At 41.8% G+C, this 72,089-nt stretch overlaps 2 protein-coding genes and 1 non-coding gene across 3 annotated transcripts in view; 2 read left to right on the forward strand and 1 right to left on the reverse strand.

Annotated features, from left to right (window-relative positions):
- LOC101155247 (coiled-coil domain-containing protein 85C-A) overlaps positions 1-10,969 on the reverse strand; it is a 14,005-nt gene extending 3,036 nt beyond the window's left edge. The window contains exons 1-3 of the mRNA XM_023951928.1: positions 9,871-10,969; positions 3,778-3,848; positions 130-222 (exon numbers count right to left, since the gene is read on the reverse strand). Coding sequence (XP_023807696.1) covers positions 130-222; positions 3,778-3,848; positions 9,871-10,507 — 801 coding nt within the window. The 5' untranslated portion in view covers positions 10,508-10,969. The remainder of the gene's footprint in view (positions 1-129; positions 223-3,777; positions 3,849-9,870) is intronic.
- A 2,937-nt stretch (positions 10,970-13,906) lies between these two features.
- hhipl1 (HHIP like 1) lies at positions 13,907-42,890 on the forward strand. Its single transcript, XM_023951493.1, has 9 exons — positions 13,907-14,345; positions 24,306-24,952; positions 25,043-25,186; positions 26,749-27,077; positions 37,876-38,002; positions 39,236-39,381; positions 40,865-40,946; positions 41,814-41,896; positions 41,991-42,890. Exons 1-9 carry the CDS (start codon positions 14,052-14,054, stop codon positions 42,545-42,547), a joined length of 2,409 nt encoding a protein of 802 aa, XP_023807261.1. The 5' UTR covers positions 13,907-14,051; the 3' UTR covers positions 42,548-42,890.
- A 27,151-nt stretch (positions 42,891-70,041) lies between these two features.
- On the forward strand, positions 70,042-70,114 carry trnat-ugu. The gene has a single exon. It is a non-coding gene; the product is annotated as a tRNA-Thr (tRNA).
- The last annotated feature ends 1,975 nt before the right edge of the window (positions 70,115-72,089 follow it).

Consider the following 72,089-nt stretch of genomic DNA (forward strand, 5'->3'; position numbering starts at 1 on the left):
GTTGAGTTATACTCACTGCTCCCCATGGAGGGGTCAAAAGCAGGGCACAAAACACGCCCAGGTGTGTGAGAACTATTGGGACTCCAACGCCTCCATAAAGTCTATTCTGGGAGTAGAATGTGAGATCACCTTCATTGCATGAACAACAGCTTCAGGTTTCTGTCCTGGGGGGAGGCAGGTCCCGGTGGGAGACAGTTTTGCACTTTGGATCCGCACAGCTTTCTGGAGGAACAGGGGAGACGTAGGGGTTGGGGGCAGAAAACACAGCAGGAGTCAGCTTGACGACGGAAATCAACCGTCTTCAAGGCTCATACTTTGTCTGGCATGAGCCCCCCATGAGATCCTTAAATACCTACTCTTATTTGGTTCTACAGGAAAATCCTGTTCCCCTCCTTAAGAACTCCTTAAAAAATGTATGGATTTTTTTATTCATTCATCTGCTGCTGTTTTATCCCTTTTGGAGTCTGTGCTCCAACCTGAAACCCTCTAAAATCTCTGGCAAACTGAACTGAAGACAGTGTTCCCTTTCTATGTCACAGTTCATCTTTCCCGGTTTGGCTAGTTGTTTTAAAGCGATTATGCTGCTTTTTTTAAACAGTGCACCCTGTTCTGTGTCCTGATTGGCTGGAGACCTTTTCAATCAATCTCCTCAGTCCGTGCCGTGTCTCCTGTACAGAAACGCGGAGCTCTTCAGATCAGAAATCTTTGTTTTCATTCTAAGATCCTGGACCTATGAAGGTTTGAGAATGTTACCCTTGTGCTATCCTAGACACTTTAACGTTGGGAGTTGGGTCATCTAGACCCACTAGACAGTGCGCTGAACCTTTTTTCTTCAATGATTTGTGATCTTCACTGGTGTCCATGGATTACATGAAATCTTTCCACCTTTATCCACCTTTGTCATGGTAGGGAGAACACGTCAATGTAAGGGTGGGGGGGGTCATCTAAGATAACACAAGGGTTAAACAGGAGAAAAGGGTGAAAATGTTCATGTCTGTCTGAGAAAAGTGTATAAAGAGGGCAGTGAGGAGTTTTACTGCCATAAACATCCGTAATCAGACTGGATTTTGAATTTAGTTTTTAAATCCCACTCTGATCATCTTTTCATTTTATTGTAAAAGCATTCCCCGTGGTCTCTTAATTATGTTTACGGTGGTTTTAGCTAAATTTTAGCCAAAATCTAAAAACTTCTGTTGTTTTCTAGGACATAGTTTCTGTAGAGCGGCAAGAGTTCATCAGAAATTCAGACGGTTGGAGCAGAGCAACCTCGCCCCCGCCTACTCCTACTCGTAGTTAAAAACTCTCTGTTTACACTCTAGTTTACAGCCCCTCACACCTCCAACCAAACATTAGCGGTGAAACAAAGATATGATTAATATCAGAGCCATCCAGCTGTACAGTTTTGATCCAGCTCAGACGAGGGAAACAAAGACGTTCGTGGATCTATTTGTCTGACAGTGGATTCATCCAAATGGAGCTTGTGGCCCGCCCAGCGTATTTTCTGTGTAACAAATAAGATCTTTTTCAAACAGCATATTTTAATGTGCTCCTAATTTGTCCTCAATCCTGAGAAAAATGCTACAAGAATATGTTTAAAACACCCAAAACACAATTTTCATCGGATTGGGTGTTTTCCACCTTTCAGAGGCCAGTTTAGTCACAGAACTCATTTAAAATACTAATATTTGTATTCACTGTAATTGTATAGACCCTGATTTTGGAGCATTAGTTTATGCAGTGTTAGAATAAAGGCAAAAGGAAGAGGGTGAGAACAGCAGACCTGCTGAGTCAGCAGCAGCAGATCAATAAGATGGTCAGATTTCTTCTTCATCAGACCCCCCACCCAAAAAATGTGTAGGAGTTTAATGATTGCAGAAAAAAAAAACTTCTGTCAGAAAACCAGTAACATAATGTTTCCTCAGGGAGGAGGCGAATTCTGGACTGGACTGGGGTCAATACCTTTAGTGTAACTGCGTGATAGTAGAAGTGGGCGGGGCCAGCTGCCAGTTGCCACATCAACAAAAGCTGACTGAACTGCAGTTTTCATTTACCCAGGCTCAGCTCTAATTTCCTGAAGGTTACTCAGATGAGTCTTGAACCCCCCCCCCCAATAAAGATTCATCTTGTTTCAACTTGTTTGCTCAGGGAACAGAAGGAGCTGGTCAAAACTATATGTTGTTCTTTATTAAACTAAGAACGAACGACCCTGACATTAAAAAAGTTAAAGTCCCCTGCGGGTGTTTCTCTGCTTGGGGCATAATAGAGCATAGAGATTTAGTGGATGAAGAGCTCAGATAATACTTTTTTCACCATGAGAGAGGGATAAGACCACTTATGGATGTTGGACAGATAAACCTTTATTACTTTGATCTAACTTAATTATTTGCTTCAGTTAAGATAAATCAAATCTTTTTAGTTAAGTCAGCTTAAAAATAACAAGTAGTTATCAGACATTTATTTTACTTTCATTTAAATGAATTCAATTAGGTAGGTGTAATTTTGGTGTTGCTGTTAGAGCAGCACCGCAGGGGATTGTGGGATACCATTCCCTTTGCCTGTCTGGACGGATTTGAGTTTAAGTGTGGCTTTTTGACCAAATGTGTTTAGTTGTTAAGCTGTTTTACTGTGTTTTGCCGAGTTATTTGTCCAGTTATGTTTAATTCTTTCTGCACCATGAGTGAGAGGGAGGGAGAGGATGATGAGTTTATATACCACCCCTACTGTATACTGTTGTAATGATAAATTCAGAGATATGGTATATGGTTACATGCTGCAAATCCACTTTGTTTCATACACCTTAATGTTATAATAATGAGAAAATCTGCAGGCTCAAATTTTCACATATGAGAGTTCAAGAATTACAATAAATTAAGATGGAAAAACTTTAATTGAATTGGAGTAATATGACATTTAGTTAGTTAAATATGTAAATTTGAGTTCTAAAAATATTTTTTAAGTTGGATAGACTTAAGAAAATAGGTTGGAAAGATTTAACTCGATTACTTGTTACCAATTTAATTCATTTATTTAAGTTTTATAAGTTGTATATATATCCATCACAATGTAATTGGAAATAAGATCAGAAATTCCTGCGTTTACTTTGTCCGTTCTTTTTCTCCAAGCAGAAACTCTTTTGCTGATGCCGCTGTGTTACTTTTTGATGGACGCATAATCTTCATACGCCGTCATTAATCTCAGACTCCGTCTCACTGGAGCATAGCGCTTTCTTTCTTTTTTTCACCACGCGTTTCCATGGGGACTCCGGTAATTGGCGATCCATTGAGAATGTCTTTATGTACCTGCTGTGCACGTGCATTAACCCAGGGTTACCAAGTCGAGCGTAATTACACCAACTCATATCCGGTCTGGGTATGTTGGAACCAACATACCCAGAGTAAAGCAAGTTCAGGTGGATTTCAGCCAGAGTTCAGGGTTAAAGTCAGGCTAGTTTAAACATGCTTCCTGGAATACCTCCTAGGACTGGCACATGACAGCGTTGGATTGCACTCCCTTGTGGTTGGATCATTACAAATATCCATCCATCCATCTTGTTAACTTGTTGAGTTCCTTTTGGCTACTGTTGGGCAAAGGTGAGGTACACTTTGAACAGGCTAACAGTCTGTTGCAAGACCACACATACACACCTAAGGACAATTTGTTGATGGAAAAGAGCTGAACTTTATAGAGGAGACTCTTCTTTTCTGACAGGCACACACCTGCAGCAGATGTGCAGACTGTGAAACATGCCAATTAAGAGTGATGAAGAGCGGTGCTCACCTGTGACAGCAGCTGCTGGTTTTCCTCCTCCAGCAGCCTCACCCTGTCCTGCAGCTCCCTGATGTACACCTCTGCATACAAAAAGAAACAGTTTTTTACCTATAGAGGAAACACTGCACTGCAGTTCAAAGTACCATGTTATGGTTAGGGGATCAAAAGTAGTACCCTTGAAATGTATTTTATTAAATATGATTGAGTATAAATAGAAATATAGCAAGTACACTATACACCTGTGTTGTAAGGAGTATACTAGCTGAATACTTCCTCAGACAATATTGGAACATTTAAATCTACAATACATGGATAGTAGACCCTTTCCAGTATACGGTCTCACTTTTAGACTATTTTTTCTATGGGATCTGATAAAAAAAAACTTTCTTTAATATAGAAAACTCAACTGACCCAGAGAGCTAGAAATCCTGTCTTCTTTTAAACACTAAAATAGTTGGTTCGTGACTTCAGATGAGACCCTCCACCAAACATGCCGGTGAGTTCAGTCATTGAGAATTATAAATACCTAAAAACCAGAATAACAAATGGACTGGACTGAGAATAAAGAAGCCCTGAGCAGAAAGGGCCATGGTCACCTGCTGGCACAGCTAGAACGTGAAACATCCTCACAGGAAGGTCCTAGCTAGGATCTGAACCAGTATTCCTACTGTCTGCTCTGCCACACCAGCCTTTAGTTCTAATCCTCAAAGCTGTTTTTTGATTTGATCATCCTTTTGTTTTCTTCATTTTCTGGTTCAGTCTGGTTTTATCCCGTTTGAGTTCTTTTCTTGAGATCTTTGGAAGTCTATCACACAGCTAGCTCCAGGACTTCTAACAGAAGTAAAAATGAAAGTCTGGATCCTTCAGAGAGAACCACATATTTGCACGTTTTCCCAAACAGTAACATCAGGAGATCTAAAGTCCTTACTGCAGCCTCTGCTGACCTTACATGTACACACACGTGCACACACAGAGTGGGTCAATGCTGACAGAAGGAAAGCAGAGAACCTCCTTAAATTACAAGCGCTCAGTCCAGATCCACATCTGCTTCCCGCCTGTCTGTCTGGTCTCCTCGTCTCCTGAAAGAAAATCATGTGAGTCCCTTTTGTTAGCTTCAGCTCTGTGGAGACTAGTGGGTCAGATGAGACCCGCGGACCTTCCTCACACTTTCTGATTGCCTTCCTAATGGTGCAGTTCTCTTGTGCTTTCTTGGAAATTAGACTTTTTGGCTAAACTAAACTCGCTTTTTTTCTCTGGTGTCCTCCTACATTCTCTCTTATGGGATCAAACATCCATCAAACATCAGGAACTTGGAGAAGAACTAGAGGAAGCGCAAAACTGTTCCAAGCTGCTGGTAGGGGACCCAAACTTTACCTTAGTAACTGGTCTGTAAAGGGAGTGGGCCAAATGTCCACAATATTTTAATCTACAGCAAAACTTTTTGTAATCAACCATGAGTGGCCTCTGAATTTACTTGTTCCAGATGACACATCATCTAAAAAGATCTTTTCCTCTCAGTTTGTCACAAGGGATAACACTCTCCACGAAGCATCTGATCATTGTTTCTACGTGGCCACCCAAAGGCACCTTGTAAAGATTTCTCTGAACGCAGTCACAAAGATGTTAAATGAGCTGAAATGTCAGAGATGGATTTGAGCTCAGGCCAGGTTTATCAGACTGTCTGGTCATACTAAAGGAAAGAACTCTTCTTCATCTGTCCCTGCTATGACGAAATTAAGAGGAAAAATTGCAGAGCAAAACCAAACTCTGACTTTGACCTTTAGACGGTATTTATTGCAAATGTTTTACATTATAATATAAAAGATTTAACTTGAATAGATATGTCCATACTCTTTAAATATTTTGGCCACAAACTGAAGCAACTGAAGTGGAAATGAGAGATGACAATTAAAAAGAACAGAAGTTAGGGTTGCACATTCTGAGCCACTAAAATGCAAACGAATCGGTACAAAATCACACACTGTCCTGCTGAACAGTCAGCTCTGATGCCAACTCCCCTTCCCAGATACCCAGTTTAGGTTGCCTTTCCCTGTGTGTGTGTGTGTGTGGGGGGGGGGGGGGGGTTCACAGCTTCTGTTTGCTAGAACACTCATGAAGCCTCAAACCTAGACTTCAGCTGGGATGGTTCCTGAAGAGCACCAACCCCGCCGAGTCCCACAGAAAATGAGACAAAGAAGGTTGTGGGGGATGATGGGAAGCTCTGCACAGCCGCTTTTTGAAGGCCGGCCCCCCATTGTCAGCCACACAATGCTGTCGGACAGATGGTTGGGGTGCAGAGAGCACACACATTCGCACACCCCATCTAGAATGGTGTCAGCCATGGGAGAGCCCTGCCCCCTTTAGAACAAGAGCAGTGGTTTTCCTGGAAGTGGACCACATTTGAGATTTGAGGAGCATGAAAAATGAAACAGCAAGCATGTCTGGTAGAAGGTCAGTCCTGAGTGAACCCTTCACCTGGCGTTCCAAACAGGAAGTACCCACTGGTGCCAAGAAGCCAAAAATTCCATAGACCTCTATAAAGAAATAAACAGCTGTTACTCAGTCATTCTATTAGTCCGAATAAACTAACATGGCGGTTTAATGAAAGAATGGCGACTGAATTGACTTAATTTGGTAGAAGCTGAAAGTAAACTATTGTCTATGGGTGACATCACACTCACTCAGTCCAGTTCTCCTATACAGTCAGTGCGCCTAACCTGTGGATTCGCCAAACCCCTACCTTCCAGTACAGTATGGATGGATTGTGTGCAGTTTTGCATCAAATTAAATATAGATTATGAGAATTCTTCTATTTGATTTAACTGGTGTTGTTTTGAGTTTTACTTTCTGATCACGAGAAACACAAGAGTTTAAATAAAGAAATTCAGAATTCTCCCAGCTGCCTTCATGGAGATTAAACTTTACTTTCTATTCTCAAGAGCATCACATCAGTGCCAGACATTTACACGTGTAACATGACACAGTATCACACTTTAAGTATTTCATTTGACCCGTTTGTCTCACTGGAGCTGTGAGAAGGTCAGACAGGAAGCCAGCAGGCAGACAAAACGACTGTGGGTCTCACACAGAATGCTGAGCATGCAAACCCGGACCCAAAACGCCAACCTTTTTTTCTGCTAAAAAGGTCTTCATTACCCACTTGGCCTAATTATTTAGACTCATCTCAGCATGTTCGTTGGTTTCCAGTGATGCTGTTCCAGACAAAGCCTCGTAAATTATTCCCCATCAGGTCATGTTTTTTCCCAAAGGGCCTTTAAGTGCGCTGGAATGTGGGAAATCCCGAGCAGGCAGCTTTTCAGCACAGCTGATGTCCCTGTGGTTCTCCCCAGGGACATGTGACGGGAAGGTAAACGGGTGCAGGGACGCTTTCAGAGGAATGCTGGGAGTCCAACAATTTGGCTTTTCCACAAAATAATTTTCTGACTTATCACAAGCCCCTTAAACCCTGCAGCTTTGTCAGAAACAGCAAAGGTCTATGTCCCAGGCTGACAATTTCTGTGTAAAGCTCACACTTCCACCCCTCTCTGCGCCCCCCCCAAACTCAGATCTGACTGTCAGCTGCAGGGAAGGGGGCTTTCAGCTAGGAAGAGAATTCACAATGAATACATCAGAATCACAATCATTCTTCTTTTCTAACTCTGAACATTTACCAAAGATAAAACATTAACCTTAGATTATTCATTGATATTACATCAGATCAGTGTTTTGATGCTCCGCCACTTACTGGGGGTGTGCCACAAGGGTCTATTCCAGGCCCACTCCTGTTTGCAATTTATACAAATGATGTGGGGGGGGGGGGGGATTACCCGTGAAACTTGTCATTTTTATACTGATGACGTTATTGTGTTTTATTTTGCAACTGAAATCATTGACGCCACCAACAAATTACGAAATGAATTTTATGGCTGTTTGTCAGTTTTTTTTCTGACAGATGCAAAGCTAAACTAAAGCAATGTTATTATCTAACAGTATAGACAAGCAGAAGAACATCAACCCCATTGATGCTCCTGATGGCTCCATTAAGGACGGTGTTAATGCTTTCAAACATTTGCTCTTTAAGCCTCATGGAGATTATTTTGTCAAAAAATACTGCAACTAAAGTTGCAGTATTTATTTCAGAAACAGGTTACGTTTTTCTTTCCAAGGAAGAGACTTGATGCTTTAACATTTCCTTCTGAGCTGGATAATAGGGATGTTCTATAATCACATGCCCCGTCCAGGCTCTGTGCATGTTGGATTCAGTTTTTCTTAACATTGTGTCTTTGTTTCATAACAAACTGTGGTTTACACACTCATCATGGTGAAGCTGCTTTTGACCCATCAGGTCACACACGTGGTGCAGATTTATATATAAAGGACTCATTGAGCTGCTCCCTTCATACTAGAGTGTGAGTAGACCTCTGGTAGACCTTACAGTCCTGTTCCTAGAGTTGTAAGGACAAAGAATGGAAGGACAGCTCTTCAGTATCAGATACGTATGGACTGGAATTCTCCGCAAAGTGCAATTCAACTACCACATCTCCTTATTTATTTAATGGTTAAATAAATAAATAACATGTGTTTGGGCTCAAAACTTGGGTCTGATTATCTTGGGAAAATGGTATATAGAATACACTTATATAACGCTTCACTCTAACAGTTCCATTGACACACAGCCACACACTAATGGCGGTCACTACCAAACACTGGTGCCAACCTATAACCACCAGGAGCAATGTGGGTTCAGTGTCTTGCCCAAGGACACATCAACACATGGGTGAGCAAGGCGGGAACCAAACCCTTCCGATCAGGGGTAGACCACTCTACTTCTGTACCATGGCTCTGTTGCTGTTGTGTTGCACAAAGTTTGATGGCTCAAACATTTATAGAAATTTGTGTTTCATACGTGGTACTTTCATCTACGATCACATTTCAATCTCTTAATCTGCATCTGGGCGTTTCCATGGAAACCGCTGCTGCAGATGCAGCGTTTCACACTAATGGCCATTCCACTAACAAACACAAACTGACTGTTACTATCATGCTTCACACCAACACCCCCACCCCCCACAGCCCCACTGACTCCTATGAACCTTCCTTAAGGCAAGACTTTCCCATGATGCCTCGTCATCATAGCAATACAACGCTTGTGTTTCCATGCTGTTGGCTGTATAAGTGGCTGGACGGTGTGCAGTGATTTTTGTGGTTACGGGCAGCCGTGGTGAAGTGGAAGGGCGGTCGACCTCTGTTCAGAATATTGCACGTTTGATTCCCGCCTTGACCACCCATGTGTCGAAGTGTCCTTGGTCAGAACTCTGAACCCCAACTTGCCTCTGGTGGAAGGTTGGCGCCAGTGTTCCGCAGCGGAGTGTGTGAATGTGTGTGTGCATGGGTGAATGGGACTATGACTGTAAAGCGCTTTGGGCCTTCGAGGGAAGTAGAAAAGTGCTATATAAGTATACAGTATATTACCGAGCTGCTGCATAAATGTATGACAGCAAGGTTTGTTTACTGTGGGACTCATTTCCTTTTCCGGTATTTTCAACACTACTGCACATGCCCAAATGATTTTTTACGACCGAAGGTGAGACCCATGTGAACGTCTGTTCTAAACGGGAAAAAGGTTTTCTGATCCCATGTGCACGGTTGAATTTTAATACGACCATTGATCCGATCAAGATATTTTTTTTTACATGTAACCTCGGCTATTGTCCCTGGGTGAGTGTGTCTTTGGTCGTCTGTTTGGTCTGGCAACCAGGCCAGGGTGTACCCCACTTTCACCCAACAGTAGCCGGGACAGGCTCAGGTGACCCTGAAAGGGACACAGTGGGTTAAGAAAATGGATGGCTGGCTGCACAATCAATGTTTCAAGGTGGGCTTTTGGAGAACGGGGGGGGGTATTTTCCAGTAAACCTGTTCATCAAAGATCAGACATGATCCAATAATGACAGCCTTCCTAAAGGTGTGTTTGCAGAGGTTCAGACTTCCCTTCTCCCCTGCTCTAACATGCCCCTTGCTGGCTGGGGGGTGGGGGTGGGGGTGACCTCATTACTGCCCCCTCGGGTGATTTTGTTGTAACTTGGTGATCTGCATCAGACTCACCTCCCACAGAAAGGTCATCCGTGGACCACCTCAGAGGAGCGCTGCCCCCCTCGCATGGCTTCAGCAGGCTGGGGTGGTGGTCGGGACTCCCCCCGCTCCCGGTGCTGGACGCGCTGCTGCCGTCCCCGCCGTCCCGCGGGGGCACCGGGCCGCTCAGGCTGGACTGGCTGTCGATGGAGCTCCGGGATCCGGCTCCGCCGCGCTCCTCGTCCAGCATGAGGACGATCTCCTTCAGCTCCGCGTTCTCCGCCCTCAGCGCCTCCTGGCCGGCCTCCAGCTCCGTCAGCTTCTGCTGGTACAGCCCCACGTCCCTCCACAGGACGCCGGCCGTGTAGCGGCCGAAGCGCTGCCACTCCCGGCACATCTTCCGCCCCTTCTGCCGGTCGTCGTCCAGGAAGCAGCAGAGCTCCCGCAGCTCCTGGTTGTCCTCCTGCAGCCTCTGGTTGACCTCCTTGAGGCTCCGGATCTCGTGGAGGTGGACCTGCAGGCTCCGGTTCACGTCTTTCATCAGCTGTCCGTGCTCCAGCATCAGGTCCACGTTGCGGTTCTCCAGACTCTTCAGCATCTGGATCAGGTCTTCCTTCCCCCGCAGCAGCAGATCCTCGTCCGACAGCCGGCTCGCGCCCGCCGCCTCCATGTCCGCCTCCGACCGGGAAAAGTTCAGGAGAAACTCAGCAGCATTCCTGCAGATCCATCACCAGCGCCGCGCGTGCACGAGCAGCTGCAGCGCCCGTGGATTATGAACGCGCGCGCACACGCACGGCTGTGATGGAGGAGCGAAGAGGAAAACAGAGTCCTCTGCAGGCGGAAACCGGAGGAGAGAAGAATGAAAACACAGCAACAATGTTAAGCATTAAGATGAACAATAAAAAGAAATGAATAAAATTAAAAAAAAAACAAAATCAAATACCAGGGATTCTGATATAACTAGACTAAATGCCAGCAACACATTTTTGTTTTTCATAAATTTAAGTGAAGTAAAATGTAAGCAGATCTTCTTATGAAATGTATTGCAAAGTAGTTTTATAAAGTAAAAATAAAAAACATCTTGTGAAAATAAATGTACCAAGTATGAACAAATCATTAAAAACTATACAAATGTATGTCTTGAGAGTACACCAAACGTTTTTTGTGTTTTGTGCAACACCAACAGTAAAAATCCTCCCCAGAACGACTGTCATATTTGCATTTAGAAAACAGTTGATCGATTGTTTTTATATCAAATGAGCAGATAATTAATTAAGAAAAACACATAATAATAAAAAAATCATTCAGCCTCGAACACCTCTCAGCGGTTACAAGGTGAGGGTATTACAGAAATCTGACGTGTTAACACATAAAAATCCAGAACAGAATTAATAGAAAACAGAAAAATACTCAAAACAAACATTTCAAAATGTTCAACACAGACAGTGGAAAAAGCAGCAACACTATTGTTGTTGTGGAGGGCATTCCTTAGGTCTCCATGAAAACCTTCCATCATACATCCTCATAAACTCTGAGATACAAATTCTGAAAAGAATCAGTACTGCAAACATCAAAAAAGCCTTTTTCTTTAAAGTTCCACTCCGATCAGCTTTTAATTTATTTTCAAAGCGTTCCCAGTGGTCTATTAATTATAATTATGTCATTTTTAGCTAAAGTGAAAAAACCTGTGATTTTCTAGGACATCATTTGCGGCAGGACTTCATTTGAAATCCACCTGAGTTGTGACGTTTCATGGGCTGGTAAGTAATTGGACAAATGAAATAACTGAAAACAAAATGGTCATTACTAATATTTGGTTGAAAATCCTTTGTTGTCAATGACAGCCTGAAGTCTTGAACTCATGGACATCACCAGATGCTGGGTTTTCTCCTTCTGAATGCTCTGCCAGGCCTTTACTGCAGCGGCTTTCAGTTGCTGTTTGTTTGTGGGCCTTTCTGTCTGAAGTTTAGTCTTCAATAAGTGAAATGCTGCCCAGCCCCAGACCATCACACTGCCTCCACCGTGTTTTACTGATGATGTAGTGTGCTTTGGATCAGGAGCTTCTCCAGACTTTTCTCTTGCCATCATTCTGGTAGAGGTTGATTTTGGTTTCATCTGTCCAAAGAATGTTTTTCCAGAACTGTGCTGGCTTATTTTAGATGCCTTCCTATTCTTGAGGCGTATGAGCGTCTTGCATCTTGCAGTGTACCCTCTGGATCTACTTTCATGCAGTCTTCTTTTGATGGTAGACTTGGACATTGATCCGCCTACCTCCTGGAGAGTGTTGTTCACTTGGTTGGCTGTTGTGAACGGGTTCCTCTTCACCATGGAAATGGTTCTGCCATCATCCACCACTGTCGTCTTCCGTGGACGTCCAGGTCTTTTTGGGTTGCTGAGTTCACCAGTGCTTTCTTTCTTTCTCAGGATGGACCACACTGTTGATGTTGCCACTCCTAATACTGTAGCAATTTCTGGCATGTTTTTTTCTGATTTCTCAGCCTAATGATGGCTCCTTTCACCTGCATGGAGAGCTCCTTTGACCTCATGTTGTCTGTTCACGGCAAAATCTTCCAAATGCAAGCACGAGTCCTCTAATCAACTCCAGGCCTTTTATCTGCTTCACTCATGATGACATAACAAGGGAATTGTCCACACCTGCCCATGCAATAGCATGGAAGTAGTAGTAGTAGTGACCTTTTTATTTTGGACAAGTGAAAACAAGTGTAAAATAACAAAATAAGACAAACACAAGACAAAAACTATTTAAAACAAGAAAATTATATAAAACAAGACAAGACAAAATTATATAAACACAAGTCCAAAAGGTAGTGAGAAGAAGAAAAATCTTATAAACTCCCACCCCCCTTTACCTTAAGTCCTTACTTTCCCAACTAAACCCAGTACTCCCTCCATCAAAGTCCAGTGTCCTACCCAAGTGTATATTCGGTTACAGCCGCACATGTAATTCTCATTTCCAAAAAACATGCAAATGAATAACAAAACGTATTCTCAAAGTATGCAGATTTACAAATGCTGATGTTCTGTATTTTTTTGTAATTTCACATATTTGTCAATGATCATATTTCTGTATTTATACTTAAATTCTTTTATGTTTGGACATTGTTTCAAGCATTCACTGATTCTGTTCCACAACTTCACTCCACTAATTGAAACACAGAATCTCTTTTTATTTGTACGTGCTTTATGTATGACAAATTTTCTTTTCCCTTAAAATTGCATTTTTCCTCTCTTTTAATAAACAACCTTTGGATATTCATCGGTAATAAATTGTTTTCGGCCTTAAATATTATTTGAGCGGTACAATACTCTACTAGATTGTAAAATTTGAGTAATTTTGATTGTATGAATAATTTATTTGTGTGGTCAAGATAATTGAGATAATTGAAGTCAATTGTCCAATTACTTATGAGCCCATGAAATGAAGGCATTGTGTATAAAAAATACTTTAGTTTCTCCCATTTTTATGCAATCTTTTTGTTCAACCCATGGAATAAAGCTGAAAGTCTGCACTTCGCTGGCATCTGAGTTGTTTTATTAGAAATTCACTGTGGTAATGTACAGAAACTAAATTAGAAAGAATGCGTCTCTGTCCAAATATTTATGGTCCTGACTGTATATATAATCAAACTGTTATTGACAAACTTCATATTTAATGGATTCAATGTGCCATGTCTTCTATAAAAATGCCTACAGTCATATCAACTTCTGATGAAGAGTCATGATGGGATCATTTGTGTCTTTTTTACTTTTACATTTTTAATTTCCCATCAAATAATGACTAATCACCCAACGTTTGAAATATCTATGCATGAATTTATATGTCTTTTGTCTTCTTTAGTACTTTTTGTTGTTTTTACTGCTTGAAATAAAAAAAACTTCCAAATCCAAATATGGCATCACCGTCAGCTGCTGTAGGAGCGCGCCCCCTGCTGGAGGTCCGTGCACGTTGATAAAGCGGGACTCTGGCTTGGTTCTGCTTTGGCTGCAGCCCTGGAGCTGTCGGGGGGCGTGGTCAGGCGCACGGGCCCAATCCCGCACAGACAGACCCCGCAGGATGACCTCCGGCCCGGTTCAGGCTGGCAGGGGGCCGCTACACGTCAGCACGTCGGCGCGTCTGACGGCGATCAGAGCGAAGTCCACTCGGGGAACCGAACTCTGCCTGCGGGGATCTGCGCCGTCCACAGCCCGCCGTCATGCCTCGGTGTTCCGGCAGACCCCCGCTGCCTGCGCGGTTCTCCGCAGCCGGCATCCTGTGCGCTCTGGCGCTGTGCGTCACACCTGTGGCTCCGCACCCGCAGTGTTTGGATTTCAAGCCGCCTTTCCGCCCGCTGCGGGAGCTGCAGTTCTGCGTGATGTACAAGGATTTCGGCTGCTGTGACTATCAGAAGGACCAGGAGCTCATGGCGAAGTTTAACCGGATCGTGGACAACTTTGATTACCATGGATACGCCAGCTGTGCGGGGTATGTTATGGAGCTGCTCTGCCAGGTATGCACGCACGGACAAAGGTCGCGGGTCTGTCCATCACGCACAGAGAGGCTGACAGCTCTGTCAACGCGGCACTCTTACATAAACAGAGCAGGAGGCACAGAAACAGAAAACTGTGTTCAAAAGTTTCATTGTGAGGCATTTATGAGCGTATAGGCAGCTGATAAGGACTCTGACGTCAGACTACTACAACAAAACAGGAAAAAGAGACAAGTAAAATAGATGTGGGAGTGGAGCTAAGATGATCCTTCTAAAGAAGACCTTTAAATGATAAACTGTTCTTCCAAGTGTAGAACAAACTATAAAATAAAGGTGATGTCGGGTGGATTTCTATCCACACAGATCACTGCTGCATCCCAGTTCCACAGTCATTATTCACAGAACATTTGTTGAATATTGTTTATGTTCCATATTTACTGATTGTGTTCTTTTAAAAAACGTACTCATGGTTCATGATGCTGATTTCCCATTAATGATGATAGAAGGAATAGTCCAAACGATTTCTCACAGCTGAATTTTTGAGTTTCTCTGTGTTTGTCTGAAGTCTTTGTTTTTGGAAAAAAAATCTTAAGATATTTTTGACATAAGGCTGTTTTAAACTCAATGTTTCCTTTTGATTTTTTTTTAAACTTTGCAGTGTTTTTTTGATCTAATAAAGAACCAATTGATTTAATCTATCAAAGTTGTATGTAGTGAAGATTACAGCTGCTTTCTGCTGGAAGAACACATGTATCCTTGTTTTCTATGCATTTTTCCTTCTGTCTGTCTGTCTGTCTGCCTTTGAACTTATACAGCACACATAAGATACTGAATCCAATTTGTAGAATTATTTAGAGATTCATTAATAGCTTGAAAGGTAGTTGGGGAAAAACAAATTTATTTAACCCCATCCTTATTATGTTTTACCTTTTTCTTTTTTTAGATAGCTATAGTCCAGATAGTTCTTTATCCTTTACCGGTCCAAGTGCAGATGATTTAGTAAATCCATAGGTCTTGATAATATCTAGTAATAAAGGCGGAGTCCTTTTGGATTATCATCAGAAAATACTATCACATGAATCCAGAGTTGTTGTTATTTTTATTATTGATATACGTTTCAGTTTTCTTTGTTTGCATAGTTAAGTTCATAGATTTCCAATCAAAGTCTGTGTCCTTGTCAAGGTTGAACCAGGTTTCTGGTATGGTTATGATTTTAAATGAATGGTTCATATTGTGCAGATGGACCATGCTGTCTCCAGAGTTGTTTCTACTGTTAAAGTGAAAGATTGACTGAGTTTTGAAGTCCTCTATGCTGTAATATTTGCAGTTCACGTAGACTGAGGGGAGAAAATAATAATAATAATAATAATCCATTTTATTTAAAGCGCCTTTCAAGAAACCCAAGGACACTTTACAAAACAGAGGTTAAAAATAGACATTAAAAGCACAATAAAAATAGTAGAAAAAATAAAAAGTGAATCAGGATGGGAAGGCAGAAATGAACAGATAGGTTTTGAGTTTAGACCTGAAAGTAGGCAGAGAGTCTATGTTACGGAGGTCAGGAGGGAGGGAATTCCAGAGTTTGGGAGCAGAGCAGCTGAAGGCTCTGCTTCCCATTGTGACGAGTCGGGCGGGAGGGACAGAGAGCTGAACAGAGGAGGAGGATCGAAGATAACGAGAGGGGGTTTTGAGATGAAGGAGGTCGGAGAGATAAGGAGGAGCCAGGTTATGGAGGGCCTTAAAGGTGAACAGGAGGAGTTTGAATTGGATCCTGGAGGTTATGGGGAGCCAGTGCAGCTGGTGGAGAATTGGAGTGATGTGACTGAAGGAGGGGGTTCTGGAGATGATGCGGGCAGCTGAGTTCTGGACCAGTTGAAGCTTATTGAGGGTTTTTTGTGGGAGACCAAAGAGGAGAGAATTACAATAATCTAAACGGGAAGTGACCAGACTGTGAACCAGGATAGAAGCAGAGGGGACAGTGAGGGAGGGGCGTAGACGATTAATGTTGCGTAGATGGAAATGGGCTGACCGAGTAATGTTATTGATGTGGGACTGAAAAGATAAGGTGCTATCTAGGATGACACCCAGACTCTTTACCTGAGGGGAGGGGGAGACAGAGGATGAATCAATGGAAAGAGTTAGACTTGTGGCTTTGGAGAGGGTGGATTTGGAACCTACTAGAAGTAGCTCAGTTTTATCGCTATTGAGTTTGAGAAGGTTTAAGGTGAACCAGTTTTTTATTTCAGATAGACAGGAGTGGAGAGAGGAGGGTGGAAGAGAGGAGTCAGGTTTACTGGATACATAGAGCTGGGTGTCATCCGCAAAACAGTGAAAATTAACATTAAATTTACGGAAGATATTGCCAAGGGGAAGAAGATAAGTAATGAAAAGAAGAGGACCAAGGACAGAACCTTGGGGGACACCAGAAGAGACAGAGGAAGGCTGAGATTTAAATGATTTAAGATGAATGAATTGGGTGCGGTCAGCGAGGTAGGATTGAAACCAACGGAGGGGGATGGACGTGATACCAAGGGAGGAGAGCCTTTGGAGGAGGATGGAATGTGAAATGGTATCAAAGGCTGCACTCAGGTCAAGGAGGATGAGGATGGTGAGGAGGCCAGAATCAGCTGCAATGAGAAGATCATTGGTGATCTTGAGCAGAGCAGTCTCAGTGCTGTGGGAGGGGCGGAAGCCAGACTGAAAAGGTTCCAGAAGATTATTATGTTTCAGATGATCATAGAGTTGAGAGGCGACTATTTTCTCTAGAATTTTGGAAATGAAGGGAAGGTTGGAAATTGGACGGAGATTATTGAATACGTTGGGATCTGAACCGGGTTTTTTCAGGATGGGTTTAACAGCTGCCGTTTTAAAAAGTGATGGGACAGTACCAGATGAGAGTGAGGAGTGAATAATGGCAGCAATGAGCGGAAGGAGAGAGGGGAGGCAGGCTATAACTAAAGATGTTGGGAGGGGATCAAGAGAACAGGTGGTCGGTTTGGATTTAAGGATGAGAGAGGAAATTTCCTCGTGGTCAGGCAGTTGAAAGGAGGAAAACATGTGATTGAGAGAGAAAGAGTCAGGGATGGGAGGGAGGAGAGAAGAGCTAAGCTGTTGATGGATGACTTGAATTTTCTTGTTAAAGAACGACATGAGGGAGTTACAGGTTTCAATGGAAAAGAAATGGGGAGGGAGAGAGTCAGGGGGGTTGAAAATAGTGTTCATCAGAGAGAAGAGAGTTTTTGAGTTGCCTTTGTTTGTGGAGATGAGTTCAGAAAAATAGTTTGTTTTTGTGGTAGAAACCAGGTCCTTATACTGAGTGATATGTGATGTATAGGTTTCTTTGTGAACGGTTAAGCCAGTTCTTTTATAGAGTCGCTCAAGCTGGCGACCTTTGGCTTTCATGTAACGGAGCTCTGGGGTGAACCAGGGAGCAGATTTGGAAAAGGAGACAGGGCGAGTTTTGACAGGAGCGAGATGGTTGAGAGAGTCCGAAAGAAGGTTGTTGTAGGAGGAGACGAGTTGATCAGGGTTTGATGTGTTAGGGATCGGAATATCACGTATGAGTGAGGAAAGTGCGTTCACATTGATATTTTTAACATTACGAAAAGACATGAGACGGGAGGGTTTAGTGACAGATAGAGTGATGGAGATGTTAAATGACACAAGAAAATGATCGGTTACAAGAATTTCATCAGCAGAGCAGTTAGTTGGGGTTAATCCAGAGCAGCAAACTAAATCTAAGATATGTCCTTTAGAGTGGGTAGGAGAACTGACGTGCTGGGTGAAGTTAAGGCTGTCTAAACATGAGCTGAAGTCTCTGGTGAGAGGAAGAAGCCTGTTATCAAAGTGAACATTAAAATCACCCATCATTATGACATTGGGTGAGAGGGATGAGAGGTGGGAGAGAAGAGTTCCAAGTTCATTTAAAAAGTCAGAGTTTGTCTTGGGAGGGCGATAAACCACAGCCAGAACAGTTGGGGTGGGGCCAGGAAGCATGCAGGCAATGCATTCCATGGAGCTGAAGGACGGAATCTCAACCGGCAGGACTTTCCACTTCTCGTGGTGTAATATCGCGAGACCTCCCCCGCGACCAGTGCAACGTGGTTTGCAGATGTAAACAAAGCCGGGAGGGGTGGAATCGTTAAGTTGTGAGAAGTCATTTGGATGCTGCCAGGTTTCCGTTAAACAGAGAAAGTCAAACTTACGGTTAGAAATTAAGTCCTGCATCAGATGACTCTTGCTCGAAAGTGAGCGGATGTTAATGAGACCGAAGTTGACTGTAGCGGTGTTGAGATGAGCGGCGGCACCATCCGTGGCTGCCGGTCTAACCAGGTTAGCCAGAACGCTGTGGTCCACGGTGCGTCCAGAGTTTTGATGATGACGACGAGTGGATGACCAGAAGGAGCGGATGGGTTCAGATGAGTCCTTGTTGAAGTGCCGACGTGAACCACGGTGAATGTATCTCCGGCGCGGTGGGAGCGGAGGATCCGTGCAGGTGTTCAGCGGGGGCGGGGGAGCGGGGATGTGGAGGCGAAGCCGAAGGAGTTCAAATGAGGAATACCGGATAATCCCAGCCACTGGATGATGGGAGAGCCAGAGAAGAATCCAGGTGAGAGCTGACCAGATGAGCAGGTTGGTTGACCACATATCTGGTGGTTGTAGGTGGTTGTAGGAGGCCAGACGCTGAAGTGTCAGACAGGGGGCTCCGAGAGGGGGAGGAGGCCGCGGTTAGGAGGAGGCAGTCGGACTTGAATTAAGTTTGTTATTTTGTTTGTCAGGGCACGACAACACAATCCAAGTGTCACTTTAACATGCGTGATATCTTGCCTCAAAACTTGCAGTCCAAAAATCCAGAAAATTTAAGTTAGGTGACGAGGAGTTACCGGTGAGCAGCGGCAACAATCATGCCAGCGTCCACCCAACCGGAAGTGTAATGAAGGCTGTCAGTCCTGTTATCAGGGTGTATGTCCTCTTGTTAGTTATCAGTATACCTGAATAGGATTGATTTTAAGAATAACTGATATTTGATGTTGTTTTAAAAGTTTAGCTTCTCACTCCATCAGTCCAGTGAAAGTCTCAGTTGTCTTAGTGGTGTCCTTAAACTTGTCTTTTACTCCTTAACTTATCCTTTACTGCTGTGACCAAGAACTTCTCCAGCAATTCCCTACTTATGATCACCTAAACCTGGCCATTCAGATATTGATGTTTCTGCATGCAAAACGTTGTATTTTTTTCTTTTTTTGTCAGAACAAGTCAAATCCATAGTTAATGGCTTTGTCACAAAAGGCCTTACTGGTGGATAGGGGCTGTCTGCGGATGAATGGGCAAACCTGAACAACAGGCGTCCTGCACAAAATCTTAAGATCGTAGAACGCTCGGTAAACCCGTAGAGCAAAATGTTCATGCACATTTTTTCTTCTTGAAAAAACATTTTAAAAGTCAGTCATAACGTAAAATTCTATAACACAGTTTATTACAGGTGTATAAATTCATGTTTTTGTTTTTTTGTGAATTTTTGTATGAAATGACCAAACAAAAATAGGGAACCACATAACATTGTGGTCACTGAAGTGACAACTGGTTTAGTCGAATCTTCAGTGGGGAGAGAGGTGTTCAAAATTAACGATCAAAGCCATCTGAAGAAGAACAAGATAAAGAAAAGGGTTTGTCCTCATAGATGCAGCCTTTCTAGTGCTACCTCCCACAATGACGTCAACGACCAGAGCTTTTTTTATTTTTGGTAGATGATCAAAACTGAAGTAGGCCTAAATGTTGCAACTGATGTCGTTGTTTATTTTCTAAGCTTTCAGTTTCTTCTGAAACTGTTGCTCTACCTTTACATGCATTGAAAGCTGTATGTAACGTTAGTCCTAACCCTTAGCACATGACTCATGTGTCTGTTGCAACACTAAGGTGTAATGGTTGTGCAGCATGCTGCTGCTGCCATAGGATACTAATGGGACAACAAACCTTTGATTCGTCATTACTTTAACAATCATTTGGGGCAGCCTTAAGGTTTTCAAAATGTTCTTTAACAAGTTAACTGGAGATTTTAACAGTTAAAGTGGGTTAATTGTGAGCCTGCATGTATAAAGTTGATTTATTTTTGCATGTTGTGTTCTATAATTAGGCAATGGAATTTTCATAAATCTATCGAACCATTTAAATACAAATATTTAGCCTTTACTACAACTCTTTAGTAATAAAACATTATTTACCATTACATGTTTTTGTAGATTTTTATATAGTTTGTAATATGTTATGTTCTGGTAACATTTATTATGCAGTGCAGATTTGCATTAAACAATGCAGATTGCATTAGAACATGGCAGTTGACATGTACAAACAAAATTCTGTTGTTGCCTTATTGGGGGGTGGGGTGGGGAGAGTCTCTCCCTGGGAGTAATTCAGTGTTGAACTGCCGCTTCATGGAATTAACAGTCCCATGAAGATAGTGGAGACCAAAAAAGAGGAAATTCTAGTTGGATCAGACTTAACATTTTCCTCACAGTTTCTATCAACATTTTCATGCCAACCTTTTGCTGCAGAGTAAAGAATAAGGTGGGAATGAGGTTTTCTTTTAAATCCAAACCATTCCAGCACAGTGTTTATGTCAGAGCCAGTTGCTCAGTGAGCCAACAGGCAGGGCTTTATAAACAATGAGGTACGAATGAGCATATTGGTCAGGGTTGGCGGAAAATGATCATAAGTGGATTTTACAATGAAAAAAACAGACGAGGTTTAGATGGAAATAGCATCCACTGTTAATCATGGATTTGACAGAAGCAGCAAAGCTTACTGTTGAGGACAAATATGGCGTTTATGACCCAATTACATGCTATAGAAAAGACACTAAATAGGACGTGAGTAAATTGTACATTTTAGAAAATGATAGTGTTTCTTCCTCAAATGTTGGCTCCCTGTGGTTCTTTTCCATGACCGAACAGCATGATCTCCCAGAGTTTATGATTGTCCCTGAGGACATCAAATCCAGACTCAGGCCCCTCTGGGTACAAGTCCTTTGAGAACTGTGCTGACCAGGATAGAAGAAAAATTGTGAAGGAAGAGTGACTACAATTTAGGGAAGATCATCAAATATTCAGCAATGGACAGGTATATAGTTGTGCTCATAAGTTTACTTACCCTGGAAGCAATTATGATTTCTTGGTAATTTTTCTGAGATATTAACAATAACACAAAAACCTTTTTTCCACTCATAGTTAGTGGCTGAGTGAAGCCATTTATTGTTAAAACATTCCATTTACCCTTTTAAAATCATAAGGACAACACAAACTTCCCAAATGAACCTGTTCAAAAGTTGACATCCCCCAGTTCTTAATACCTTGTATTGCCTCCTTTTGCAACAATGACAGCTTGAAGTCTGTCGTGGTCATTGTGGATGAAGTTATTTAGTTCTCTCATCTTTAAGCAGCCCGTTCTTCGTAGCAGAAAACCCTTACATTTCTTTAAATTCTTGGGCTGCCTTGCTTGAACTGCCTGTTTCAGATCTCCCCAGAGTGGCTCGATAATGCTGAGGTCATGGAGACTGAGGCAGCCACTCTAGAGCCTTCATCTCATTCTTATTAAAACCAATGACATGTGGACTTGGCCTTTTGTTTTGGATCGTCCACATGTAGAAATGTCCAAGTGCCTCCCATGCACTCCGAGCTGAGGAGTGTACATTTTCCCCGAGTACCTTCTTATAACGTGCTACATTTATCTAGCCATCAGTTTCCTGTGCCTTTGTAGCTCACACATCCCCAAACCATCAGCAATCTGCCTTCTTGTTTCACAGCGTTGTTTCACACAGTGTTCTTTTCATCACAGGCCTTCTTTACTCCTCTATAATTTGTAGCATTTATGGTTGTAGCCAAAACGTTTAATCATGGTCTTATCACTCCAAATGACTTTGGTGAACAGGTTTGGAGGCTTGTCTCTGTTTATATATTTATATTTTGCTTTTACAGCAGGGGTCTATGGAACTTCTGACACACAAGGTGTATATTTGTGTAAACCCCTTTTGTAATTTAGGCTAAACTTTTTTGTTGGACCGGAAGGAAAAGAAAAAGAGGGAAGAAGATAGAGGGGTGTTTTAAAAAGGAGGGCAGGCACAAATGAAAGGGAGAAAAGGGTGTTAAGGAAATTGGAGGATTATAGAAATGGGGGGGGTAGAATCACACATTGCTTTTGGTTCATACGCACATACTTGTGTATTCAAACCAACACAAGTAAAGCATTTCATTCTTTCAGATATACTATTTGTGCATAGGTGAGATGACACCTGGGGGGGGGGGGGGGGTGTTCCAGAAAGTGGGTTATGCTAGCTCCCACGGTAAGTTTGATGCTAAGGAAGTTGATAACCTCAGCTTTCGGTTCCAAAAACAGAGGTATGTTTCAGGGTATGTCAAGTTGCCATAGCAACTCATGCTCTGAACATAACCTGGTCTAGAGCAGGTTTAGTTGAAGGTTAGTTTGTTTTCAGAGAGGTGAAGCAGCATGGCGTGTCCATTTGAAGATGATTTAGTGGATGAAGAATCTCAGTTAATACACAAGTGCAGTTTCTCCTTGATGATGATAAAGACCATTTTACACTTTGTTGCCTCAAACCATTGCTGGCTGTGCTATTATAAACAACAACGATACATTTATCCAATGACAGTTGATTCTAAACATAAAATTATTAATAGATTCCCTTTTTCTCTTTTTTCCCTCCAAAAGGGAAAGGCGTTATATTTTTTTCAGAGTTCTAAAAGCCGTTAAAATGTCTTTTCTTTCTCAGTGACTATGAACTCTAAGGCTACGTTCACACTGCAGGCTGAAACGACCCAATTCCGATTTTTTTGCCCCTATGCGACCTGTATCTGATCTTTTCATGACAGTCTGAACGACACAGATCCGATCTTTTCAAATGCAACCCAGGCCACTTGGGTATGTGGTCCTGAATCTGATACGTATCCGATCTTTTCAAATGTGACCTCCGTCTGACCGGCCAGGCCACATGCATCCGACCCGCACGTCATTGATACGTTTCAAACGTCATAATTCTGCGTTGAAGTAGGCAGGAACGAGAACATAAACATCAACCATGGCGGACGATGGTGCTGAGACCAGACAGTGGAAGGGAAGCAAGGTCACTGATTGGATTAATATTTGGGGTGACACGTCTATTCAGGCCAAACTCCAGGGCTCTTATCGCAACATGGCGGTTTTTGAAAACATTTACGGCAAAATGGCAGAGCGTGGTGTTGAACCTTTCCCATTTTACAACTGTGATCAGAAGCGCGGGGGACCAAAGGCGGATCCTCCTTTGGGGTTCACTTCCCCGTTCGGACCCTTAGATTCTCCAGAGAGGGTTAATAAAGAGTCAATAGCATTTATTCTGGGGGAAACCTTCTTTTATTACAGTTCTCCTTCCTCCATAACACACAACATGAATGCCCGCCCCCACTGCCCCCCCCCCCCCCCCCAATTATCTTCCGCTACACGGGCTCTCCTCTCTCTTACACACACACGGGTGCGCGGCCCCAGCACACACATCCCCATTCCACAACAGTGGGGACAGACGATCCTGGCTCCAATGCCTTCTTAAAATGAGGAGATTATAATTGTGCTGGCTCCTTTGTGAAAATAGATGTATTAATGTAAAAAGAGCTCTGCTGTTGACAACACTGTTGTTGACATCCATTGTTAACGTTAGCTACTTCTGCAAACAACAGTGCTGTCGTTCACCGTTGAGTACTCTTCTGCGCATGCGGGTCACTTCTGGGTCATTTCACGGTCACACAGGAGATCAGAAAAGTTCGCATTTAATTGGAAATGTGAACGGCCTTGCAAAAAAATCGGATTTAAAAAAAAAATCGGAATTGAGCATTAAGCCCTGCAGTGTGAACGTAGCCTAAGACAAATCTTTAATGATTAACTGTTGTTAACTTTCTGTCCTTCTCATCTTTTTCCCATTATATGTCATTTTTGTGATTTCAGGAGTGTTCACCGTATGCAGCTCACCTTTTCGACGCTGAGGACCCGAGCACTCCTCTTAGAACCATCCCAGGACTCTGTCCCGACTACTGCTCCCAGATCTGGAGCAAGTGTCACTTTGCCATCCCACTCCTGTCCAATGACTCCAGTATAATAAGTTCCAAAGATAACCAGACTCGTCTCTGCCAGCATCTGCAACTGGATGATGCTGACTACTGCTATCCCCACCTGCTCAGCAACCAGAGGCTCACGAAGGACCTGGGGCGGGTTCAGACCGACGTAGACGGCTGCCTCTACTTGTGTCTGGAGGAAGTGGCTAATGGGCTGAGAAATCCTCTCGCAATGGTGCACGCCAACGACGGCACGCATCGATTCTTTGTGGCAGAGCAGGTGGGCCTGGTGTGGACGTACCTTCCTGACCGCTCCAGATTAGGGAAACCATTTCTGAACATCACTAAGGCGGTGTTGACCTCATCCTGGGAGGGTGACGAGAGAGGTTTCCTGGGAATCACCTTCCACCCCAAATACAAGTACAATGGGAAGTTGTACGTGTATTACTCTGTAGAGGTGGGGTTCGATGAGAGAATAAGAATCAGCGAGTTCAAGGTGTCATCGCATGACATGAATATGGTGGATCATACCTCGGAGCGGTAGGTATGAGCTGCAGCTCCTGGTCAACTTTAAACAGCAATTTTGTTCAAGATGATAAAACTAAAAATAGCCTTCTTTTGTGACCAAAGAGTTCTTCTGGAGATTGATGAGCCAGCGTCCAACCACAACGGAGGGCAGGTGTTGTTTGGAGATGATGGTTATCTGTACATCTTCACAGGTGACGGTGGAATGGCAGGAGACCCATTTGGGAAATATGGAAATTCTCAAAACAAGTAAGGTCACCCGTGTGTAATTCAGTACTTCTCAAAAAGTGAGGCGCGCCCCCTCCCCTGGTGGTATAGCAGTTTTAGGCACAGGTAATATGGGCAATTGTCCGGGGCGCAAATTTAACCGGGGGGGGGGGGGGGGGGGGGGGGGTTGTGGTGACAGCGACTCAGTGCTTGGAAAATAATTTGCGCCTCTATTGGTTTCCTATTATCTGTTATACGACAGAGTTTGTAACAGCCTGAAACTGTGAACTGCCGTCACTGCAGCTGTATGGAGTGATATTTCTGCCGCCACGTTGCACACAAAACTTTTTAAGTTGCATGTGAAAATATTAAATATTTGCTTTTCAATCATTTTTTATTCTGCTCAATTTTTTTTTAACTTTCAAATTTTTTTTTGCTCTCAAAAACTTTTTTTGCGTTTGCAAAACATGTTTTCGCATGCGTTTTGTCAAATCTCGCTTTTGTCCTATCTTTGATTTGGCTGACCACTTTGAGCGCGACTTAGCGTGAAATGACTGCCGCTGCCAGCGCCAAAAAAGTTTTCACATGCGTTGTGTGTCTTCTCGCTTTTGTCCTATCTTTGATTTTGCTGAGTTAAGTTTCAGTTTGACATGACAAAGCTGCCAACAAACAGCCTGCAGACTGGTCCAGAATCTAACCAATCAAATCGCCATATTTATCTGACCTGGGGAGGGGTAGGGGGCTCAGGCTGCCAAGTGGAACGGCGCACCCAGAGACCTGCAAGCGCTGCCTGGATTACGCAACACCAGGATTACGCAACACCAGGATCACCACGTGCCTCTAGATTCCTCAGCTCATGCTAATAATGTCATTCTGTATTAACTATTGTAGATATTTGGATGACGTGTCTTTATTTTCCATCAATGTATCTTTGTCTGCCTGTGGTTTAGTTGGTGTCAGTATTTTACATAAAGACAGCAGGAAATGCAGGAAAACAGCTGCACTTTATGACATCATAAATAAACAATCTATCATTTAGAAAAAAAAAATCAGCACAATGTTTTTATCTATTTCTTTAGACTAAAAACGTTAAATCTATTAGTGCTGCTGTATTAATGTTTCAGATCAATTTACATTTAATATTATTTATTAATTGAATTATTTTTCTCAGCATCAAATGGTTCAGTTGGTCAAAATGTTTCTAGTTTAAATAAGAAATGATAGATTTTTATTTTTTCAGGCACTTTAAGCTACTTTTTTGTTTTAGACTATAACAGGGTTTCTGTGGCTAAATAAAGTTAATATTTGTTGAAAGTGTATTTATATTGCTTTTTACTTTTTTTATTGTTAAAAGATACAATTTTAGGTATACTTACTTAACTTTTTATAGATACTAACCTAATATATTGTCACCGCACGGGTGTGCGTTGGGTGGGGGGGCACGAAACATTTTGTTTTTCCTAGGGGGGGCCTGGCAAAAAATAATTGAGAAGAACTGGCTTAATCAGAAACAGAGGGGGACTTGGATGTTCAATAATATAAAAAAGTTTTAATGTAAAAAGCAAAATGTTCATTCAGTTCATTTTCTGCCTCCTGTTTTCCAGGTCAGCCCTCTTGGGAAAGGTTCTTCGCCTTGATGTTGATGACAACGAAAAAGGCCCGTTGTACAAAATCCCTCCAGACAACCCTTTTGTACACATGCAGGGAGCAAGACCTGAGGTCTATGCCTATGGTGTTCGCAATATGTGGAGGTGCTCAGTGGACCGCGGGGACCCAAAAACCAAAGAGGGCAAAGGACGAATCTTCTGTGGGGATGTGGGCCAGAACAAGTTTGAGGAAGTGGACATCATTGAGAAAGGCCGGAACTACGGCTGGAGAGCAAAAGAGGGATTTTCCTGCTACGATAAGAAGCTGTGTGCCAACAGCTCCCTGGGTAGGAATTCCTCACTACACCGTCACCGTTTTATCAACATCTCAAACATTTGTCGGTTTAATCTTCTCAGATGTGAGAAATATTTTTACTAACATTTTTTTCATCCGAAATTGGACTGGGTTTTCAAGAACAATTTTTAAAAAACTGAATAATAATAATAAATGTGCAATTACAGGATGAGATATCGGTTCGTGGAATCTTTTGATCTATTTCCCTTTTAATACTTTGTTTTTTTTTACTAAAACTGCTTTGTTTTAGTTTGTTGAGTGCTTTAAGTTGCAGCTTTTTAAGTCTAAAAAGCTTGTTTTGTCGTAAATACACGTTTCAGCCATCCCAAACTTTTTTCTTTTTTTAATCTCATAAGAATGTATTCATTCATCTTCTAAAGCCTTTTTGTCCGTTTCGGGGGCAGGGGGCTGCCGGAGTTTACCCCAGCCACTTGTGGGCGAAGGCAGGGGACGTCCTGGACAGGTCACCAGTCTGTTGTAGCAGAGGCACAATCACACATCCATGCACACTTTCATCCACACCTGGAGACAATTTAAATTTACCAATTAACCCACGAAGCCTTAGTAACAATTTCTGGTATTTTTCCAACTTTAATTTCTGGAGCTTTAATCAGTTATCAATTGTTGTCTTTAAAAACGATCATAAAAATAAAATAAATGATTTAACTTACATTTTTATCCACTTACTCCCATGTTGTTTTTAAAAAACAAATATTGAAAAACGTGTTTGGCCTTAATTTTTGAGTCTATGTGTCAACCCTTATCCACAAAAATCTCTATGATCTGTTGGAAAAGTCTTCCTTATTTTCCTTTGTTTTATGAGTTTATCCCTCTCATTGTCTCTTTCTACGGCACCAGTGTAGCTACAAAGCAGCTGTCAGCTCACGTCTGCCCCCTGCTGGTGAGGCCAGCCTCACCTAAAGCCTTTTCCATGTGCCTATAAGCAGGGCTTCCACCGCAAGTCTCTGTTAACATTGAAGGCCTGTTCACACCGGGACGAATTTCGTCGGCGAAAGTTTAACGCCTCGTGACTAAACAAAGGGCACCAACGAGAGTGTGCACACCGACGCGAAAAAACGCCACGCGTTAAAGCGTCAAAAAAAAAAAAACGCCTCGGGTTCGTTTTTTTTTTTTCGACGCGTCGTGTCGAAATCTACTCGACCAATGAGAATGGCGCTTTTGCTCACGTGTCTGGAGCTTCTGAAGTTACAGTAAAACACAACTTGGGGGCGCTCAAACACAAAACTGCCTTGCTGAGCACACATACCAGCGAAGAAGATAGACGCCAAGTAGCGTCTACACAGCCGCGAAGCAATAATGACGGACATTCTAAAATATCCCCGAACCAAGCACCAGTTGGAGCTACTGGTGCTTGAAATATTCATGTTTTCTTTGTTTGATTCTGACAAGCGTGTAAATACTTGCTCTCTTCTTCTGAGTGAAAAGCGACTTTAAGAAGCGTAAAGTTGCGCAGCGCCACCTTGTGTACAGGAGTATTTCTGTTTTACATTAAGCGCCATCTAATGTCAGGGAATGAAATTGCATGTTCACTCTACTCATCGTCATCGAAAATCGCCCCTCCCCCTTCAATATATACATTCAAACATAAACACACACACATGCACACAAACACCCTCTCAAACACCCATACACGCACACACATTTTACAAGGAAGGTGGGACCTGGGTCCATCTGTCCCCTACCCCTTCCCTGGTGGGGGGTGCGGGCCCCTTGGCGATGGCGGCCGTGTCCCTTGGGTGCCGGCTCCCTGGGCCCGGCGGTGCTCTCTCCGCACGGTGGGGGGGTTCATATTACACCTGAGCCGGGGGTGTTCGTGTCCCTGGGGGGTGGGTCCTGGTCCTTGCCCCTGGGCGCTGGGCCCCGCCAAACTTCCAACATGGCCGAGCCTGGTCGGGCCATATTTATAACATCCCTTGTGGGCCGCCCTTTTTTCCCCGGGGTTCCCCCCTCCTGGGCGGGGGCGGCGGGCCCCTGCCTTGCTCCTACCTGGACCAACCGTGGGCCGGGTGGGTGGCTGCCTGGAGTGCGGAGCGGGTCTCCCTTGGGGGGTCCTGGCTCGTACCTGGGGTCGGGGCGGGGGGATGCCCGGAACTCCTGGGTGGTGGTGGGGTGCTCGTCTGGGGCTGTGGGCGTCCCTCTCCGGTAAGGCCCTGCGTTGGGCTCTTCTGGCGCGGCGGGGGGCTGCTTTCCTGGCTGGGCTGGGGCGGCGCTCTCTTTCCCTCTGCGCCTCCCTGCTCTCTGGCTCTGGGGGCCTCGCGGCGGTCCTGCTGGCCCTGGCCTGGGTGGCGGTCTTGGTCGCCCGGGGGGCGGTTGTTCCCTGCCTGTTCCCGTGTGGCGTTGGGGGAATTCCGGCTGCCGCTGCTGCTGCGGCGGGGGTATGGGTGTGGGGGTGGCTGGGCGCTCCTCCTCCTTCTTTTCACATTCCACCATCCATTTTAGAAGAACATAAACACTCACCTGAGCACAGGTGTTAGCTCACCTTTGCACTAATAGTTTGCATGATTGAATGAATGAAAGATTTCACACTAGTTGGTTTAAAGGCATAGGTATGCGTTCGTGAACACTATCTGTTTTGTGTGCATGTTGACATGTGGACATTTTTGCGGCTAGCAGGTGTGTTGATAATATTTGAGTGTGTGTGAACAGGCCCCGCCCTTTTTGTACTACATTTGAACCGTACCGTAACGATAAACAACCAGTAAACCTGTCTGCTCTATGCTGCTTCATGGTCTTACCCCCCTTCCCCTCTTATTATCACCCTCCTACCCCCCCTCTCTCTAACGTCCCTCTCTCTTCTTCCCCTCTTTCCTTTTCCGTCCGGTCCAACACCAAAGATTTTCAAACATGATTGAAATTAATAAAGTTTGGCCTCAATTACAAAAGGGGTTTATTCAGACATACCTCTGGTTTGTCTGAAGATGAATAACCCCTCTTGTTAAAATAAAATATGTCCAACACAAGAGGCCCTCAGCTCTCATCTGTTTGCCTAGCTGTTGGACAGGACAAGTTAAAAAAAAAAAAAGAAAAAAAAGAAAATCGCCTGGGTGTGAACACAAAAAACGTGGCGAAAAACGCTGGCGAATAACGCCTGGCGAATATTCGTCCCGGTGTGTACGGGCCTTGAGCCCTACTTTCAGACATGAGGCACAGCGCTTCAGAGCCTCACCCGGAGTTTCCGCTCTGTTTGTGACCGCGAAACACTCAAATTCGGCAATTTAAACTTCAGAAACTGTGGAAAACATGTTGATTTGACTGAAAATGTATATTTAAAACAGATCAGTGGAAAATAATATTGACTTAATTTACCTTTTTGTATTTTATCACGATCGTGTCAGGTGAGGCTGTGCCTCACTTGCCTCACCTGACCGCACGTCACTGGGCTGTTCCTCACTTATCTTCGTCACAATGGGAGAACCCACTTGTCTTTGTAGATTGGGAGGGGCTGGGGCAGAGATTGCAGGTTTTTAGAGGAATTCTCAGAAATGCCTGAATGGATTAAAACACTGCTTTGGGTTGTTTAAGGCCCGTACACACCGGGACGAATATTCGCCAGGCGTTATTCGCCAGCGTTTTTCGCCACGTTTTTTGTGTTCACACCCAGGCGATTTTCGCTGACGGTGAGCCGAGCGAACATGCAATTTCATCCCCTGACATTAGATGGCGCTTAATGTAAACAGAAATACTCCTGTACACAAGGTGGCGCTGCGCAACTTTACGATTCTTAAAGTCGCTTTTCACTCAGAAGAAGAGAGCAAGTATTTACGCACTTGTCAGAATCAAACAAAGAAAACATGAATATTTCAAGCATCAGTAGCTCCAACTGGTACTTGGTAAGGGGATATTTAAGAATGTCCGTCATTATTTCTTTGCGGCAGTGTAGACGCTACTTGGCGTCTATCTTCTTCGCTGGTATGTGTGCTCAGCAAGGCAGTTTTGTGTTTGAGCGCCCCCAAGTTGTGTTTTACTGTAACTTCAGAAGCTCCAGACACGTGTGCAAAAGCGGCATTCCCATTGGTCGAATAGATTTCGACGCGACGCGTCGAAAAAAAAAAACGTACCCGAGGCGTTTTTTTTTTTTTGACGCTTTGGCGCGTGGCGTTTTTTCGCGTCGGTGTGCACACTCTCATTGGTGCCCTTTGTTTAGTCACGAGGCGTTAAACGTCGGCGAAAATCGCCGGCGAAATTCGTCCCGGTGTGAACAGGCCCTTAGAGTGAGAAATTAACATTATAATACACTAAAAGCTCAAAAGGTTAATTTTCCTTGATATAGGCTCTTAAATTATAAATCTAAGCTAACCCTGACTTATGCCAGCTCTAACTCACAGCACTAGCATTTGTCTTGAATTTGCAAAGAATTTAAGATAATTTAAAATAATGTAATTCTTTTCTCAACCGTGAGGTTTTTTCATTTTCTACCACAGTGAAAGGAAAAATTTGAAAAGCTCAGAACCCCCCCCCCCCCACACACACACACACCAGGCAAGGTTACATTTAAAAAGGACTCCTTTTGGTGTGGGTCTGTCCACAACAGACATGTGTGATGGCGTTTGTGTGGCGGTACACAGAGGCAGCGCGTCACACTGTTGGACATTCAATTCTACTCAATTTGATTACATAGCCCGATATTTACAACAATAGTAGTCTCAATGGGCTTCATGCCGGTAATTGTGTAATAAACCTGAAGTCATAGATTTCAATAGGTAAACTAAACTAAACAGACTAAACTAAACAGACTAATCCCTGCCCTTTAACAAACACAAACATAGTTCAGCACATCACTGTCCCACAGTAATGCTTGCACAAGTGCAATCCAAAATACATTTCTTCTTACAGTTACCAGTTTGATGGGAAAAAAAACGTATACTAAATGTTAGTCAATAATTAAGCTGTTTAGTAAAGAGGCTGTATTGAGGGTAATGGGTCCGTATGTTCATGAAACAATCCTTTGTGGAGTGGAGCAGACAGCTCAAGTATTCCAGAGGAAAATGTTTAATGACAAGTCTATGCCAGTCTGCTTTGGAGGGAGGTCTGTCTGCGGTACATGTCTGAGGTATGTGTGCCTTACGTCAGGATACCATACAATCTGCCAGACATAAAGCTGACATTAATGTCCCTATAACCCAGAGTGAGAGAGACCAGGTTTAGAGTCAAAGCCGTCACCAACATTTTTTTCATGTCCTCCAAAATATTCCCCCAGTTAGCCAAAACTTTAGGGCAGAAACAAACAGAGAAAGTTCCAATTTCTGATTTACTTTTTAAGCACATGGGTGATGCTTGAGATTTCATCTGATGCCTCCCTTTGGGAGAAAGTAGCAGTCTGTGAATAACTTGATACTGTACCGGCCTGTCCTGATTGTAAACAAATGTTCGTTTTGTCTGGTTCCTGATAACATTCTACACATCTTCATAAATAGTCGTGCTCAAGTCTGTTTGCCATTTCTCTGCTGCATCTAATGCAGTCAATTAATTGGTCTAATTGAGAACATTATAAAAACAAATCATTATTTTTGTAGCTGGACGTTCAAACAGTAGGTTTTCTAATGGTAAAGGTGTGACATCAGAAGTCAAGGTGGTTCTCTTTTATAAAAGTCTTAAACTTGTAGTTATCTAAAGAAGTGACCGTAATGGAGGCTACATTTAACCTGAAGCTTTTCAAACAAGAACAAAGAGTGGCCTGCAAATAAATTGCTCATATAGTTGATCCTTGTCTGAGGCCAAATATTGTAACCCCGCATTTGTCATGCAAGAAAGCAAAGCAGTGACAAGAGATCTCCCCTCCACCCACTGAGCCATAGCCATGCTTTGACTGTGTTTGTGAATATTGTGTTGTTTCCACAGGGCTGCTCTGTGGTGTATTTGTTAGCGCTCTCGCCTCCCAGTGAGAAGGCCCTGGTCCACATAGAATGGACCAGCTGGGTCCTTTCTGTGTGGAGTTTGCAAGTTTTTGTGCATTCATGGGTTTTCTCTGCCTTCCTCCTACGTCCAGAAGGAATGCTTGAAAGGTGAAGTGAAAATTCTAACATGGTCCCTAGATGTGAATGTGTGTGTGATGACGTGGCCCTGCAACGGACTGGCAACCGGTCTCCTTTTCACCCAATAGTGGCCAGGACAGGCTCTGGCAACCACGTGACCCCGAAAGGGATACAAAGGGTTAAGGAAATAGGTGGATAGATGGGTTGTCACCACACAAACTTCTAGCAGATTTGAGGTTTCTAAAGGACAAAACCCCAAGAAACAAGCAGCGAGTCTGCGATTTTTCTAAGCCCAGCCAGACAGATGTGGCATCCTTTCCCACCCATTCTGTCAAAAAGAGATGGATGCCAAGTGATACAATTTCAAGTTAGGTACATCTATACCTCCTTTGGAAATAGGAAGATGTAATTGAGAAAATGTAATCTTTGTTTTCTTTTTCTGCTGTATAAATTCCCTCAGCTGGTTTTGGAGTAGCTTTAAAGCTTTGTTTGACATCAACAATGGGATCCTCTGTAGGGGATACAATGATCTTGGAAGCTTGTTCATCTTCATTATTGATATTCTAATGAGCAGAGGGAGGGGAAGTGGGTTCCATCTTACAAGGTCTTTTATCTAGAAGAGGTGTAAAGTTAGCCATGAACATACTGATGAAACATGGGGGGATCTAAGTACCAAGATATGCAAATCCTGATAATGACCAGTGGAAATGGAATGGTGCTAACGTGCTTGGCCTTGAGCACCCCCATTGCCATGGCAAGTGATTTAAAAAAAATAATTTTGCAGCCATCTCTGGGTGAAATGCTTCTGCCCCAAGTGAAGGAGTTACTGGGAAGATCCAGACTTAAGATTGACAGGCGGATTAGCGCAATATGTCATTATGCAGTCTCTGCACCGATCCATTGTGGTGAAAAGAGAGCTGAACCAGAAAGCAAAGCTTTCAATTTTCCGGTCGATCTTCGTTCCAACACTCACCTATGGTCATGAGCTCTGGGTCATGGCTTAAAGAACCAAGTCCTGAATACAAGCGGCTGAAATGAGCTTCCTCTGTAGGGTGGCTGGGTGATCCCTTAGAGATAGGGTGAGAAGCTCGGTCACCCGGATAGAGCTTGGAGTAGAACCGCCGCTCCTCCACATCGAGAGGAGCCAGTTGAGGTGGCTCGGGCATCTAGTTTGCCGCCTCCCTGGGGAGGTGCCCCAGGCATGTCCCACTTGTCGGAGGCCCTGGGGAAGACCCAGGAAGTCAGGTCACTTCATTCGATCTGATTAGTTTTTTCATACTTATTTAAAGCAGATTGATTATCAGGGTTTGTTTCAAACATTCTGTTCCCCTAATGGAGTGCTTCTCAATTATTTTTTGCAAGCCCCCCCCTAGGAAAAAGAAACCTTTTCACGTGCCCCTACCCCCCCACCCCCTACACAGACTCGCCGTGGTGACAATATATAAGTTAGTATCTATAGAAATTGTGTAAGTATACCTAAAATTGTATTTTAAACATTTACAAAAGGAAAAAAGCATTATAAATCCACTTTCAACAAATATTAACTTTATTTAGCCACACAGAAACCCTGTTATAGTGTAAAACAGAAAAAAAACTTAAAGTGCTTAAAATATAAAAATCTGTCATTCCTTATTTAAACTAGAAACATTTTGACCAACTGAACCCTTTGATGCTGAGAAAAATGATTCAATCAATAAATAATATTAAGTAAATGGATCTGAAACATTAACACAGCAGCACCAACATATTTAGCGTTTTTAATCTGATTAAACAGGTTAAAAACATTTTGCTGATTTTATTTCTAAATGATGGATAGTTTATTTATGATCTCATAAAGTGCAGCTGTTATCCTGCATTAACTGCTGTCTTTCTGTCAAATACTGACACCAACTAAACCACAGACTGACAAAGATACATTGATGGAAAATAAAGACACGTCATCAAAATGTCTACAATAGTTAATAAAAAATGACATTATTAGCATGAGCTGAGGAATCTAGAGGCACGTGATGATTCTGGTGTTGCATAACAGAGGCTGCTGAAGTGCGCCGTTCCACCTGGCAGCCTAAGCCCACCATCCCTCCCCTCTTCTTCTAACACACGCAGCCGTGTGTGACAGGAGACGGGAGCAGCTGCAGGGAGTGCATTCACAGTTTCAGGCTGTTACAAACTCTGTGATAGAACAGATAATAGGAAATCAACAGTGGCGCAAATTTTTTTCCAAGCACTGAGCCGCTGCCCCCCGTTGAATTCGCGCCCCGGGCAATTGCCCGTATTACCTTTGCCTAAACCTCTACTACTGCCCCCCCCCCCCCCCCCCCCCCCCCCCTGGTACCAGCGTGTGCAGCTCGCCTGTGGTTTAGTTTGTTTAGTTTGTTTATTGCGTTTTTACTATTTTTAATTAGTTACCATAATGTATCTACTCTTCTGGTCTACGATCGCCAAGCACCCTTAAACACTGGACAATATTATGAGTCTATGTCAAAATGGACTTACAAGGAAAAGACGTCGGAATCACTGCTATTGGACATACCAGCGTTCCTGCGTCGCACTCTGTTCAACCTTCCACGAAGGCAATGGTCAAGGAGAGGAGGAAGGCGAAGTGGTGTTCTGGTGAAGATCAAGGCTCTCCGGAGGTTGTCTAAAGGAAATATCTGATGGTGTGGAAGTCATTGCAAGTTTTTGCGCTGGATCCTTCCTGTCTGACCAAGCAAACCTGCTGTTGGCGGCTCCACCTGTCCGCCGGTCTCGCCGCCAGGATGGTGGCGTAGTGTTTTTGGCATTCTTCGCCCGCTGAATCGGGCCTTGTCTATGGCCACAGACCAGCTGATTGTCCGCTCTGCTCTCATCAATGCTAGATCCCTAGCCAACAAAACGTTTATCCTGAACGACTTATTTACGTCCCGAGAGCTGGATTTTATGTTCCTGACAGAGACGTGGCTTCGGCCTGGTGAACTTACTCCTTTCTCTGAAATTTTACCTCCGGATTGTTATTGTGGATTCTTCAGCTCCCCGAGAAGTACAGGCAGAGGCGGAGGAGTCGCTGTCGTATTCCAGTCCAGGTTTTCTTGTCGGCATCTCCCAGCTGACCGCTTCTCCGGGTTCTCCAGCTTTGAGGTCCAGCTTGTGGAGATCAGATGTGGATCCCAAGTCCTCTGTGTGGTGGTCTACCGACCACCTAAATTTAACAGTGACTTCCTGCAGGACTTTGGAGATCTTTTGTCAGCTATTATTTTAGATTACGACCATATTTTAATTGTTGGCGACTTTAATAATCATGTGTGTTGTGAGTTCAAGCCACTAACAAAAGATTTCATGGACTTGACCGGCTCTTTTAGTCTGAACTCTCTGAACTCTCTTTTAAATCCTTATGACTCATCATCCATGACTCCTTCTTCTGCACTCTGTGAAAGATTCTTAAGATATTTTATTGATAAAGTAAGTGCTGCCAGGCTTTTATCTGTATCCTGCACCCCTGATCCTGTTATTGTATCTGCACTTTCTGCTGTTTTAGATCATTTTGAGCCTGTGACTCTCTCAGATAGTTCAGCACCTGAGACCCTCTTATTGTCCAGGGGACAGTATTCCCCCCAGACTGCTGAAGGAAGTATTTAGTTCTATCGGTCCCTGGGTAGTCAGTTTTATTAATACTTCTCTTCTTTTAGGTTGTGTTCCAGCTGCCTTTAAACATGCTGTGGTGCAACCGCTTCTTAAAAAGAGCAGCTTGGATCCTTCTGTTCTCTCAAACTTTAGGCCCACATCCAAGCTGCCTTTTTGTCAAAAATTTTAGAGAAGGTGGTTTACCTTCAGCTACAGGACCATCTAGAGCTCTATGGCATCTTTGTCAAATTCCAGTCTGGTTTTAGAGCACGTCACAGTACGGAAACGTCTCTACTCAGGGTATACAATGATTTGTTTTTAACTGTCGATTCTGGAGCTTCTGCTGTTTTAATCCTTCTTGACCTTACTGCTGCATTTGACACGGTGAATCCCGATATTTTACTCTCATGATTAGAGCACTCCGCTGGTGTGAAAGGCACAGCGCTTCAGTGGTTTAAGTCCTACTTATCCGATAGGAGTTTTTCTGTCCAACTGGGACCATTCTCATCCACCCCATCCTTTATTCCGGGATGGACCAGTCTCTCCTCAGCTGGTCCAGAATTCAGCTGCCCGACTACTAACGGGGACCAGACAGCGTGATCACGTCACACCAATACTGCGCTCTCTGCACTGGCTGCATGTTTCCTTTTAGAATTGATTTTAAAATCTTACTCTTGGTTGTTAAATGTTTAAATGGTCTGGCTCCTCCTCATCTTTCTGAGCTCCTGCAGAGCCATCGTCCTCGTAGAGCTCTGTGATCTGTAGACCAGATGCTCTTAGTGGTTCCAAGGACTCGACTTGTGACCAAAGGGGACAGAGCGTTTTCTGTGGCTGCTCCTAAACTCTGGAATCGTCTCCCCCTGTCAGTGAGGTCTGCCAGATCCTTAAATGATTTTAAATCTCTGCTAAAAACTCATCTTTTTACATTGGATTTTAACACCAGAGAGAATGATAATCAGGCAGCTTTTTTAGTGTTTTCCTTTATTGATATCGTTTTACTGTGCTTCTTTGAATTTTACCTATGGTTTTAGTGTATTTGTACTTGTGCAGCACTTTGGATATCTAGCAGATGCTAAAGCGCTGTATAAATAAAGATTATTTGATTGATTGATTGATTGATTGATTGATCGCATCACCCCACTATTTGAGAAGCACTGCGCTAATGCAAAGTCACAATAACCTTTGTTCTTTTTACAGATGATGTCCTGCCAATTTATGCTTACCCCCACAAGATGGGCAAGTCAGTGACGGGGGGTTATGTATACCGTGGCTGTGAATACCCCAACCTGAATGGCATGTACATTTTTGGAGACTTCATGAGTGGGTATGTGTAACCTGACAGCAGGTGTTGCTTCAAAACAAAGCCATACTGTTAAAAATAAAAAAGAGGTAAAAAAAAAATGGAGCCTGGGGAGGAAAGAGGAGAAAAGTCTTCATCATAAATGCAAAAACGAGAGCTAACTGCTATCCTCAGACATTGTAGTCTTACTTGTAGCTAGAAATCATTATTGTTCTCCAAATAAATAAGACTAAAATCTAATTATATGTTATTTTTAAGAAAATATTCTCCTGTACTTTTTTCGAGAGTGTACTTACAGCCTTTTCTACGCCTTAGTTTTTCATCCAGGTTATGTGGTTTGGGTATGTTGGGATGGTACTATCTAAACATTATTTTATGAAAACTTTCAGACAATACAAAAATAAAACAATTTTTATCGATTCTAACCACCAACAAAGTGTTTCTTGCAGCTCTGTAGCCAGGTGTGCTGCCATTGTTTGCATCCTCAGGTGAGCAGCAAGTTACATCCCATTAATCATCAAAATCCTCCTCCTCCACTTTGGATTGGATTGGAATTGTTTCAAAATGAGAAATTGATATTTGAATGGAAATTGGAAAATACCATTTGGATTGAGACACTGTCGGTTTATTTTACTACAACGTAAAAATGACCCAAGTGCATCACAGCAGACAACACATGTGATGTCATTAAAACAGATCAGTCCATCACTGCAGTCCAATGTGTGGAAACACTTTGAATCTAGCAAAGTCATGTGACCATCCAGTGTGCTAGAATGTTCTAAGAATGTTCCCTTTGGATTCTTTGGATGTGGAAAAACAACAGTGGGCTGAACTTTAGGAAACTAAAATGTGAACGGATTTACAAATAATTATTGCTGACTTGTTTGTTTGGACACATATTTAATTTACACTTGATTATCTTGCAAGAAATAGAAGGAATCTGAAAAACTTAACCTGCACTGTTCAGTACCAGGTGTTTATCTCTGAGTCACACTGGTTGAACTTTGGGCTAAAGATGTCCTGAATCTTTTTTAGTTCAGTGAATCAGATCAAATCGGATTGTTCCAAATTGAACCAAAATGGAAAGTTAATTGAAACGGCAACAAATATTGAATCAAGTCTAATCTATCGTTGTTAAAATGAATGGTTAGACCCCTAAAATCTACTGTATCCTTAAGTAAAGTATAAAATGAAAAACGTCTAATCACTGCTGCACCATAAAAACAGTGGACAGATGCTGGACTTTGTGCGTTGCAGACGTTTGATGAGCCTGAAGGAGGACACAAGCACAGGAACATGGAACTATAATGAGATTTGCATGGGAATGGGGCTGACATGTGCGTTCCCTGGACTCATCAACAACTATTACCCGTATATCATCTCTTTTGGAGAAGATGAATCTGGTAAAGATTGACCTGAGTTTTTCATTTCATTTATTTATTTGTTCCTTTCATGAACATTGTTGATTGTCAAATATTTTTACATGTTGGTTTTTATATTATTGAACATTTTCACAACTGGAAAGGAGCAGAAATGAATAATACATTTCTTAGAATTGTCTGCTCCCTTTTAAACTTTGCATAATTTTTATATTTCTCACCTGTGCTCAAATTTCACCATGTACAGTTCAAATAAACACACTAAATACATTCCAAACATTCAACTCAACAGTCAAGTTTGTACAATCTAATTTATTTAGCTTTACTGTTTAAATAGAATAATATTTTGACAACCTTTCAACTCATTCTCCTGGGAATTCCACATTTTTACCCCTACTATAGACAAACACTTTTGCTGTAGTGTTGTTTGAGCAAACCGTTGTTTGGAATTAAATCTCCTATGACTTTCATCTCCTGTGGTAAAAATAAAAAGCTTTTTAAGTCTTCTGGTTATTCTCTGTTTCTGGCTTTCAAAAAAACTAATAAAAAACGAACTAAACATAACTAATAAAAATTAAATTCAGACACCTCTTCTATATTTCTGTTGTCAATGGACAAAATCACTTCTGTTTTTTCTTCATCACCAAACACCATAAACTTTGTTTTTGTTTGATTCAAAAATATTTTATTGTAATCAAACCTCATTTTGAGTTTTATCATTTCCTTTTCAATACTTTCAGCTAAGGTTTTCAGATTATCCCCAGAACAGAAAATGTTAGTGTCATTGTCACAATAAACAAACTATAACAACATAACAACATATAAACATCACAATTATCATTTATATATATATATAATAAAGAGTTTAGGTCCTACAATTGAGCCTTGTGGAAGTCCACAAATAATATTCATGGGATCAGACTCATTACCTCCAAACTGCTCATATTGTTGTCTGTTTTGTAAAAAACTGTTGAGTCAGTTTAGAGCAATTCCTCTGAGCCCATATGCATATAATTTAAAAAGGCTTCTTTAAATCAATAAAAACTCCAATTGTGTATTTCTTTTTGTCAATTGCTGGTGAAATTTCTTCAACTATTTTCATTATAGCCAAACCTGTAGACCTATTGGAACGAAACCCAAACTGATTCTCACTTTACAATTTCTTTTTTTCAATGAAGCCGTCTAATTTGTTAACAAACAACTTTTCCAACACTTTTGAGAATTAGGAAAGAAATGATACTGGTCTGTAATTATTAAAAGTATGTCTGTCTCCATTTTCAAAAAAAGGAATAACTTTAGCTTTTTTCTTCCTCTCAGGAAATATTCCCAATTTTATTATTATTTTCATGTCAATGCCATCACTGTCCTTTGAAGTCTTGTTTTTCAGTTTGTGTACTAAAGTCAAAATGTCCTTTTCAGTAACATCAAATAAATACATAAATTGGGAAATCAAATAAATTCATTATTGTGTCTGTTTTGTCCGGTTTATAAATGTATTTTTGTGCAGGTGAGTTGTACTTCATGTCCACTGGAGTACCGCGAGCCACTGCCCGATCGGGAGTCGTTTATAAAGTGGTGGATCCATCCAGGTGAGCGACCCGCCTGTTTGTTTTGAACATGTTAAACTCTGGAGTAAATGCATTGATGCACATGTTCAATCAAGCGCAGGAGTTCAGCAGCTTCAGTTTGAAGGTTGACTGGTATTTATGCCCCTCCACCCCCTAGCAGCACCCCATCATTATTGTGGTTGGAGGTCTGCTCACCCGTGTGTGATTTCCTTTTTTTTTTACATGGACCCAGACCATGAATCAGGTGACCTTGGCTCGATATGACATATAACGAGTCTGTTTGTCAGTTTTAAGGAAATTGATGTCAAACAGGAATTTGCGTTTCTGATTTACGGGAAGAATTTCCATAAAGTTATTAAAATCAAGCAAATGTCTTTAAATATAAATTCTTCTTTGCTGCAGCGGGTTAAAGCCATTAAAAAAAGAGCAAAAACCTAAGTGAGGAGAGCATCAGCAGATGAGGAGAAGAGTGTTGAGAAAATAAAATAAAGGGAAAAGTGGAGAAAATTTGACAAATTCAGAACAATTATCCTAATTATTAGATTCCCAAGCAGGACCTTATAAAAAAAATTATTTGCAAAAACTCCACAAAAGAATTTAGAAATGAAAGCCAACAAACAATTGTGCTAATGTGGAGCTTCATGTGGGCTAGCAGTAGTGGGCTGTAAGGGTGGGCCATCCTGGGAATTTGGGCATTGATCCTATACCAAGTAATTACAAGGCCAGGATCGCCAACCATGATACCAATACTTTTTCTTGAAATATTTGATTATGGAAAAACTTTGGAAACACACATTGTTTTTTTTGTTCGTTAAGTGTATAATAAAACACAGGACAGAGACTTCCAATAGATAAAAATGTTTGTATTCTCATTTCTTTGTCTTTCAGGCGCGCTCCACCAAGACAGTGTCACTATGACCCACTTCCTGTCAGAGTTAAAAGCAATCTCATCAAATTTGTACCTCAAGAAAGTAAGTCCAAGTCCGAGATTATCCAAAAAACCTCTTAAATGTGTCTCATTTAGTTGGTTTCTTACAAAAATGCTTCTGTGTTTTGACTTGTTAGCATTGATTGGTGTTGACCTGCCAAATAACAAGGTTGAGCCACAGCCCACTGAGCCCTCTGACTGGCTTCAAGAGCTCATTGATCAACTTGGAACATCTCTGACTACAACCACACCGATACCAACCACGACCAGATCGTCCAGAAGCACGAAGAGGAAAGGCAAGCGTAAGAAGGGAAAACACAGAACAGCGGCGGTTCCTGAGCTTCACAACGGAGCGGTGAGGTTGGTCAATGACGATCAAGAAGGCAAGGATCGTGGACGAGTAGAGATCTACATTAATGGGGAGTGGGGGACGGTCTGCGATGACTTGTGGACTATTAAAAATGCTGAGGTGGTTTGTCGACAGCTAGGATTTCGGTACGCTTTAAGAGCATCCAGGAATTCAGAGTTTGGTGAAGGGAGGGGTCTGCGGATTCTTCTGGACGATGTTCAGTGTGTAGGGACAGAGTCCAGTCTGCTGACCTGCACACATGCCGGCGTGGGAACGCACAACTGCGCCCACTATGAAGACGCTGGAGTCATCTGCGCCAACTCAGAGCACGTTGTTGAAGCCTAAAGGCCTGACTGTGGCATGGTCACCAGGAACTAAGTGGTTGTTAAATCTAACAGAATTTCCCTAAATCTGCATGTTTTTATGAATATGAGCTAAAACTGCTGTGTTGTTGTACAGTTATGACAAAAATCTTTCAGTGATTGTAAGGAGACAGTTAAAAGCTTAAGGACAAACTTTCAGGATCTTAATGACCTAGCTAACGTCAGCGGTGATGAAGATGAAGATCTATTTAAACTTTAAATAAAACTTTTGATTTGTTCCCAAGATGCTGGAATAATCTGAGTCTAGATTATTTGCTGTTTGTACAATTTGCTTGAAGATGTAAATAAACAATTTTTGGTTCTCAGTTTTTCCTTTACTTCAAAAAATGCTGGAAAAAGTCAAGATTAGAACTTCTTCTGTCCCTTCAAGAGTCGCGACAGCGAAACAGCTTCCTCCATCTACCCCTGTCTTCTGCATCCTCTACTCCACATGTGTCAAACCCAAGTTTGGCCCGCACTGTAATTATAAATGGCCCGCAAGATCAAATCAAATGTGCATTAGAGCTACCCCGTGATATATATTGTACCACTACAAATCCCACAATGCTTTGCTAGTGTGTTGGTGCGCTATCGAAGCGCTCCTTTTTTCTGTGGACAGTCATTGACGGCCATGCTCCATCCAGTCACAACGGACAAATGAATTTCACCCTCCACAAAAATGGCCAAACGAAAGATGGACAACATGAGCTTTGAAGACAGGTGGGTGGCAGATCTGTTCACGAATATAAAGGACAGACCTTTTTGTTCTTGTGTGCGGAGCTAACGTGGCTGTAACCCCTGAATAGCGCGGCTGTTCTCCACACTTTGTGAGGTGATGGGAGCAAAGCACTTAGCTGTGGTGTTCCACAGGTGGCTCCTCATGAAGAAATCTGGGTGTTTTTGGAGGAGGATGTATGACATTGCCAACAAGTTTAATGATGATCAGTTTCTGATGAAACTGGCCTTTCTCGGTGATATGTTTGGAAAGAAAGAGAGAAATAATTCTTGCAGCACCACAATAATTCCATGTCTCAAAGAGCAAATGTCTTCTCTGCGAGGATTCTTTCTAAAATATTCCCCAGACAACAGTGCTCAAAATGACTGTCTGAGAGATCAGGGTTGTTTTCCACTCTCTAAAAAGAAAAAAGTTGATGTATCTTAATTGAATCACTGCAATTGGTAACACCTAATTGAATTAAGTTTATTCAATTTGATTAGAATTAATTGATAAAAATCTGAACTTTCTGATTGAATGTACTGATTGTAATTTCAAAGCATTTTATTCATACTTGGAAATTTTTAAAGGTGAAACCTCACATTAATGGATTACTCAATCGTCTCAACCTATTTTTCTAAATATTTACATTACATGAATCATAAGAATGCCCAGACATTATGTAATTTATTTGATCTATTTAAACTTTTGTAATAGAGCCTTATTTTTATTATTTTTTTAAATTATATTTGTTTTCATATGTTTTTTGTTGTTTACCTTTATCTCAGAATTGATATTGTTGTCATTGACAGACATGCCGTGATTGTTGAATATTTGCTTCAATTAAAAAAAAAAAAAGGGGCGCCACAAGGGGTGCACCCGCGGGCACAGGGTTGGTGACCCCTGGTCTAGTGGGTCTAGATGACCCTACTCCCAATGTTAATGTGCCTAGGATTGCAAAAGGGTTATATTGACACATTTTGCTAAAGTTTCAACCAATGGGCCTTGGAATTTTAAAATCAAAGACATGACTGACCCAGCATTGTCCTGCATTACCAGGTAGGAGCTCACGTGTCGTGAACTATTTCCTTGATATGGGGCATTCGATGTTTTACCGCACAAAGGGGTTGGTGATTATCCTCTACCAAACTCTAACTCATGGTGCAGAAAGAATTTAACATAACATTTTTAATTACTACATCAAACAGAGTAAAACAGTTAGACAACCAAACCCATGGACAAAAACTCACACTTAAACCGCAATCTGCCCAGATAGGCAAAGAAAATGGTATCCCAAAATGACTTGGGTTCCTTACATTATGACATCATGACGCATTGACAACTTCACACCAAAGTTACACCAACTTAATTTAATTAAGTTGATTGAAAGTGAAATAACGATGTCAGACATCTACGTGTTATTTTTTAAGTTGAATGAACTCCAAAAAATGATTTATTTTCACCAACCTAAATAATTAAGTTAGATCAATGTAAAAAAGTGCATCTTTCCAACTACAGCCCAAATTCTCTTTTTAGAGTGGTTCAATGTTATTGTTCTTACAACATGAATGATTCTTTTTTTTTCTAGTCTCTAGCAGCATGAACGTCTGTGGTATTAAAGTAGAACACATTTGGCTTATTTTGACAGTTTTTTTTCCCGGTGGGAGGGGGGATGAACATTTTTCCTCCTCCAAAGGGGAGAACAAGAGAAAAAGTTTGAGAACCACTGATATAACATAAAAAGACACCTTATGAAAAGGTTAAGTATTGCATATCAATTGCAGTTAATTTTTCAATAAATGTTGAGTTTTTGGCCCGTGACTTTTCTTCACTGCTTAATTTTGGCCCACTGTGAATTTGAGTTTGACACCCCTGCTCTACTCTAACACAACAGATGAGAACACTTTCTGATTTCAATCATGTCCAATTGGTGCTGAATGCAGAGGGGCAAAGTGCAGCATTTTCAGCCTCTGGGGGCGGAGCTATCAGTGCATCAACCTGTTTCAAGCACAGATTCTGCCGATATATTGACCACCATAGCATAGTATCAAAAATATGATGCTGTACTTGCTGTGCTCTTCTCTCTTTTTGTGTGGTCTTCCCCTGCATTTTTCATTCTTGTGCAGTTTTCTGCATTTGTCACTGAAAACAAATTCAAGAAGCTGATCTTTAAAAACGATTCACAACATTTTTGCACGCTAAGGAACGGTAAAGCAGACCCCTCCTGCCCATAAGGAGTTTATGCAGCTGGACACACCAACAGTCCACGGGGAAAGTGGAGGTTGGTGTGTCTGTCCCAACAGTCGGTGGAGGACGTAGGAGATGTCAGACTTTTGATAATCAGATTCATCGCTATTGGAAATATGCACTATGCTGGAGCTTTGTGGAGAGACTCACACCGACAGACTTTCACAAGCCGATCGAAAACACTTTACAGTGCTGGAGATCCTTGAATTTGTGCTAAAACGGATGCCAACTTGGAGCAACTCTCTGTCTGAATAGAGAGGAGACTAGATTTAAACTGCCCACAACCTCATCATAGAAATCACCTCAAAGGACTTTTAGACCAGTCAAGAACACAACCAGCAGATATAAATGCTGATCTGTTGATGCCAGAATGAATTGGATCTTATCTGTCTCCTCTGAGCGGAGGGCTCTGACCTTTCTTAACCCTTGTGCTATCCTCTCTGGGGACAAGGAGGAGCTACGCAGAGTACAGAGGGACCTGAAATATAAGATCAGGAAGTGCAAGGACTGCTACAGGAAGAAGCTGGAGCAGCGCCTGGAACAGAAAAACATCTGTGATGTGTGGAGGGGTCTGAAACCCATCTCAGGACATGCTGAGGCTGGAAATGGTCGCCAGGTCACAGGTGACCAACCTGGGCAAATGAACTGAACCTGTTCTTCAACAGATTTGATTCTGCCCAGCCCCCAGTCTCCACCCACTCGGCCCCCTCTTCACACCTTTCCAGCTCAGGCGTCTCCTCCCAGCTGCAGCTGTTACCACCTCAGCACCAAACAGTCCACTCTCCCCTTCTTCCAACAGAAGCAAAGGGACCCCCCCAACGACTCACAGCACCAGACCAGCCACTGCCCACCCATCCTCCAACCCCCCTCTGCCTCACCCTAAATCAGGTTAGGATGGAGTTAAGGAGAACAAAGGCCAGGAAGGCAACATGCCCTGACAACTTCAGCTCCAGGCTCCTCAGGGAGTGTGCAGACCAGCTCTGTGTGGTGATGCTGTTCATATTTAATATGAGCCTCAGACTGGAGAAGGTACCAGTCCTCTGGAGGACTTCCTGCCTGGTTCCGGTTCCAAAGGTACCTCGTCCTACGGAACCGAACCACTTCAGACCTGTCGCCTTGACTTCCCACCTGATGAAGGCTATGGAGAGGATCATCCTCAGCCATCTCCGCACTCAGGTGAGCTCAGCACTGGACCCGCTGCAGTTTGCATATCGACCAGGCATCGGGGTGGATGACGCCATCATCTACCTGCAGCATCGGGCCCTGTCTCACCTGGAGGCCCCTGGGAGCACTGTGAGAGTCATGTTTTTTGATTTCTCCAGTGCTTTCAACACAATTCAGCCATCACTGCTGAGGAGGAAGCTGGAGGTTGCAGGTGTGGACCAACATCTGGTTGCTTGGACCATCAACTACCTCACAGACAGGCCACAGTTTGTGAGGCTGCGTGACTGTGTGTCTGATGTGGTGGTCTGCAGCACGGGGGCACCTCAAGGGACTGTGCTCTCCCCATTCCTGTTTACCCTGTACACATCAGACTTCACCAACAACTCCCACCACTGTCATCTGCAGAAGTTCTCAGATGACAGTGCCATTGTGGGCTGTGTATCAGGGGGGGGGATGAGCAGGAGGACAGGGGGGTCATCTCCGACTTTGTTAGCTGGTGTGAAGTTAACCACCTGCTGCTTAACACCAGCAAGACAAAGCAGCTGATCCTGGACTTCAAGAGGTCCTCACCATCACAGTCACCGGTGAACATCCAGGGTTCAGACATTGAGGTCGTGGACACATTTAAATATCTGGGTGTTCACCTGAACAACAGACTGGACTGGTCCAACAACACGGATGCTCTGTACAGGAGGGGCCAGAGTCGCCTTCACCTGCTGAGGAGACTGAGGTCCTTTGGCGAGTGCAGACAGCTGCTGAGGACCTTTTACGACACTGTGGTGGCCTCAGTGGTCCTTTATGGAGTTGTGTGCTGGGCGGGGGGCAGTGCAGGCAGAGACTTGAAGAGGCTTAACAAACTGGTTAGGAGGGCCGGCTCTGTCCTGGGCTGCACACTTGAGTCCATCGAGGAGGTGGCGGACAGGAGGATGTTAGCTAAGCTGACATCCATCATGGATAACCCCTCCCACCCCCTGCACCAAACTGTAGAGGCGCTGACCAGCTCCTTCAGCACAAGACTGTTGCACCCTCAGTGTAAGAAGGAGCGCTACCGCAGGTCATTCCTCCCCACAGCCATCAGACTGTACAACACCGTGTCAAAGTGACACTCCACGGTCCCAGGGGTGTTTTTCTGTTTAGTCATTGATTCATTTACTTTTGTTGTAGTTGTTGTTTTTCAATTTTAAATTGTTTTTTGTTCCTGAACAGTTGTTTGTTTTTGTTTTTGGTGTGAACTTCATTAGTTATTTCTGTATTTTGAAAAAATTTGTAATGTTTTTTTACAGTTTACATGTATTGCAGACCGCATGTTTTTTTACACTTTTGCAGCTGTATTTATTTAATATTTATTTCTCTATTTAATAAGAATCTCATTTTTGATAATAATTTTTCATAATAATTTTAGTCATATTTTTAATGATCTCATATAAATGTCATTTGTGATGTCCTTTATTGATGTTATATTATATAGATTATTTCTGAATGTCTTGTTGCTGCCACAGAAATGAAATTTCCCCATTGTGGGATTAATAAAGTCATCTATCTATCTATCTATCTATCTATCTATCTATCTATCTATCTATCTATCTATCTATCTATCTATCTATCTATCTATCTATCTATCTATCTATCTATCTATCTATCTATCTATCTATCTATCTATCTATCTATCTATCTATCTATCTATCTATCTATCTATCTATCTATCTATATCCTATGACCCCACCCTTCCATTGACGTGTTCTCCCTACCATGACAAAGGTGGATAAAGGTGGAAAGATTTCATGTAATCCATGGACACCAGTGAAGATCACAAATCATTGAAGAAAAAAGGTTCAGAGCTCTGTCTAGTGGGTCTAGATGACCCAACTCCCAATGCTAAAGTGCCTAGGATAGCACAAGGGTTAAGTCCTATCTGTTTCCACAGAAAGTGAAATGCAGTTTGTATGTTGAATGTAGAATGCTCATGCCACTCTTGGCTTCTGTATACCAGCTCCTCCTGTGCATGTCTGGAGGGGGCAGCACCTCCCCATGGCTGCAGCCCCGGAAAAGGTCGCAGGCATGGGGAGGCTGCAACATTTTACAGTTTGGAGCCAAACATCTAACTGTTTTGTACTGTGCTTTTTTTCTGTTGTGTTTCTTTTCTACACCAAAACTCTTCAACCACAAGAGCAGAGTGCAAATGCACTTTTCTTTTTTACCACCGCTGTTTTCTGTCATGTGTTTGTTTGCTTTCCCTCCATCTAGGAAAAGAGTAATTTCATTGTACCTGTACTTATACTTGTAGCAATGACAATTAAGGAAATTCATCTTGAATATTTCCATTCACAGCTGCTATAAATTTCACGTCAAACTCTCACTCAATCACATATAAAGCTCTGCATCTCTCTCTGTGCTCAATTACTGCTATATAATAAACTTAATAACAATGAGTTGCCAGTAGGCTGCTCCAGATCCTGGCTTCATCTTAACCCATCTTCGACCTGACCCGACCCGACCCGACCCGACCCTGCTCTTACACTTGGTTGTAGACCCTGCCTCTGTCTCATCTCACGCTCCCAGCCGTCCCCCAACTCATCTGGATGAAGCCCATCTGCTGGATTATTTAAACATGTAGCTGTAGAGTTAGATAAGATAATTATTCTCTAAGAGATCTGGTACTTCACCTGTCCGTCCTGGGAGAGGATCTCTCCTTTTTGTGGACACCCCTGAGGTCTCTTCTTGTTTGTTTCTAGAATCTGTTTGTTTTAGTAGTTTTTCCTTACTGTGAAAGAGGGTGTAAGGGCAGGAATGTCCAGTTTGTTTTAGTCTGTTTAGTTTAGTAATACTAATACTAGTTCTAATACAAAATACTAAAACACAACACTAAAGTGCAACACACAAATAAACAGGGGGGTATTCCAGAAAGCAGGTTATGCTAGCTCCCCCGGTAAGTTTGAGGCTAAGGAAGTTGATAACCTCAGCTTTCAGTTCCAGAAATGGAGGTATGTTTCAGGGTAGGTCAAGTTGCCATGGCAACTCATGCTCTGAACATAACCTGGTCTGGAGCAGGTTTAGTTGAAGGTTAGTTTGTTTTCAGAGAGGTGAAGCAGCATGGCGTGTCCATTTGAAGATGATTTAGTGGACGAAGAAGTTCAGATAATACTTTTAACACCATGAGAGGGTGACAAGACCACATATGGATGCTGGAAAAATAAACTTTTTACATTGATCTAACTTAATTATTTGCTTCACTTAAGATAAATCATTTCAGCTTAAAAATAACACGTAGTTATCAAGGCAAGGCAAGTTTGTTTGTATAGCACAATTCGTACACAAAGTAATTCAAGGTGCTTCACAAAACAGAAAAATGCATTAAAATCACAATACATCATAGAAATAATCAACGTAAAATTTACTTTAAAAGAAAAGGAAAAATTTGAAAATTGATTTAAAAATAAAGAAAGGAAGGAAAGAAAGGTGCAGATAGGACCTTTCAGTCATATACACGGCTGAACAGATATGTTTTAAGTCTAGATTTGAACATGAACACAGAAGAGGCCTGTCTTACGCCTTCAGGGAGGCTGTTCCAGATTTTAGCTGCAGAATATTAAAACGCTGATTCCCCTTGTTTAGTTCTGACTCTGGGAATCAACAGGAGGCCGGTCCCTGAGGTCCTCAGAGTACGAGATGGTTCATATGGCACTAACATGTCAGAGATGTACTTTGGTGCTCGGCCATGGAGAGACTTGTACACAAGCAGAGCTGCTTTGAAGTCTATTCTTTGAGGTACAGGGAGCCAGTGCAGAGACCTGAGCACAGGACTAATGTGATCATACTTCCTGGTTCTGGTCAGGACTCGAGCAGCAGCATTCTGGATGTACTGAAGCTGTTTTACAGCTCGTTTGGAGAGGCCGGTGAGCAGGCCGTTACAGTAGTCTAACCTACTGGAGACAAATGCATGAATAACTATCTCCAGGTCTGGCTTTGACACTATGTTTTTGATTTTGGCAATGTTTTTCAGATGGTAAAATGCTGCTGATGTTACTGACTTGATATGGCTGTTAAAGTTCAGGTCAGAGTCCATGATTACCCCTAGATTTCTGACTTGATTGAGGGTTTTAGAGACAGAGAATGAAGGTAGTTGCTGATACTTTCTCTATGTTTCTGTGGGCCAAAAATAATAACTTCGGTCTTGTTTGAGTTTAGCTGGAGAAAGTTGTTCTACATCCACGCACTGATCTGTTGGAGGCAGTGGCTGAGTGAATCCACCGGCCCATATTCACCTGTTGTCAGTGACACATAGATCTGAGTATCATCTGCAAAGTTGTGATAAGATATCTTATTACTGCATCATCAGACAGTATCATACAGTTATTTTACTTTCATTCAAATTAATTCAATTAATTAGGTGTAACTTTGGTGCTGCCGTTAGATCGGCACCGCAAGGGATTGTGGGATATCATTCCCTTTGCCTGTCTGGACGGATTTGGGTTTAAGTGTGGGTTTTTGACGATGGCAAAGTCCTAAATGAATTTATGCACTATGTGCATATTGTTATGTGCTTTTTATTTTTATACAAATGAGCATATCTGCAGGCTCAAACTTAGACATATGAGATTTCAAGAATTATAATTAATTAAGATGGAGAAAAGATTAATTGAATTGGAGTAATGTGACATTTGGTTAGATAAATATGTAAATTTGAGTTGTATAAACAATAATTGAGTTTTATAGACGTAAGAAATTAAGTTGAATAAATTTAACTGATGTTCAGAGCATGAGTTACTATGGCAACTTGACCTACCCTGAAACATATCTCCATTTCTGGAACCGAAAGCTGAGGTTGTCAACTTCCTTAGCCTCAAATTTACCGTGGGAGCTAGCATAACCTGCTTTCTGGAATACCCCCCAGGGGCCTGTTGCACAAAAATAGGATAAGGGATTAAGCCAGGATATCTTGGTGATCCTGGCTCAATTGATCCCCAATCCGGTTGCACTAAAGCTGGATAGGGGGCAGGAGGATATGTTCTGGTATAAGTTACCATGGAGATTTATTCTGTGGAGCTAGCCTGCTCCAGACCAGGCTAAATTCCAGGATCTATTTAATCTGATCCCTAATGTCAGTCAGCAGTCGCCACAAATGGAAACCAATAGTTATTTCGTTGCTCACTATACATTGTTATCACATATAACAAGACCCGCTGTCATTATTTAAACGTTTGTGATCATTAATTTCAATCATTCTGGATAAATAATGAGTTTTAGATGATGTTGCTATCATTAGATAATTTACAGTTTCCCATTGACTATAAGGCTATATATAATATGATAGAATATTAGGGCCACAGAGGGAAAAAAAGACAAGTCATAATATTGTAACCAGTTGTTTTAAAGGAGGACAGTTGTTAAAATGACAGATGTGGGGCATTTCGTGAAATTGTACCTCAGTATGGTTTCATAAACGAAGACATGCTGATGTGCCAGAATATGAAGTATCACATTTTCATAACTATCAAAACTGTAAAAAGAATATGTTGCTTTTCTGCAGAAAGAACCAGCCTCATAAATTTATGACTTTATCCTTTTTTCCTTAGTGGGCCCTAGTACTCTGTCATACAAAATAATACACATTCCATTAAAATATGAAAACACAATGTGTAACATTAAAGCCGCAAGCGGCGTTGTATGGCCCGCAGACGCAACCCGCCTTCCACGCCTTCCACGCCCAACTCTACGCACCACCGCCCTCATCGCCTTCACCGCCCACTTTTGATGAAGGCTAGTCAAAACTGCATATGCTAATTATGCTAACTATGTTAGCTATGCTAATGTGGCTAAAAGTGCTAGCATAGCGATCAGCATCATCAACTGACTCAGAAAAACACATTACCTAAAATGCTTCTTATGCTAACTATGCTAGCTATGCTAATGTGGCTAATAGTGCTAGCATAGGGATCAGCATCATCAACTGACTCAGAAAAACACATTACCTAAAATGCTTCTTATGCTAACTATGCTAGCTATGCTAATGTGGCTAATAGTGCTAGCATAGGGATCAGCATCATCAACTGACTCAGAAAAACACATTACCTAAAATGCTAATTATGCCATGCTAGCTATGCTAATGTGGCTAAAAGTGCTAGCATAGCGATCAGCATCATCAACTGACTCAGAAAAACACATTACCTAAAATGCTAATTATGCTAACTATGCTAGCTATGCTAATGTGGCTAAAAGTGCTAGCATAGCGATCAGCATCATCAACTGACTCAGAAAAACACATTCCTCCATTGGTGAGAGCTATAAGCCATAAGTTGATAAAAAAACCACTTTTTCCAAAATGGCGGCTTTTTTGTTTATTTTATCTCCATAGCAACCATTTTATGTTTTGGTCCCCTTGAGAAGACGAACAGATTGACGTCAGTTTTGGACAAATCGGTAAAAGTAAACTTTTTGTCGTCCTTAGCAACAGTGGTTTTATGCTAACCACGCCCACATTCCTTATATGTCCATATCCAGTGTTTTTCAATGTATTCAGTTTCAGGCATTAATGCATGCATTCAATTTTCACTGTTTAGTATTGAAATGCATGGGAGTTATAACAGTGCGCCACTTTGCTAGCTTGCCACGCGCACGCCGTTCAAAATCTACAACTTCTAATTCCAACATTTTTTCCACAGTAGCTTGCCATTGATGCCTAAAAAGTTTCGAGACGATCGATAAAAATTCCAACGACAAGTTTACGTTTGAATCCAGTGGCAAAGGTATTTTTTATAGAAAATTCAAGATGGCCGCCTTTTCCCGAGGTCAAAGGTTGACGAAACTCCAGAGGTAAATGTAGACTTATGCTACGGACATGCGAGTCAAATTTCGTGAAAATCGCTCAAAAAAAAGTTCCTTTTTCCATGTTGTGTAAAAACGCGAAAAACTCAAAATGGCCGATTTTGGCACAAAATGGCCGCCAAACGGTAGGTCGTGTCGCCATCACGTAATGATTTCAAAACTTTGTTTGGATTTACCCGACAAAGGTATCTGGGTTTCGTTAGTCGATTCTTAAAAAAAAAATCCGAATTTTTTTTCTTTTTGCCGAGTCAGCACTTTTTTTTGCGATCGTTTTTTGATTACCACGGCCACATTCCTTTATCGATTTTGTTGTATGTGACATCGTTTTGTTCAGTGTGGGCCAGGGTATCGCATATTTCAGTTTCAGGCTATTCCGATAAAATATGTGCGAGCTAGCTAAAATGGCGACGGTTGCGAATTCGCCACGCGCACACATTTCAAATTCTACAACTTCTAATTCCAACATTTTGTCCACAGTAGCTTGCCATTGATGCCCGAGAAGTTTCAAAAAGATCGATAAAAATCCCTAGGACGAGTTTTCGTTTGTATCAGTTACTAAAGGTGCTTTTTTATGAAAATTCAAGATGGCCGCCCCTTCCCAAGGTCAAAGGTCAACGAAACTTCTTTGGTTATTGTATAATCAAGGTCGTGGCATGCGTGTCCGATTTCGTGAAAATCGCTCAAACAAAAGTGTCGTTTTCCCATATTGTCAAAAAACACGAAAATCGCCATTTCTCTGTGTTCGCCACAAAATGGCCGCCAAGCCGTTAGTCGTGTGGCCATCCCATAATGATTTTATAACTTCTTTGGGATATCTCCAACACGCGTGCTTTGGTTTCATACCTGTATTTCAAAATATTTTTTTTTGGCCCCATAAGCGATTTTCGGCCCATTCATTTTTTTTACGGTAACGCTCGCTGTGATGTCATCGACTTTGGGGGGGTGACGTTCTCTCTGCCGAAAATTCATTTTCAATTTATCCCAGGTGTGTGCCAATTTTGGTGAGTTTTCGGGTATGTGGCGGGGGTCAAATTTGAGCTCAAAGACGCCGTTAGAAACAATAATAATAATTAAAGCCGCAAGCGGCGTTGTATGGCCCGCAGACGCAACCCGACTTCCACGCCCAACTCTACGCACCACCGCCCTCACCGCCCTCACCGCCCTCAGCCCCCACTTTTGATGAAGGCTAGTCAAAACTGCATATGCTAATTATGCTAACTATGCTAGCTATGCTAATGTGGCTAAAAGTGCTAGCATAGCGATCAGCATCATCAACTGACTCAGAAAAACACATTACCTAAAATGCTAATTATGGTAACTATGCTAGCTATGCTAATGTGGCTAAAAGTGCTAGCATTGTGATCAGCATCATTAACTGACTCAGAAAAACACATTATCTAAAATGCTAATTATGCTAACTATGCTAGCTATGCTAATGTGGCTAAAAGTGCTAGCATTGCGATCAGCATCATCAACTGACTCAGAAAAACACATTACTAAAAATGCTAATTATGCTAACTATGCTAGCTATGCTAATGTGGCTAAAAGTGCTAGCATTGCGATCAGCATCATCAACTGACTCAGAAAAACACATTGCCTAAAATGCTAATTATGCTAACTATGCTAGCTATGCTAATGTGGCTAAAAGTGCTAGCATAGCGATCGGCATCATCAACTGACTCAGAAAAACACATTCCTCCATTGGTAAGAGCTATATGCCATAAGTTGATAAAAAACCCACTTTTTCCAAAATGGCGGCTTTTTTGTTTATTTTATCTCCATAGCAACCATTTTATGTTATGTTCCCCTTGAGAAGACGAACAGATTGACGTCAGTTTCGGACAAATCGGTAAAAGTAAACTTTTTGTCGTCCTTAGCAACAGTGGTTTTATGCTAACCACGCCCACATTCCTTATATGTCCAGAACCAGTGTTTTTCAATGTATTCAGTTTCAGGCATGAATGCATGCATTCAATTTTCACTGTATTGTATTGAAATGCATGGGAGTTATAACAGTGCGCCACTTTGCTAGCTTGCCACGCGCACGCCGTTCAAAATCTACAACTTCTAATTCCAACATTTTTTCCACAGTAGCTTGCCATTGATGCCCAAAAAGTTTCGAGACGATCGATAAAAATTCCATAGACAAGTTTACGTTTGAATCCAGTGGCAAAGGTGTTTTTTATAGAAAATTCAAGATGGCCGCTTTTTCCCGAGGTCAAAGGTCGACGAAACTCCAGAGGTAATTGTAGACTTATGCTACGGACATGCGCGTCAAATTTTGTGAAAATCGCTCGAAAAAAAGTTCATTTTTCCATATTGTGTAAAATCGCGAAAAACGCAAAATGGCCGATTTTGGCACAAAATGGCCGCCAAACCGTAGATCGTGTCGCCATCACGTAATTATTTCAAAACTTTCTTTGGATATACCCGACAAAGTTATCTGGGTTTCGTTAGCCGATTCTTAAAAATAAAATCCGAATTTTTTTGTTTTTGCCGAGTCAGCACTTTTTTTTGCGATCGTTTTTTGTTTACCACGGCCACATTCCTTTATCGATTTTGTCTTATGTGACATCGTTTTGTTCAGTGTGGGCCAGGGTATCGCATATTTCAGTTTCAGGCTATTCCGATAAAATATGTGCGAGCTAGCTAAAATGGCGACGGTTGCGAATTAGCCACGCGCACGCGTTTCAAATTCTACAACTTCTAATTCCAACATTTTGTCCACAGTAGCTTGCCATTGATGCCCGAGAAGTTTCAAAAAGATCGATAAAAATCCCTAGGACGAGTTTTCGTTTGTATCCGTTACTAAATGTGCTTTTTTATGAAAATTCAAGATGGCCGCCCCTTCCCACGGTCAAAGGTCAACGAAACTTCTTTGGTTATTGTAGAATCAAGGTCGTGGCATGTGTGTCCGATTTCGTGAAAATCGCTTGAACAAAAGTGTCGTTTTCCCATGTTGTGAAAAAACACGAAAATCGCCATTTCTCTGAGTTCGCCACAAAATGGCCGCCAAGCCGTAGGTCGTGTGGCCATCCCATAATGATTTTATAACTTCTTTGGGATATCTCCAACACGCGTGTTTTGGTTTTGTAACTGTATTTCAAAATATTTTTTTTTGGCCCCATAAGCGATTTTCGGCCCATTCATTTTTTTTACGGGAACGCTCGCCGTGATGTCATCGACTTCGGGGGGGTGGCGTTCTCTTTGCCAAAAATTCATTTTCAATTTATCCCAGGTGTGTGCCAATTTTGGTGAGTTTTCGGGTATGTGGCGGGGGTCAAAATTAAGCTCAAAGACGCCGTTATAGGACAAGAATAATAATAATAATTAAAGCCGCAAGCGGCGTTGTATGGCCCGCAGACGCAACCCGCCTTCCACGCCCAACTCTACGCACCACCGCCTCCCTCACTGCCCACTTTTGATAAAGGCTAGTCAAAACGGCTTTTGCTAATTATGCTAACTATGCTAGCTATGCTGATTTGGCCAAAAGTGCTAGCATTGCGATCAGCATAATCAACTGACTCAGGAAAACAGATTATTAAAAATGCTAATTATGCTAACTATGCTAGCTATGCTAATGTGGCTAAAAGTGCTAGCATAGCGATCAGAATCATCAACTGACTCAGAAAAACACATTACCTAAAATGCTAATTATGCTAACTATGCTAACTATGCTAATGTGGCTAAAAGTGTTAGCATAGCGATCAGCATCATCAATTGACTCAGAAAAACACATTACCTAAAATGCTAATTATGAAACTATGCTAGCTATGCTAATGTGGCTAAAAGTGCTAGCATAGCGATCAGCATCATCAACTGACTCAGAAAAACACATTACCTAAAATGCTAATTATGCTAACTATGCTAGCTATGCTAATGTGGCTAAAAGTGCTAGCATAGCGATCAGCATCATCAACTTACTCAGAAAAACACATTACTAAAAATGCTAATTATGCTAACTATGCTAGCTATGCTAATGTGGCTAAAAGTGCTAGCATTGCGATCAGCATCATCAACTGACTCAGAAAAACACATTGCCTAAAATGCTAATTATGCTAACTATGCTAGCTATGCTAAAGTGGCTAAAAGTGCTAGCATAGCGATCGGCATCATCAACTGACTCAGAAAAACACATTCCTCCATTGGTGAGAGCTATATGCCATAAGTTGATAAAAAACCCACTTTTTCCAAAATGGCGGCTTTTTTGTTGATTTTATCTCCATAGCAACCATTTTATGTTTTGTTCCCCTTGAGAAGACGAACAGATTGACGTCAGTTTCGGACAAATCGGTAAAAGTAAACTTTTTGTTGTCCTTAGCAACAGGGGTTTTATGCTAACCACGCCCACATTCCTTATATGTCCATATCCAGTGTTTTTCAATGTATTCTGTTTCAGGCATTTATGCATGCATTCAATTTTCACTGTATTGTATTGAAATGCATGGGAGTTATAACAGTGCGCCACTTTGCTAGCTCGCCACGCGCACGCCATTCAAAATCTACAACTTCTAATTCCAACATTTTTTCCACAGTAGCTTGCCATTGATGCCCAAAAAGTGTTGAGACGATCGATAAAAATTCCAACGACAAGTTTACGTTTGAATCTGGTGGTAAAGGTGTTTTTTATAGAAAATTCAAGATGGCCGCCTTTTCCCGAGGTCAAAGGTCGACGAAACTCCAAAGGTGATTGTAAACTTACGCTAGGGACATGCGAGTCAAATTTCGTGAAAATCGCTCGAAAAAAAGTTCATTTTTCCATATTGTGTAAAAACGCGAAAAACGCAAAATGGCAGATTTTGGCAAAAAATGGCCGCCAAACCGTAGGTCGTGTCGCCATCACGTAATGATTTCAAAACTTTCTTTGGATATACCCGACAAAGTTATCTGAGTTTCGTTAGCCGATTCTTAAAAATAAAATCCAAAAAAAATTTTTTTTGCCGAGTCAGCACTTTTTTTTGCGACGGTTTTTTGTTTACCACGGCCACATTCCTTTATGGATTTTGTCGTATGTGACATCGTTTTGTTCAGTGTGGGACAGGGTATCGCATATTTCAGTTTCAGGCTATTCCGACAAAATATGTGCGAGCTAGCTAAAATGGCGACGGTTGCGAATTCGCCACGGGCACGCGTTTCAAATTCTACAACTTCTAATTCCAACATTTTGTCCACAGTAGCTTGCCATTGATGCCCGAGAAGTTTCAAGAAGATTGATAAAAATCCCTAGGACGAGTTTTCGTTTGTATCCGTTACTAAAGGTGCTTTTTTTTGAAAATTCAAGATGGCCGCCCCTTCCCAAGGTCAAAGGTCAACAAAAATTCTTTGGTAGTTGTAGAATCGTGTTTGTGGCATGTGTATGAAATTTCGTGAAAATCGCTTGAACAAAAGTGTCATTTTCCCATATTGTCAAAAAACACGAAAATCGCTATTTCTCTGAGTTCGCCACAAAATGGCCGCCAAGCCGTAGGTCGTGTGGCCATCCCATAATGATTTCATAACTTCTTTGGGATATCTCCAACACGCGTGTTTTGGTTTCGTAACTGTATTCCGAAATATTTTTTTTTGGCCCCATAAGCGATTTTCGGCCCATTCATTTTTTTTACGGGAACGCTCGTTGTGATGTCATCGACTTCGGGGGGGTGACGTTCTCTTTGTCGAAAATTCATTTTCAATTTATCCCAGATGTGTGCCAATTTTGGTGAGTTTTCGGGTATGTGGCGGGGGTCAAAATTAAGCTCAAAGACGCCGTTAGTGTGCAAGAAGAATAATAATAATAATAATAATAATAATGAAACGAAGCAGAAACAATATAGAAGTTTTTGCAGTCAGGTGGCCTATGTATTTCAATGCGGCCTGTCTTTTACTATAGGCTGGGCATGTCTTTTTGGCTTTAAACCTGTCTTTTGAGGGCTTTTTGGGGCTTTTTTGTGTTTTTGTCGTCATTTTTGCGACTACAGTTTTTACGTTTTTGCGTTGGTGTTGTGCGTGTGTGTGTGTATTTTTGTTGCGTTACACAATTGTCGTGTTGTTTTGTGCTTTGGTCGACTTTTGACCCCATTTTTTGGCGTTTTGACGCATTTTTTTGACGTTTTGGACTTTTTGAGTGTTCGACCCTCGTACCAGTTACAATATGGTCCTTGCACTCTGTGAGTGCTGCGGGCCATAATAATAATAATAATGAAACAAAGCAGAAACAATATAGAAGTTTTTGCGGTTAGGATTTCCTATGTATTTCAATGCGGCCTGTCTTTTACTATAGGCTGGGCATGTCTTTTTGGCTTTAAACCCGTCTTTTGAGGGCTTTTTGGGGCTTTTTCGTGTTTTTGTTGTCATTTTTGCGACTACAAATTTGTCGTTTGTGCGGGGGTGTTGTGCGTGTGTGTGTCTATTTTTGTTGCGTTACACAATTGTCGTCTCGTTGTGTGCTTTGGGCGACTTTTGACCCCATTTTTTGGCGTTTTGACGCGTTTTTTTGACGTTTTGGACTTTTTGAGTGTTCGACCCTCGTACCAGTTACAATATGGTCCTTGCAGTCTATGACTGCTGCGGGCCATAATTAAAGCCGCAAGCGGCGTTGTATGGCCCGCAGACGCAACCCGCCTTCCACGCCCAACTCTACTCACCAACGCCTACCTCACCGCCCTACCAGCCTACAAATTAAAAGCTAGTCAAGGCTGCATTTGCTAATTATGCTAACTATGCTAGCTATGCTAATGTGGCTTAAAGTGCTAGCATTGCGATCAGCATCATCAACTCTCTCAGAAAAACACATTGTTCAAAATTCGAATTATGCTAACTATGCTAATATGGCTAAAATGCTAGCATAGTAATCAGCATCATTAACTGACTCAGAAAAACACATTACCTAAAATGCTAATAATGCTAACTCTGCTAGCTATGCTAATGTGGCTAAAAGTGCTAGCATAGCGAGCAGCATCATCAACTGACTCAGAAAAACACATTCCTCTATTGGTGAGAGCTATACGTTATAAGTTAGCAAATAAAAAACACTTTTTCAAAATGGCGGCTTTTCTGTTGTTTTTATCTCCATAGCAACCATGTTATGTTTTGGTCCCCTCAAGAGGACGAACAGATTGACGTCAGTTTCGGACATATCGGTAAAAGTAAACTTTTTGTCGTCGTTAGCAACAGCGGTTTTATGCTAACCACGCCCACATTCCTTATATGTCCATATCCAGTGTTTTTCAATGTATGCAGTTTCAGGCATCATTGCATGCATTCAAATTTCACAGTAGTCCTTTGAAAAACATAGGAGTTATAACAGTGTGCCACTTTGCTAGCTTGCCACGCGCACGCCATTCAAAATCTACAACTTCTAATTCCAATATTTTTTCCACAGTAGCCTGCCATTGATGCCCAACGTTGGTTATTGGTTTCGTTAGTCGATTCTGGAAAAAAAAGTTCCGAATTTTATCGTTTTTGCAGAGTCGGCACATTTTTTTGCGACGGTTTTTTGCTTACCACGGCCACATTCCTTTATCGATCTTGTCGTGCGTAGCATCGTTTTGTTCAGCGCGGGCCAAGGAATCGCATATTTCCTCTTCACGACATTCCGATGAAAAATGTGCGAGCTAGCCAAGATGGCAACGGTTGCTAGCTCGCCACGCGCACGCCGTTCAAAATCTACAACTTCTAATTCCAACATTTTGTCCAGAGTAGCTGGCCGTTGGTGCCCGAAAAGTTACGAGACGATTGATGAAAATTCCAACGACGAGTTTTCGTTTGTATCTGGTGCTAAAGGTGCTTTTTTGAGAAAATTCCAGATGGCGGCCTTTTCCCAAGGTCAAAGGTCAACGACACTTCTGGGGTGTTTGTAGACTGGAGCTGGCAGCAAGTGTGTGCAATTGCGTGAAAATCGTTCAAACAAAAGTGTCTTTTCCCCATATTGTGGGAAAACACGAAAATCGCCAATTCTCAGAGTTCGCCACAAAATGGCCGCCAAGCCGTAGGTCGTGTGGCCGTCCCGTAATGATTTCAAAACATCTTTGGGATATCCCCGACACGTGTGTCTTGGTTTCGCGGCTGTATTTTGAAGTACATTTTGTTTGGCCCCATACGCGATTTTCAGCCCATTCATTTTTTTGACGGGATCGCTGGCCGGGATGTCATCGTCTTCGGGGGGGTGACGTTGACTTTGTGGAAAATTCATTTGCAATTTATCCCAGGTGTGTGCCCATTTTGGTGACTTTTCGAGCATGCGGCGGGGGTCAAATTCTCGCTGAAAGGCGGCGAAGTCGTCGTTCCAACTGCGAAAACAATATGGTCCTTGCAGTCAGTGACTGCTGCTGCGGGCCATAATAAGGTATGAGGAATAGCAGTGCGCGACTTTGCGAGCTCGCCACGCGGACGCCGTTCAAAATCTACAACTTCTGATTGCAACATTTTTTTCACAGTAGCTTGCCGTTGATGCCCAAAAAGTTTCGAGACGATCGCGGAAAATTCCAACGACAAGTTTACGATTGAATCCAGGGGTAAAGGCGTTTTTTATAGAAAATTCAAGATGGCGGCCTTTTCCCGAGGTCAAAGGTGGACGAAACTCCAGAGGTAGTTGTGGACTTGCTCTAGCAACATGTGAGTCAAATTTCGTGAAAATCGCTCGAAAAAAAGTTCATTTTTCCATATTGTGTAAAAACGCGAAAAACGCAAAATGGCAGATTTTGGCACAAAATGGCCGCCAAACCGTAGGTCGTGTCACCATCCCGTAATGATTTCAAAACGTCCTTTGGATATCGCGGACAAGGGTATATTGGTTTCGTTAGTCGATTCTGGAAAAAAAAGTTCCGAATTTTTTCGTTTTTGCCGAGTCGGCACATTTTTTTGCGACGGTTTTTTGCTTACCACGGCCACATTCCTTTATCGATCTTGTCGTGCGTAGCATCGTTTTGTTCAGCGCGGGCCAAGGAATCGCATATTTCCTCTTCACGACATTCCGATGAAAAATGTGCGAGCTAGCCAAGATGGCAACGGTTGCTAGCTCGCCACGCGCACGCCGTTCAAAATCTACAACTTCTAATTCCAACATTTTGTCCAGTGTAGCTGGCCGTTGGTGCCCGAAAAGTTACGAGACGATTGATGAAAATTCCAACGACGAGTTTTCGTTTGTATCTGGTGCTAAAGGTGCTTTTTTGAGAAAATTCCAGATGGCGGCCTTTTCCCAAGGTCAAAGGTCAACAACACTTCTGGGGTGTTTGTAGACTGGAGCTGGCAGCAAGTGTGTGCAATTGCGTGAAAATCGTTCAAACAAAAGTGTCTTTTCCCCATATTGTGGGAAAACACGAAAATCGCCAATTCTCAGAGTTCGCCACAAAATGGCCGCCAAGCCGTAGGTCGTGTGGCCGTCCCGTAATGATTTCAAAACATCTTTGGGATATCCCCGACACGTGTGTCTTGGTTTCGCGGCTGTATTTTGAAGTACATTTTGTTCGGCCCCATACGCGATTTTCGGCCCATTCATTTTTTTGACGGGATCGCTGGCCGGGATGTCATCGTCTTCGGGGAGGTGACGTTGACTTTGTGGAAAATTCATTTGCAATTTATCCCAGGTGTGTGCCCATTTTGGTGACTTTTCGAGCATGCGGCGGGGGTCAAATTCTCGCTGAAAGGCGGCGAAGTCGTCGTTCCAACTGCGAAAACAATATGGTCCTTGCAGTCAGTGACTGCTGCTGCGGGCCATAATAATAAAAAAACATTCGAAAAACAATATAGAAGTTTTTGCAGTCAGGTGGCCTATGTATTTCAATGCGGCCAGTCTTTTACTATAGGCTGGGCATGTCTTTTTGACTTTAAACCCGTCTTTTGAGGGCTTTTTGGGGCTTTTTTGGGTTTTTGTCGTCATTTTTGCGACTACAATTTTGACGTTTGTGCGGTGGTGTTGTGTGTGTGTGTGTTTATTTTTGTTGCGTTACACAATTGTCGTCTCGTTGTGTGCTTTGGGCGACTTTTGACCCCATTTTTTGGCGTTTTGACGCGTTTTTTTGACGTTCTGGACTTTTTGAGTGTTCGACCCTCGTACCAGTTACAATATGGTCCTTGCAGTCTATGACTGCTGCGGGCCATAATTATGTTACTTTGTTGAATAAGGACAAAACAAAGCAGGTAAACTCAAAAAAGATTCACTTTGAATGAACATAAGAAAATTATGGAAATGATTTCCACGTGATTAGATAGGGTTACTTGAACAAAAATGAATCATATTGTTCCTACTTAATGTACTTAGGTTCAAACTAATAAATTTAAGTTGATTCAATCTAAATACTGCAGTTGGACCCAACTTTAAATTAATATTGTTGCTCACTCTCAAAAGATAAAAGTTGATCCAACTAAATTGAATCACTTCAATTGATCACACCTCATTAAATTAAGTTTATTCAACTTAAATTTGTATGACTACCTAACACAATTTATGTTGATATAACTTAATTTTTTGCTTTAATTTTATTTATACATCTGACATTGATAAAGTTTTCCAAAGTTTCAACCAACGGGTCTTTTAATTTTTACATCAAAGACATTAAATGCGCAGTAATGTCCCACATCACAAGACAGGAGATCAAATAATGCAAATTCTGTTTTATGTTACATGAACACTTTACCGCACAAGGGGTTTGGTCATCATCCTCTCCCACACTCTAACTCATGGTGCAGAAAAGAAATAAACATATCAGTTTAAATCACTAGTTAAAACAGAGTAAAACAGCTAGACAATAAAACCCATGGACAAAAACTCACACTTAGACCCCAATCTGCCCAGATAGACAGAGAAAATGGAATCCCACAATTCCTTGGGATTACTAATGTATCCAATTTAATGGTATCATGTTGGATCAACATGATTGAAATTAGTAACTTTTAAATGGATTATTTTTATGTACGATCGACATGATTCATTCACGTAAGATTTACAAACATAACGTTTTCTGGTTGAAATGACAAGTTACATTTTCATAAAATTAATTGGCTGGTAATTTAATTTAAATTTATTTCTCTTTGCTTTATCACTGTGTTGGTGTTGCCTTTCTTCTTAATTACCGTATATCTTTTACCTCCTCGTATGCCTCCATGAGGATTTGTGCTTCCGACGGGGAAAAGTACGCGGCTCTAGTTGCCATGGTAAATCAGTTAATCTGTGATCTGTGGCGGGGTCTGTTTGAGTGAGCCGTGAGCGCGCACCTATCCAGGATTGGTTACACCTGGCTTGATGAATCCGTGTCTGCTCATCCTGGCTTGGTCTTTGTGCCACCGATTAAGCCTGGACGCACATGTTTTGGCTTCATTGAGCTCAGCTCAGTCATTTATCCCGGATGTCTTAATTCTACTTTTGTGCAACAGGCCCAGGGTCCCACTCTGATACAGAAATAATACACAAAACACAGAACAAACAGAACCAAACAAACCAAATACGGCCACTTTACAGCAGGGAGGTATTCCAGGAAGCATGTTTAAACTATCCTGCCTTTAAGCTTGAACTCTGGCTGAAATCCGCCTGAACTTGCTTACTCTGGGTATGTCGGTTCCAAAAGACCGGATATGAGTTGGCGTAATTACGCTCGACTTGGTAACCTTGGGTTAATGCTCGTGCACAGAAGGTACATAAAGACATTCTCAATAGATGGCCGATTTCTGGAGTCACCATGGAAACGCGTGGAAAAAAAAAGGAAGCGGGACACTTGAGACGGGAGTGAGACGGATTCTGTGATTTAAATGACGGCGGATAAAGATTATAAATCCATCAAAAAAGTAATACGGCTGCATCATCAAAAACAAGAGTTTCTGCTTAGAAGAAAATAACAGACAAAGTTTCTGATCTTGTTTCCATTTTCCTTGTGACGCATATATATATATATATATATATATATATATATATATATATATATATATATATATATATATATATATATATATATATATATGTATATATATATTAAAACGTAAATAAATTTCTTCTATTAGTAACAAATAATTTAGTTAAATTTATTCAACATAATTTCTTACGTCTATAAAACTCAATAATTGTTTATACAACTCAAATTTTCAAATTTACGTATTTATCTAACTAAATGTCACATTACTCCATTAATCTTTTTTCAATCTTAGTTACTTCTATTTCTTGAACTCTCATATGTCTAAGTTTTAGCCGGCAGATATGCTCATTTTTAAAACAATAAAAAGGACGGAAAAAAATGCACGGAGTGCAAAATTTCATTAAAGAGTTTTCCATCATTGTCAATACATTTATTACATGTCCATATGCTATATAAACTCATAATCCTCTCCTTCACTCTCACTCATGGTGCAGAGGCGTAAGCATAGTAGGACAAAATAACACGGCTAAACACTGGAAAACACATTAAAATAGCTATACACCTAAACACATTCTGTCAAAAAGCCACACTTAAACCCAACTCCGTCCAGACAGGCAAAGGGAATGATATCCCAGAATCCCTTGCGGTGCCGATCTGACGGCAGCACCAAAGTTACACCTACTTAATTGAATTAATTTGAATGAAAGGAAAATAATTGTCTGAAAACTACGTGTTATTTTTAAGGTGACAAAAAAAATGATTTATCTTAACTGAAGCAAATAATTAAGTTGGATCAAAGTAAAAAAGTTTCTCTTTCCAACATCCATATGTGGTCTTATCACCCTCTCATGGTGGAAAAAGTATTATCTGAGCTTTTTCATCCACTAAATCATCTTCAAATGGACACGCCATGCTGCTTCACCTCTCTGTAAACAAACTAACCTTCAACTAAACCTGCTCCAGACCAGGTTATGTTCAGAGCATGAGTTGCCATGGCAACTTGACATACCCTGAAACATACCTCCATTTCTGGAACTGAAAGCTGAGGTTATCAACTTCCTTAGCCTCAAACTTATCGTGGGAGCTAGCATAACCTGCTTTCTGGAATACCCCCCCCCCCCCCTTTTACAGCTTTTGCAAACAAACTATGTGCAAAATGGCGCTCTACAGACCTCTAGTGGTTCTTTTTAATACTTCTGCTGTTACAGCTTTGCAAAGTCATCTACGCTCACTGGTCACTTTATTATTTACACCTGCATGTCCATCTGCTCGTTTACACACATCTTTAATGGGCCAACCACACAACTGGTTGCATCTGGGCATGTAGATATGGTCAAGACAATCTGCTCCAGGTCAAACCGAGCATCAGAATGAGGAAGAAAGGTGATTGAAGTGACTTTGAACGTGACATAGTGGTTAGTGTCAGACGGATTAGTCTGAGTGTTTTAGAAACTGCTGGTCTGGGATTTTCACCCACAACCATCTCTAAGGGTTTACAGAAAATGGTCCAAAAAAGAGAAAATATCCAGTGAGCAGCAGAAATGCTTTGTTGAAGCCAAAGGTCAGAGGAGAACGGCTAGACTGGTTCCAGCTGATAAAAAAACAACAGGAACTCAAAGAACCACTGGTTCCAACCAAGGTCCAGAAGGGCATCTCTGAACACACAATACATCCAACCTTGAGACAGATAGACTACAGCAGCAGAAAACCACGCCGTGCGCCACTCCTGTCAGCTAAAAACAGTAAACTAAGGCTACAATTCACACAGACTCACCCAAACTGGACAATAGAAAATTGGAAAAACTTTGTGTGGTCTGAAGAGTCTCAATTTCTACTGTGACTTTCGGATGGTCGGGTAAGAATTTGGCGTCATCAACATGAACGCATGGATCCATCCTGCCTTGTATCAACAGTTCAGGCTGGTGGTGGGTGTGTAATGGTGTGGGGGATATTTTCTTAGCACACTTTAGTACCAGTTGAGCATGGTTCCAAATCCTATTGTTGCTGACCATGCCCATCCCTTTATGACCACAGCATACTTTTTTCTGATGGCTACTTCCAGCAGGATAAGGCGCCATGTCCTAAAGCTGGAATCATCTCAGACTGGTTTCTAGAACATAACAATGAGTTCACTGGACTCAGATGGCCTCCACAGTCACCTGATCTAAACCCAATTGATCACCTTTGGGATGGGGTGGAACGGGAGATTGGCATCCTGGACGTACAGCCGACAAACCTGCAGCAACTGTGTGATGCTGTCATGTCAACATGGAGCAAACTGTCAGTTGCCAGTACCTTGCTTAACAATCCCTACAAGGATTAAGGCAGTTCTGAAGGCAAAAGAGTCCAACCCAGTACAAGCCAAGAGGACCTGATATAGTGGCCGGTGAGCGTAAAACAGCATCACATGGCAGTTCATATAAGAGATGAGCTGGCATAATGATGGTGAGTTTGAATGAGTTAACCCTTGTGCTATCCTAGGCACTTTACCATTGGGAGTTGGGTCATCTAGACCCACTAGACAGTGCTCTGAACCTTTTTTCTTCAATGATTTGTGATCTTCACTGGTGTCCATGGATTACATGAAATCTTTCCACCTTTATCCACCTTTGTCATGGTAGGGAGAACACGTCAATGGAAGGGGGGGGGGGGGGGTCATCTGAGATAGCACAAGGGTTAAAGCTGCTTTCAGCAATAGTAACTGTGACACAGAGAACTGCATAGACAGCAGCTCACATGTAAAAAAAAAAGTTCTAACTGCGTAAATTATTCGTTTTTCAAATTAAATCAGCAGGGTTGGAAAAAATAGTCACTTTATTTAATCATTTCTAATCTACTATGAAAATGATTAATGTTTTTTTTTCTCTTGTATGTAATATATTGTAAAATGTGGCAAACAGATAATGAGCGTTAAAATCATTTTTCACGATTTCATCAGATGCCATTGGTCCATAAAGGAAATGGATACTTTTGTGTTGTTTCACAACAGTAACTTGCGACATTAATGTTGAGGCCTCAAGATAGGTCAAGATTTATGTTATTTTCTTGAAATGAAAAAAATCGTTTTATCTTTTTACTGTTTCAGTCGCTGGCCTCAGGTGATGTTAGGCCTATGATTAGTACAGCAGCAGAGGGCCCCTGTGCGTTTGTTCAACTGGGGCCCCCAAAGTGCCAGGTCTGCCACTGGTCACTATTTAAATCTGGACTCAGCTCCCACAAATCAGACAGTCTGAAAGAAGTTAAAGCAGATATTTATCCCAAGCCGGTTTCAGATCACAAAAATTTTTATTTCATTGTCTTTGTTGACCTCTCTGGTCCTAAAGCATTGTACTGGGAGCGGAACAGTACTATCCTTGAGTATAAAAAAAAGGGTTTAGCTTTTGACAAAACTTTATAAGAATAAATCCCTAACTATACATTCATCATGTAACAATTGGGAGCTTCTGAAATATAAACTTGGCCAGTTTTCTCTAAGAAAATACTGCATTGATCTGGCAAAAAGAAAAGCTGCGAAAGAACACAGAAGACACATTTTTCACTTCCAAACCAATAGAGGTTCTCGGTAAATCTGAGGAAGGCAACACAAATAGACTTGCAGAACAGGTTGGATAAGTTTTAGAAACACAAAACTGAAGGAGTGTTTGTCCGGTCTCCTACAGTGGCTCTGTACTCTTTGTCAGGCTGGAGAAACACAAATCACTGCACAAACCATTCATTCTATTCTGCAATTTCTCATTAATGGGAACATTTCTCTCTGCCAATGGTCCCGCCCACAACTCGGACGTGAATTTCTGATGAACTCCTGCCACTCTATGGAAAGTTTGTGTTAGAAAACGACAGTTTTTTTATTTATTTAACTAAAAACAGCATAATCATAATGAAAAGCACACTGGGAACGCTTTTACAGCAGATCAAAAGATAAATGTGACTTTAAATCAGACCGCTGGGCTTTTTTTTAGAACAAGTTGCTGACAGTAGAGTGGCATGTACTTTAGAAGAAACCATCACTAGGGGGCTTCGTCAGATACTGATCACAGTGATTGTCAAACCAAGTAAGAATCTGTATTCTAAGATTTTACAAGATGAATTATAAGATGTTAGCCTGAAAACAGAGTAAAACCTGTCTTAAATAAAACTATTGATGAAAGTTAGTCTGGTTTTATGCAGAATTTTTAAATAACACATGGTATATTTTACAGATAATAGACCAATAAAAACTTGTTCAGGATGCATCTCATTCTCTCTCCTTGTAAAAAATACTTTTGACAATAGTGGTTTAAATGCCTTTACTTTTGGTGAACTTAATCCTGTAAAAATCAACAAGATTAATATTTGCCAGTGCCATCTTCTGAAGTCTTCCTTGTTGAGAGAATTCATACTGTAGGCTATGCCAATCAATCCCCACTTTGATATAAACAGACCATAGACATCTTAGAGGCAATTCCATGTATTGATTTACGCTTCTAACAATCTAATAGTTAATTAAAGACCTCCTCAAAGGGTACATTGTACAATGTACATTGTACATCGGAATCAAAAAAGATTAATGACGTGTCTTTCATTCTTTCTTTGTTATTTATTTTTGTTCTTGTCGCTGCAGTGGAGCTGAAAGCAAAAAACAGACTGACAATTCCAGGAACGAAAACTCGCCCATGACCTGGAGCAACCGGTATATATTCAATGTACTGCAACAGCTGATCGCAAAGTGGCTCCATAGCTCAGTGGTTAGAGCACTGGTCTTGTAAACCAGGGGTCGCGAGTTCGATCCTCGCTGGGGCCTGGGCTTTTTCATTTCCTTTTCGCAAATTCAATTTAATCTTTTGTGTTTCAGTTGCGCAAACGATTCCCAAATGTAACAAAGTTAACTCTAAGAACAAACAACAACCGATTACCTTTTTCTGCGCGTTTTCTCCATCCTGTCATTAAAATTCTGAGCACAAATTCACAGAACACCATTCACGCCGGGACGTGTGGCAACCCGCTCTCTATATGATGTCTTCAAAACAGCACTAAAGAACCAAATAACTCAAAGTTATTCCTGATTGTCCTCATATGTCATACAAGTGTTAATATAATGGTGTAGTATTTTTTATTTGGTGTTAGACTCATTCTGAAGATGGGAATACCAAAAACAAGCAGTTACAAAAACAAATCTTGAAGTTTTAACGAGAAAAAGGAGAGAAAAAAACCGAAAGACAAATAAGGCAGCAGGTTCCGTCGCTTTGCAGATATTGCAACCTGCCGGTAGGGGTCAGTATTACCCCAGTTTCCTGAACCCGTTCATGCTGAGCTGAGTTGAGGTCTTAAATTAATCTGACGGCGTGTTTTTAGGATGATTTGTTTAAAACATTTTCAGACTTGTTTTCAAGTTTATTTATTTTTACAACAATTGAATTTTACTTCTACCTCTGCTGAAGGGGGCGTGGTTATCAGGCATAATTTACAAGTAACCATATGTACAGATATTTTTATTTATTCTACAAGGTTAAAGTGATTTGTAAGTTTTGCACTGACACACTTGCTGTTGCTTTAAATTAGTTTATTCTCTCATTGGGGTAATTTCATTACTGGTGCTTTTAAAGAAAAATCTTAATGTGATTAAAAAATGTTACTGGTTTTGTGCCTAAAATTATTGATTCCTGACATTCCTGTACAAAATGATTGTTAACCCCTTGACACCTGAACTTATTTCTGGCTGTGAAATAAAATTCACTTATGTTTTCGCTTTGAAGTAGATGCTAAATTACGGTTACTTTGGAGCCAAAGTGGTTTCATTCATATTTGCATCGACGCTGATGTTGTCTGCGCGTATTTTTGTGCAACTAAGCAGAAAAATCTATGGTAATTAATATTGGCGACATGTAATACGTGCGTCCAAGATGCACATTACTGCATTGCCTACACGTATTTTAAGTGTGTCTGAGGGTAAATGTTGTTGCTGGTCACACATATTAACCTAACCCTCACCCTTCCTCTGGGTCCTTGCGGCCAAGAAAAAAGTTCAGCACTGCCTGCACGTATTCAGAAAAGTAAGAATGAATTGTCACTTTCTTGCATTAACAGGCTACAAGAGAGATTTGAAAGTATAAAAGGTTCATTGAGGAAAGTGCAAGTTAAATTACTTTTTAAAGATTAAAGATGCAAATCATTTTTAGGGTCAAAAACAGGACATTCTCCCCGAGATCAAAATGTTATTTAATATCAAATTTAAAGTCATCGGGTTTTTAATTATGTTAATATTCTACAGAGAATGTAAATGGCCCAAAGTGCTTAACAGTCACAGACCCATTCACACACAGGTGGCAGCTTTGCTGCCGTACACTGGCACCAACCTACCACCACAGGCAAGGTGGGGTTCAGTGTCTTCCCCAAGGACACTTCATGTGCAAGGCAGGAATTGAACCTGCAATCCTACGATCACTGGTTGGCCGCCCTACCACCATGGCTCCCCATGTAGATATGGAACATGCTTAGTAGCTTCAGAAAACCTGAGAACATATTTTAAAAATGCAGTGAGCCTCTCCCCTGCGAGCTCCAATCCCTGTTTAACCCTTGTGTTATCTTAGATGACCCCCCCCTTACATTGACATGTTCTCCCTACCATGACAAAGGTGGATAAAGGTGGAAAGATTTCATGTAATCCATGGACACCAGTGAAGATCACAAATCACTGAAGAAAAAAGGTTCAGCGCACTGTCTAGTGGGTCTAGATGACCCAACTCCCAATGTTAAAGTGCCTAGGATAGCACAAAGGT

The sequence above is a fragment of the Oryzias latipes genome, chromosome 22 (genome assembly GCF_002234675.1).
Source record: "Oryzias latipes chromosome 22, ASM223467v1".
In the NCBI taxonomy this organism is placed as follows: domain Eukaryota; kingdom Metazoa; phylum Chordata; class Actinopteri; order Beloniformes; family Adrianichthyidae; genus Oryzias; species Oryzias latipes.

Coding starts and splice junctions, on each gene's coding strand:
- hhipl1 (XM_023951493.1), top strand. CDS start 14,052: ATGCCTCGGTGTTCCGGCAGACCCCCGCTGCCTGCGCGGTTCTCCGCA. Junction 14,346..24,305: donor TTATGGAGCTGCTCTGCCAG/GTATGCACGCAC, acceptor TTGTGATTTCAG/GAGTGTTCACCGTATGCAGC. Junction 39,382..40,864: donor TTTTGGAGAAGATGAATCTG/GTAAAGATTGAC, acceptor ATTTTTGTGCAG/GTGAGTTGTACTTCATGTCC.